This window comes from Nicotiana sylvestris, chromosome 2 (genome assembly GCF_000393655.2).
Source record: "Nicotiana sylvestris chromosome 2, ASM39365v2, whole genome shotgun sequence".
NCBI classification, from domain to species: domain Eukaryota; kingdom Viridiplantae; phylum Streptophyta; class Magnoliopsida; order Solanales; family Solanaceae; genus Nicotiana; species Nicotiana sylvestris.
In genome coordinates this window covers 22,698,844-22,770,932 of record NC_091058.1, presented here as the reverse complement: position 1 = coordinate 22,770,932, position 72,089 = coordinate 22,698,844, and the positions used below count along the sequence as shown (strand labels likewise).

General features: G+C 38.9%; 2 protein-coding genes and 1 long non-coding RNA gene across 3 annotated transcripts; 1 reads left to right on the top strand and 2 right to left on the bottom strand.

The window, feature by feature from the left end:
* Positions 1-30,269: 30,269 nt before the first annotated feature.
* LOC138883531 (uncharacterized) lies at positions 30,270-32,258 on the top strand. Its single transcript, XM_070164227.1, has 3 exons — positions 30,270-30,410; positions 30,507-31,192; positions 32,117-32,258. Exons 1-3 carry the CDS (start codon positions 30,270-30,272, stop codon positions 32,256-32,258), a joined length of 969 nt encoding a protein of 322 aa, XP_070020328.1.
* A 1,492-nt stretch (positions 32,259-33,750) lies between these two features.
* LOC104219664 (cysteine-rich receptor-like protein kinase 10) lies at positions 33,751-37,610 on the bottom strand. Its single transcript, XM_009770368.2, has 7 exons — positions 36,630-37,610; positions 36,016-36,213; positions 35,790-35,917; positions 35,455-35,665; positions 35,018-35,255; positions 34,565-34,715; positions 33,751-34,347 (listed from the first exon to the last, which is right to left on the bottom strand). The coding sequence occupies exons 1-7, from the start codon at positions 37,396-37,398 to the stop codon at positions 33,991-33,993; spliced, it is 2,052 nt and encodes a 683-aa protein (XP_009768670.1). The 5' UTR covers positions 37,399-37,610; the 3' UTR covers positions 33,751-33,990.
* A 12,503-nt stretch (positions 37,611-50,113) lies between these two features.
* Positions 50,114-50,860, bottom strand: LOC104225247 (uncharacterized). The gene is made up of 2 exons (XR_710551.2): positions 50,533-50,860; positions 50,114-50,435 (listed from the first exon to the last, which is right to left on the bottom strand). It is a non-coding gene; the product is annotated as an uncharacterized lncRNA (long non-coding RNA).
* Positions 50,861-72,089: the final 21,229 nt, after the last annotated feature.

Below are 72,089 nucleotides of genomic sequence, written 5' to 3'. Positions count from 1 at the left end.
CTCAGCCTGTGGAACAGACTAGTGTAAGACTCTCCCAATGGAGTGTAAGTTTTCTTTTTCTGTTCCCTTTCTCCCCTGAATGCTGGCCTAGGCCTGAAACCTGGTCCGGGATAGGCTCGTGGGTAAGCATTTGGTGTGACAGGAGCACGCCAATTGGTGTGAACAGGTGGCTGATTGTATGCTTGAGCATGGTTAATGGAAAAATGAGGCTCTGAAGGGTGATAGTAGGATGAATCATGGTGGTAAGCTGATTGGCGAGGTCGTTGTTGATTATAGTAAAGCGGTGAACCTCTGGGTCCCGACCAAATTCCTGAATCAACTACGGCTGCTTCCTCCCTCTTCTTTCTTCCGATTCCTCCTACCCCGCCTTGAATAGCTTGAGTAGTTGCCTTAATTGCTGAATAGCTCATGATTTTATTTGTCTTGAGGCCTTCTTCCACCATACCTCCCATCTTCACTACTTCGTTGAATGATTTCCCAACCGCTGAAACCAAATGGGCATAGTAAGTCGGTTCCAAGGCTTGGAGGAAGTAGTCTACCATTTCGCTCTCCTTCATAGGAGGATCCACTCTTGCTGCCTGTTCTCTCCACCGAAAACCATACTCTCTGAAACTTTCATTATGTTTCTTCTCAAATTTTGTCAAAGATAATCGATCTGGGATGATTTCCAGATTGTATTGGAAATGGTATGCGAATGCCTGTGCCAGGTCATCCCAGGTGTACCATCTCCCATGGTCCTGGCGTGTATACCACTCCAAAGCTGATCCGCTTAGACTTTGACTGAAGTAAGCCATTAATAATTCATCTTTTCCCCCAGCTCCTCGCATCTTGCTACAGAAACCCCTTAAGTGGGCTACTGGGTCACCGTGCCTGTTGTATAAGTCAAATTTGGGCATCTTGAAGCCAACTGGTAATTGTACGTTTGGGAACAAGCACAAATCTTTGTAGGCTACACTGACTTGCCCGCCTAATCCTCGCATGTCTCTGAACGATTGTTCTAGACTCTTGACCTTCCTGAACATCTCTTCTTGCTCAGCATTTTTGGCTGGCTTGTCAATTTCGGTTGGGAGATCAAAATGAGGAGTGGTTGAATGAATTTCGGAGGCTTTGAGGGTGGGCTCCGGGGGTAATATTGGTTGTCCTGGGCCTGGAATGTAGGCTCACTAGGAGATTTGTGGAATGTAGCAGGGGGAGGTGCTACGAAAACAAGAGTCATAGGTGGAGGAAAATAAGGAACGGGTTTCAGAGGTGGAGACTGCGGTGTCTGAGAGGTGGTGCCTCGGTAGTGCTGGTAAATAGGGAAGTTTGGGGATAATTCAGGGGTGATATTATCCTGAGTTTGAGTCATTGATGGAGCAGGGTTATTTGGATAAGATGGGGGTAGCTGTCCTGTAGACCAGGCTTGGTACATCTCAGCCATTTGCTGCTTGAGCTTAAACATCTCTTCTTTCATTTTCCCGACATCCATCTCCTCTAGTTCCATACATGTGTCAACATCTGGGATAGACATACTTTCGGGTATTGGTCCTTTTGATCTTGTGTGATAGTGATAATATGCCAGTATACTCTTTAGAGAAACTAACTGCTTGAATTCTGGAAATGAACAAACTTGTTAGTTTTGAGAGTTTAACACATATATAATCACACGTTGAGATGCAATGCTCCTAGACAAATAATCCCTTTCTATTATGCATTTGCTCGGCTGCTTGTGTCGTCCCAGCTTTCTTGAAATTTTTATTGTTATTCACTTTTATTTATTATATATATCTTTTATCGTGGTGGTCGAATCTTAGAGATTGCCTACGTATCATGCCTCACATGAATCAGACCTTGCGTAGTTCGGACTAAAGGCAATCACTTTTATTCATTACACAAAAATGGAATTACATTTGAAAACTTTTAAGAAAATGGCTTGAAAACACACACACTTAAATCAAAATAAAAGATACAATTCTTAACATCTCACAACGTGCCCCACTTTCCACTTTTGTTGTCAAATATTGGATTATCTGCTCAATGTGGGGCTTGACCTGGATGGCCTCCCAGCGTACGATACATCCTTTCCAACTCCATTGCTAGATGACGAGCAAAAGTGGGCGCATGCTCAGTAAATCTTTCATAATCCATTCCTTGGCAGTTTACATAACTTTGAGATGTGAAGACTGCCAGGTCGTGGATTTGTGCCCTGAAACCTTGGAGACGTTGGTCTTGGTCTTGCAATTGCTGCTGACGAGTGGTGGCTATATCTCTGACACGGTTTTCACGATCTAGAGCTGATTCTAACAGAGCTCGGAGTCTGGCCTGCTCTAATCTTGCTTGCGATCTTTCCCTGTCGAGGTCTGCTTGTTGATGTTCTCTGTTGCATCTTCTTGCCTCTTCTAGTTGTGCACGAAGCTGGTCTTCTGATCGCATCCAATAGTCTTTTTCCTTCTTGAATTGTGCCTTGTCTTTTTCGGATTGCCTATCTTGGCGTTCCTTGTTAGATCTGGCTTCTTCGTTTAATTGTTGGATCCTTTCTTTTGCTTTGCTCAATGCCCTTTCGTTTTCCGCAAGAATGGAATCATAATCTTGCATTCTTTCAAAGAGATTGGCGATGGTTTTTTGATCCTTCCAGCTCCTCTTTGGCGTTTCAGAAACTCTTTTCATTTTTTGGAATCGAGCATGAAGATTTTCATTCTCACAAGCTAGACTCTTTTTCTCGCCTTCGGCTTCTTGTTCTTGCAAATCTTTCTCCAAACTGAGGCTTCTTAGATTTTCTTTTAGGGCATGGATAGTTGCTTTGTACCCTTTTTCCTTTTCTCCCCAGATCAACCGTTCTTGGATTTTATCATTGAAGTTTTGAACATGGGGTCTTTTTGTTGGCCTTCTTAGCTCAGGCTCTGGTACATCATCCACGCGAGACCGTTTTTCAAACCACCTTGCATATCCAGGATTTATCTCACCCTTTGTAGCGTCTGGGACTTGAGTATCACTTTTCAAGTATCGGCACCCATTCCACATCTGCTGAAGTAGAGCCTCGGGAATAGTGGCTTCTGGGTGTAATTCGATTACTTGCACACTCAAATCTTCATCATCAGGAACTATTTGATATCTCCCTAATTGCCTTAGGACTCTCAGTGGTGCATACGGCTGAATGCTTCTCAATCCCAATAGTAGTAGATAACTATTTGAGGCTGACATGTGTATTACTTCCCTCATCGGGAGCCATCCCAGAGTCCATTCAATTTGATTTGCCGTTAAAGCCTTTAGATGAGATACCCATGCTTCTATCCCTTCTGGAGCTTGATAATTTTTTGTTCTTTCCTCATAGCTCTCGATGCAATTATCATTGTTTGACCCATACTGTATGACCTTGGGATGTTGTTGGAGATGCTCCATCACCCACATTTGCAACAAAATTTTGCATCCTTCAAAGACCTTTGTTCCTGATCTACATAAAGTCAAAGCCCGATAAATGTCTGATAGAATGATGGGGACAAAGGTGTGATTTTCTTTGGTGGTGAGGATTTGCACAATTTTTGCGGTTATCAATTGTTCACTCTTTGTTTGGAAAGACCATGACTCCTAGAAAAGCCACCATGAAAGCAAAGCGACGGTGAATCTGCCAAGTGTCTTTGTTTTGCTTATTGGTAAGGCCTTTCTCATGAATTTCGAACCCATCTGACTTTCCGAACCTTGAATACAAAAAGTTGAAGGAACAACATCCATTGATGACATTGTTTTTCCTGATTTGACTGCTGATGTTCAGAAGACCGAAGAATCGATGTACCGAAGGAGCCTTTGTGAATATCAAGCTTTGATTTCTTAGACTTCCGTCAAAACCAGCATATCCAGCTATCTCCTCTAATGTAGGAGTAAGCTCGAAGTCAGAGAAACGAAAAACATTGTGAGCAGGGTCCCAGAAAGTTACTAACGCCGCAATCAGATCATCACGGGGTTTAACTTTCATAATGTCCGTGAGATTTCCCAAATGCTTGACGACCCATTTTTGACCGTCTTCGCCTAAATCATACCACCACATTTGAAGCTGACATAGAAATTCTTCCGTACTTGTGGATGAGGGGCTTTGTGTGGTGCTCATTTTGTATCTGAAATTTAATTTTGATAAAGTCAAAATTCATTTTGAAAATTTATACTAAAAAAAAATCATTTTCGAATTTTTTTTTATTTATTAAATACCTTTATTTCAAAATTTAAAACTATTTTTTTTTCGAAATTTTTAAAACAACCCATTTTATTCCTTTCTTCTCACCATGATTTTATTTAAGCTGGTCAACAAGCATGTTCGAGGCAAATGAATGCACAAGTAACAAGTAGGATGCATCATGATGGTCTTTTTATTTTGGGTTCACCTGTCCTAGACAGACCCAACCCCTGTGTTGAGTCTCCAAGGCCAAATGCATATGATGCAAATATTCGTTCCTACTAGGGATCCGGTACATGGCTGAGTTATTCTAAGTGTAAAACCTTAGGTTGATTGTTCTAAACCTGGCTTACCCAAACGGACAGTTTGAGCCGAAGCGGGGGCAACGTACCGGGAGCACGAAAGTCTGCCCGGCCTAGTTACTTGTCCCAACTCCGTCTTATTTGGTATGACTTTAACAGAAAGGTGGGTCACGCGCACGTGTACACCATAAATTCAGAAGACTCAGAAAGAAGGGGGTTTCGTAGCAGTTGTATATATTCACAATTCAAATAATATTAAAGCGGTAAAAAAAACATTTAGCATATTAGCATATAAACAGTTGAAAATCATATAGTAAATAAAGCCAATTAACACAGATATTTTAAGCTCGAATTCTTTAAACCCTGAACCAATGGTTCTGGGTTACAATAACACTGGTTAAAAGTCCCCAGCAGGGTCGCCAGAGCTGTCGCACCTCCTTTTTACCGCGCCCGCGGGGGCGCGTGGGGAGTTTTCTCCAATTGAAGGACAGTCGAAACGGGATTTATTTAATTATTTCAGAGTCGCCACCTGGGAATTTTAAGGCGTCCCAAGTCACCAATTTTAATCCCTGAATCGAGGAGAATATGACTCTGTTTATTATTCTGCGAACCAGAAATCCTGAGTAAGGAATTCTGTTAATCCGGAAGAAGGTGTTAGGCATTTCCGAATTCCGTGGTTCTAGCACGGTCGCTTAACTGTTTTTATTATTGGCTTAATTATCTTGATTTTTATTAAATACTTTTTGTTACGTGATTTTTCTATCGCTTTTACTTATTGTGATTAAGGACCCTTCTTTGAATCGAATTACGCGTACGTATATTCGTGTTATAAATTTAAAAAAATGCGGAATTGTGTCACGCGTACGTGTACACAATAACTTTTGATAATATATTTATTAAGCAATCATTTTTCGAGATTGTGTTGAATCAAGAATATTTGTTTTTCTTAAATATTGAACCTCACATCGCGGGTTTTTATGAAATTAATTTAACGCCTTTGAAAAAATCCTTTTATTAAGTATCCCTAATTGCGCAAAATATTTGTAATGATATTAGGGATTTTTCCACAAATTGTTTGTTGTATCTACACATTTTATATGAAAATACTGAGAAATTCATATTCAAGGGATGTCTTTAAATTCTTTTAAAAGAAATTCACAATTTTTTAAATATTGCCCGTTGACTATAATTTCCGAGTATTAATTATGTTCATCCCAAGACTATTCAAATTCTCAGTGAAAGGATAAAAATTTGATTTTTAGCAAATACAACATATATATGTATGCCAAAGAATAAATTGTATATGAAACTAACAAATTCTATTTCTAATTACCATTGATATAAAGTGTTGCAATTGGTGCTTATACATCTCGTTTCATTCTCATATACTCGCTTTTAATCTAATAGGCCTAATTATTTGGTCAATTTGTTTTATGAAGGTAGATAGGCATCGAGTTTATAGGAAAGGAGTTATTATACAAGTTAATTCAATAAAATTACCTTACATGCAACCTAACTGTATGTCGTAAACATTCATAACGTTTTAACATCGTAACAAGCTATATCATATCACCTTTCACCAACGTTTATACACACATCTATTATCTTTATAAAAATATACCATCAATACCATCTTAACCTTATTTAACAACAAGAGTTAGTAATGTAGTTTTCTTGATATTTCTACATTACTCTTTACTTAGCTAACAACACCATAAAATTTAAATAATGGCCCACTTTATGCCATGTTTCCTACCTTGACAATCTTAATCACAACTATACTTTAATGAAAATTTAGAAAATTAACCTTGTTACAACACTTATACAGTCTTCAATAAAGGATATTTAACTTACAGTCATCCTATCAACATATACTACTTATTTGATCCAGAAACAAAACTGAATTTTTAATTAAAGAGCTCAAATGAATAAAGATATTATTACAATTCAAGCTTCATTTATCCGTCATACTGAATCTCTTTCCAACATAGAATTTAAAAGGATATGTACCTGGAAATGGAGGTAGAAGAAGTAAGTTTCAGCAGTTGCAGCAGTAACAAAAACAACAAAATACCAGTATTCCCATAGATTTGAGCAATAATAAGACCCAAGGAACCCAAATGCACAGTGACAGTACTTTTAAGAAATTTCAGATTTTTAACTGAACAATGATATCGAACAAATCCGGACAGATTTAATACAAAGAGTAATATTTCTGATTTTTGAGACTTAAAACAAAGTAGACTGAAAAAGCTTTCAATTTCAAAACACAGAATCAGCTTCAATACTAACTTCCGATGTAGAATTCTGTTTAATATTTCTGTTTTCCTTTCTTTCTATCTTCCTTTTTCAGATTTCTGTTTCTGCTTGATTTTCCTTTCTCAAATTTTATATTTCTTCTCTGTATGTCTCTCTCTCTCTCTGAAAACTCTTAAAGTCTCCTAAATTCTGTTTTCTGTCTCCTTCTCTCTGTCTGTCCAGCTCTTGTATTTATACAGGGCTGGTTCTATACTTTTTAATGCTGGATGGACCCTTTTCTCCTTTAAAAATCAGAAAGTTTTTCCATTAAAACTACTTTTGAATACTTTAAATCCTATTGAGTGCTTATTATCCTGTTTTTCAGCAGCCCCATTACTCTTTGTTTCCCATTATCACTTTAAATAATAGCCACTAACTTTTCACTTTCAGCACATTGCTATTAACATATTATCCTCATTGTTTTATCCCAGAAATGTCCAGATTTACTGTTTTCTACTGGTATTACTGCCTTAAATTCAGCATCTTAACAATACAGATTTTAAAATCTGTATAAGCCTGATTATTAATCTGATTTACAACAGCTACAAACCAATCCTAAAGTTTGGACTGAATCCTGACTAAGAATGTAACCCCCTAACACAATTATATCCAATCAACATTTGTAAACTTGAATTCAAACTTGACATTACAACAATATTACACTGAGTTCAGCATAATAATTCAAACTGATCTTCAAATTGAACTAAGATCAAACATACACAGGAGCATTGTCAATATACTGACAATGCCCTGTTCAGAAAACAACATATACAACATACATTTGAATTCACTGATTCACAAACAAACATGATTTAATTGACGAGTATTAATCAGTTGACTATTTACAACATTTGTCCATAATCAGTCTAAAACAATAGAAGCAGACTGTTTCAGTCAGCATTTTCAGAAATGAAAATTCGTAATATAACTAATCGACGAACTTAATCGAGTCGATTACACACATTGTAAACAATCACAACCAACAGAAATAATTTCATATTTTGATCATAAGACGGGCATGAGACAAAGATGACAGAATTAATCAAAACAAAATATGAGAAATTAACAAGTTATTAAAACAAAACGAAAATACATACAGAATACACAAACAGAAATAGAAAAGTACCTCTGAATTTTAATCAGACTCGAACTCAACTTGGCTTCGGATTTGTTTGAAATCAAACAGACCTTAGTCGAAGTATTTTCCACTGAAAATACTTCGACTAAGGTCGATTAAACCTCAATCTTTATTCAATCTGGACAGAATCCAAAAGTTTGGTATTTTTAGGGTTCTTGAAAGTTCGATTTGGGATTTAACCATTTCTGGTCAGATTCGAGGAGAACCAAATATGATACAAGGGTGAGGGTAGCCTAGGGGTCATTTGGTGTCAGCTTAAAACGGATCTGAGTTTGTTCTTGTTTGGTCCGAATCTTCAAAAGAAGATTCGAGAAGCTCGGAACTGATTCGAGCCAAACAAACAATAGATCCATACTCAGGGTGGCTAGGGGAAGCTATGGTGTCGATTTGGGGCTGTTAGGTTTAGATTTAAACTCGGCTCGAATCTTCAAATGAAGATTCGAGAACCTTCAAGCAGATTCGAGCCAAGTGGCTAGCATAACTGGATAGAGGATGTTCAGGGGGTTCTAGGTTGTTAAGGTGGTGACCGGCGGCGTTGATGCCGCCGGGTTTCAGGCGAAGGGATCCTAGGGCGGCTAGGGTTAGGAGTGGGGTTTGGGGACGATGATGAACAGTGAGAGGAGGGGGGGTTCAGTTAGGTGCCGGGGTAGGGGCTTGGGACTTATATAGGGGTGGGGTGGATTGATCTCATCCGTTGGATCAATTAAGATGCACGGTTGAGATCAATCCACTTATCAAAACGATATCGTTTTATTTAAGTTGGGGAAAGGGTCATCCCGGGGTTGAAATGGATCAGGGTTTGAGTGAGTTTTTTAAGACCGTGGGATCAAAATGTATGAACGGTTCAGATCTAGTTGCCCTAAACGTCATCGTTTTATTTATGCAAGGGCTGAACTGGACCGTTTGATTGCAATGAATCAACGGCTCAGATTTGAGGTACCTCATGCGACGTCGTTTAGGCTTGTTCGAATTGGACCGGACATGGGGATGTTGGATTGGGCTGTGGGATTCATTTCGTTTGGGCCTGGATTTTAATCCAGGTCCGATTTTCATATTCTAACTTATATTTTTATTTTATTATTAATTAATAAAATCCTAATCAAAAATTATAAAAACAAAATTATCATTACAATAATACTAATTATCTTTTAATAACCATTAACACGTAGATAAAACATTGACACATTTAAAAATAGAACGAATGCATATTTTTTGTGATTTTATTTAAATTATCTTTCAAATGCATAATTAAATCCTATATGCATGCAACATGTATTTTATTTTAATTTTCATTTCATTATGACGAAGTAAACATTTATGAACATAACACAAATATTTAACACCACGCAAATTCAAAAATTACACAGTAAAAGAAATTTATTTTATTTTTTGATTTATTTTGGAGTAGTTTTTCGTAAGGCAAAAATCACGTGCTCACAGCTGCCCCTCTTTGTGCGGAAACTCGAAGAGTTTTCGTGCAAATACATTTAAGTTCTAGGTCGCCCACCAGTAAAATGCGGGAATACATTTAAGTTCTAGGTCGCCCACCAGTAAAATGCGGGAATACATTTAAGTTTTAGGTCGCCCACCAGTAAAATGCGGGAATACATTTAAGTTCTAGGTCGCCCACCAGTAAAATGCGGGAATACTTTTCAGCTCTAGATTTTGGAATCAGTAACCCCCCCTGAAGGCGGAAGGTTACAACAGAGATCCCCAAGCAGGAAACAATAAAATCCCAGCACCAAGAAGCAGAAGGCTGCAAAGGCAAGCGCGCGATTCGAAAGGAAGAAGGAACGCGTCTCTCAAGAAGCAGTTTGGGAATGTTATAGCATGCCCAACATAACAATTTTGATGAAGAAAGCCATAACCACTGAAGAAACCATTGAAAGGCTTAAAGAAGAGGGCCATGTTCCCAGCAGATCAAGCGAAGTGATGAAAACTGGCATTCAGAAAAGGCGAAGGACCGGTATCATCCCCCAAGTTCACAAAATAAAGGCATCGGAGGAAAAGCGTTAGCCGACAAGAAATCAAGGCAACAAGAACAAGTCGAGGATAGATGAGATCTCATGATCCATAGTCTAGCTTAGCTTCTTGTTTTTCCTTTCAGAACAATGTAACAAGGAGATCGGTGAGCGGTAGCATCCTGCAGCAGCATGCAACAGCGCACAACAGCAGCGAGCACTACAGTCACACGGTAGTCCCAGCTACCAAAATTTCCCGAACTACATTGACCTGATTCCTGTTCAGTCCAGGATATGTAGGAAACCTCTGAAGCAAAGGTTCGGTCAAATCTTTTCCAAAAAATGCTTCACACGGAGTACTCGGACGAGCAAAAATCGCTCGTTTTATCTTTGTGCGAAAACCCTTCGTGTCTTCGTGCAAAGAGGGGCAGCTGTAAGCACATGATTTTTGCTTCACGGACAATCGCTCCAAAAGAAAACAAAAATAGTGACCAGTGACCTCGCTGTACAAATTTTCAATTTTTTTCATGACATGTGTTGTTAGTCATTTGTGGTTCGGCCCAAGTTGCATTTGATCTTATCAATCAAAATACAAAGTATGTCTGTCATGGTAATCAAACCATAATTCGGTCGTTGAAAGAAAATTCAAAAAATATATATGCATTGTTCGTTCTAGGTTGTGATTTAACTTACTTAAACATTTTAATTTGGTGTGATAATTGTGTTGAAGTGTTACATTGTTGTTTCTTTTAATTTCATTTGTTTTATTATTTATTTTGTTATTTTATTTTTGTTTTTAAATAAGAGAACAAAGAAAAGAGTGATTTGGGCCCAAGAAATGAAACAGAAAATAGGCCCAAAACCGGCACACAAGGACCCAGTCCAAGTCAGGCCTGCCCAAACACTGATTCAAACGACGCTGTATCAGCGTCCTTATCAGAACCGTTGATCTGACTCAAACAAACGGTCCTGATCAGGTTGATCACTTCACTTCAACAACGTCGTTTCAGGCAAATTAATCTAAGCCGTCCAACCCCTTGATCCAACGGACCCAGGCCTTTCCCCCTAAACCCGTCAAACTTTGACCCGATCCAGCCTTACCCGGTCTCACCCACTATCAAACCCAAAGCGACACCGTCTTCCCTAAGTGAATAGATCCTGGCCATAGATCTCATTTGATCCAATGGCCAGGATCTAAACCCCTAGATCGTATATAAGCTTTCTATCGTACCCCACGCCCCCTATTCGACCCCCCTCCACTCATCGTCTTCACCAAACACTGAAACCCCCCAAACCCTAGCAGCCGCCCTGATTTCCCTTTCACCAGAACCCGGCGGCATGAACGCCGATGACCACCTCCTGAACACCCTAGGACCACCTCACTCTCCTGAACATGGATTTGTTACCCCCTAGCCTCGAATCACCTTCCTTCATCTCGAATCTTCATTTGAAGATTCGAGTCGAACTCTGACCTATACCAAACCTCACCATCTTCATACCAGACACTCCCCTGACCCCCTCGTGACCAAACCAGGCTTGGTTTGGTCCGAATCTACCCACAACTCTTAGAATCTCAAATCTGAGAATCCAAACCCTATAACACAAGGACCTAAGGAATACGGCCAGTCTTAACAGGGGTTCGAGGTCTAATAGACCTTAATCAAGGTGTTCTCGTTTGAGAACACCCTGATTAAAGTTTGTTCGGCCTCAAATGGTCAAAGTTGAGTCAGACTTGGGTCAATTTTGTTTGGACATCTTTCGGTAAGTTTTCTTTGCTTTTCTGTTTTATTCGAGTGATAATTAAGTTGTTAGCATGCTTTGTTGTGATTGTTTGTTATTGTCTGTTATTTTTCTTAAATTTCTTCCATCTCTGTCAAAGACCTTTTTATTTGGTCGATTGTTTTCTGTGTATGTTCTGAATATATTCTGTGATATACATGTTCGATTAGGATAGTCGTCGCATAAATAATTCATATAGGTTCCCAGTAATTGAACAAAAGTTGTCTGATGCCCTTTGGGTCCCTGTACGTATTGTTTATGTGAACGATTGATTATTACCTGTTGTATTTAGTATAGTCGACTCGATAAACATCATCGATTAGTTTTCTATAACTAATTGATCAAATGAACTAATAATGTCACATGACTGATTGAACCATGTCACTAACTGAATGCCCGACACTGTTTGAAATGGGTTTGTTTGCATTGCAAAACAACTGAAAAGATTCAGTCCATGGGCAGTTCTGAATTTGAACTTTCAGAAGTTCAAAATGCCCTGATGCTGCAATGGGTTTAGGGCAGTAATAATCAGGGTTTAACAGGGGTAGTCTGGGGTTTGAAAAGAACAGAAAAAGCTTAGTTTAAATGAGCTGACAAGTAGGGTACTAAATTAGGATTAAACTAATGCTAATGAGGAACAAGACACAAGAGTATGGGAATTAAAATGAATACTTAACTAAACCTATAACTCTTGATTAAAGGAATAAGCCAGGCATGGGGAACAAAATGGTTGGCATCAAAAGATGCTTAGGCATGGGATTTAATAGGTATGGGCAGTCTGCAATTGGCAGAATCCAGGCAGCTTGACTGCACTGGTTTGTTGGCTTATAAATAAGCTATTTTCAGAATTTAAAAGGGGCTGGAAATTTTAGTCTTGAGAGAGGTCTTGTGAGTTGAAGAAAACTGGAAAAAAAACAGAAAGAAATTTCCAGAAATACTGTAACTGAACACTATCCAAAAACTGCACAAAGAAACCAAGTTGGTTATCCTAACTGGGGCTCTTATTGTTCCATTAAGAGAAGTCTGTGTATCTTCAGCTGTGATTGCTACTACATTGAGTTTCTGTGTGCTGTACATTGAGTTTTAGTCTCCCTGATTGTTTGAAACTGTGCTGGTTGTTTGCTGAGCTTTGGTGGTTATTGAATTTCTGTTGGCTATAGCACAAAATATTCTGGTTCTTTTCTCGATTGGTCTTGTTTCCCATCCTGTTTCCTGGGATTATTTGCTTGTTGCTCGACCAACGTGTGAACTCCATCTTTGTGGCTGTTTGGTTGTTGCTGTGTTGGGCTGTATTATCTGCTGTTGCTGTGCTTGCTGTGTACCACTCAGCTGATCATTTTCTTCCTCCTTTTGTTCTCTATATCAGGTACACAAATATACTACCAGTGTAACTTGAAAAGTTTGAGCACGAATGTAAAGGAGAAGATCTGCAGATGTTTATATATACATAGACTGTTACATTAAATATCATGTACTGTATAATAATTTTCATTCCTGTTTGGATAATAGAAGTAGCCTGCATGCTTAGTATATATCAATGTAGATTAGTTGAATGTTAGTTCATATATGTATGCTGTTAGGTGAAAATATTCCCAATACAATGGGTTGTATCTTAGACTTAGTTTGATTGTGTCGTATATTCTTTAATGTAGGCCAAGCATGAAAACTATCCACTATTAGTTAAGTTCTTTCCCTTCTGATAAATGGTCTCATATAACTGGTAAACCATACTTTAGAACAAAGAACACAAAGCCTGCAGTCTCAACCTCATGAAGGTCGAGCCCGGGTCAAAACAGACCAAGCAGGTCCGCATCAGATGAACAGCGGCCCAGGTCTGGCCCATCCCGCATGAGCTGGATTTGGGCCCATAATGTTCGATTAGCTGTCCATGTGCGTAATCACGTTTTCTCATTCTGTAAAAGCATTTTGAATCCCGCTATAAATAAGCATGCAAGCACGTAATTAACTAGGACTATCTCTGTTTTCAATTAGTAGAGACAAACGCGACAAGAAACGTAGTTGCTATAGGAAATCCTTTTAAAATAAGGACGGGATGAGCCTCGACAAGATAAAGAACAAGCTGCGGGGCCCTCGTTAAATGTATATATCGAAGCATTCAGTTTCCAAGGTGGGTCGTTTAGCAAATCTCACGAACCTCCCGGAATAATAACGCGATAGCCTCTTTAAGCGCGTATTTAATAATTTTACCTTCTTAAATTCGGGTGCACATTTATGTGACCCAAATCCAAATCTCGACGGATTCGAGATGTGTTTCTAATCACGGGTACATTGATTGTGACGTGGTTCGAGATGCATGTCCATGACGTCGCAAATTCCTTTTTAAAAATAAGAATGAGACGAGCCTCGACAAACAAAAAATGTACAAAGCTGCGGAGCCCTCTAAATGTATGTATATATTAAAGTGTTTAGAATTCGGGATGTGCCGTTTAACGGATTTTTACGAACTTCCCCAAAATAACAAGACGCTAGTTGCTTTAGGCGCTTTTAACAATTTATTTTCCTTAATTCGGGTGCACATTTATGTGACCCAAATCTAAATCTCAACCGAGTCGAGATATATCGATAACCACGGGTGCATTGATGTAACGTGGTTCGAGATATGTTTTCACGACGTTGCAATTCTTGTAAAATAATAATAATGACAAAAGCGGTTAAAAGATAAAATTGGCATATAAGTTCACATTTGTATAAAATCAGATAATCAAGCCGAGTATAACAGTTGAGCGACCATGCTAGAACCACGGAACTCGGGAATGCCTAACACCTTCTCCCGGGTTAACAGAATTCCTTATCCGGATTTTTGGTACGTAGACTGTAATATGGAGTCATTCTTTTCCTCGATTCGGGATTAAAATTGGTGACTTGGGACACCCTAAATCTCCCAAGTGGCGACTCTGAAATAAATAAACCAATCCTATTTCGATTGTCCTTTAATTGGAAAAAACTCCCTTGTACCCTCGCGGGTATGTAAAAAGGAGGTGTGACAATGTGCATAACTCAACATAGTGTAAATATAAAAATTCCCCAAGCAAGAAAACTGGGGCAGGAGTTATGTTTTTGAATCTCCAAAAAGGGTTTGATTCCAAGAGTTGTAACATTTCACCCATCAAAGTTACGTTAAATATTTGACAGCCTTTCCCTTTTGTAACCCACACAAAACCAACATCGATGTCTAAAAAAGACCTCCCGATCAATATCCGAGAGGTGCCAAGTCAGGCCAATGGAAGCCGAGAATAATACGCTGATCCCCAACAAAGAAGAGGGTCATAAATTGGAAATGAATTGATGGCCGAAAAGAATCTCCAAAAGAGAGAGTCATATCAGCAACACTCCAATTCCCCGTTGAAAGATAAAATGAGAGAGTCTTAATCGGTGAAAACCTTCACAGGCACCATAAGGAGACGGAAGATGAGAGAAAAGAGAGAGTCTTATTAGTGAAAACCCCTCGAACGGCACTATAAGGCGACAAGATAGATTGGCAAAAAGGATCCGCATTTGCGAAGAGGTGGGCACCTATTCATCCCCAGCAAATAAGGCCATCAGGAAGATTGATTGATACAAATAGACTGGGTCGAGTAATCCGTAATGGACGACATGATCGTAGGGACCAGTCATACCATCCAGATAAGTTCTTTCCTTTTCTTCTCCCCCAACATTTGTTCAGAAAGATTTTTCTCTTTTCTAGTTTCTTTTTCATTTCTTTGTCTAAAAAGACTTTTTCGGAAATTTGTTTTGAGAAGGACTTTTCAGAGTATACTACCAAGGGCCAAATCGGTACAAAGCAAAATGCGAAAGCCACAGGCCCAAGCCAAGGCAATAGGACAAAAGGCGTTTGTCGCAAAATCAAACGACAAACTGGCCTAGAAAATTAAGGAGAACATGGAGAAAGGCGGAAAACGATGGTTGAAGGACTTGTGGGTCAAGTTCCAAGAAGATCCCCAGCAAGAATTGCGATAGATCACGGACCAAGGTCCGATATGGTAATACACCACAGAAAGGGGGAAGGAGGAAGAGAGAATTAATCCGCCGGCTGGGATAAAATAAACTTTTAAGGGAGTAGTTTTGGAGTTGAAAGGGACTCCCACAGCTTGTTTTGAAACAAACGAGTGGGGAAGGGATAATGGAAAACCATCCCCGGCAGAAATACCATCCCCAGCAAGCAACTTCATCCCCAACCAGTTTTGGGAGCGCAGAGCAAGGGAAAGGGAAAGGGATAAATGGAAAATCATCCCCCAGCAGGAGTGACAACATCACTCACCATGTTAAAACTAACAAAATTTTCTTTGATTCTACAGGAAAATAAAGGATGATGATGACAGAAAGACGCGCCACAAGGAAGGTCACCAAGACCGGGGCAGAAAATTTTTGCCATTGTCAAAAACATTCTCGGAGGAACGAGGAAACAAATTCAAAATTTTATGTCTTAGTTAAACAGGCGCCCACCTGTATAATGCGGGAATACATTTCTATTTTTCATTTCATGTTCTAGGTCGCCCACCAGTATAATGCGGGCATACATTTCATACATTTCATTTCATGTTCTAGGTCACCCACCAGTATAATGCGGGAATATATTTTCTATTTTTCATTTAATGTTCTAGGTCGCCCACCAGTATAATGTGGGAATACATTTTCTATTTTTCATTTCATGTTCTAGGTCGCCCACCAGTATAATGCGGGCATACGTTTCTGTTTTTCATTTCACGTTCTAGGTTACCCACCAGTATAATACGGGAATACATTTTCTGTTTTTCATTTCATGTTTTAGGTCGCCCACCAGTATAATGCGGGAATACATTTTCTGTTTTTCATTTCATGTTCTAGGTCGCCCACCAGTATAATGCGGGCATACGTCTCTGTTTTTTCATTTCATGTTCTAGGTCACCCACTAGTATAACGCGGGAATACATTTTCTATTTTTCATTTCATGTTCTAGGTCGCCCACCAGTATAATGCGGGAATACATTTTATGTTTTTCATTTCATGTTCTAGGTCGCCCACCAGTATAATGCGGGCATACGTTTCTGTTTTTCATTTCACGTTCTAGGCCACCCACCAGTATAATGCGGGAATACATTTTCTGTTTTTCATTTCATGTTCTAGGTCGCCCACCAGTATAATGCGGGAATACATTTTCTGTTTTTCATTTCATGTTCTAGGTCGCCCACCAGTATAATGCGGGCATACGTCTCTGTTTTTTCATTTCATGTTCTAGGGTCACCCACCAGTATAACGCGGGAATACTTTTTCTGTTTTTCGTTTCATGTTCTAGGTCGTCCACCAGTATAATGCAGGAATACATTTTCTGTTTTTCATTTCATGTTCTAGGTCGCCCACCAGGATAATGCGAGCATACGTTTCATATATTTCATTTCATGTTCTAGGTCGCCCACCAGTATAATGCGGGAATACATTTTCTGTTTTTCATTTCATGTTCTAGGTCGCCCACCAGTATAATGCGGGCCTACGTTTTTGTTTTTCATTTCATGTTCTAGGTCACCCACCAGTATAATGCGGGAATACATTTTCTGATTTTCGTTTCATGTTCTAGGTCGCCCACCAGTATAATGCGGGCATACGTTTCTGTTTTTCATTTCATGTTCTAGGTCACCCACCAGTATAATGCGGGCATACATTTCTGTTTTCATTTCACGTTCTAGGTCACCCACCAGTATAATGTGGGAATACATTTTCTGTTTTTCATCTTATGTTCTAGGTCACCCACCAGTATAATGCGGGAATACATTTTCTGTTTTTCATTTCATGTTCTAGGTCGCCCACCAGTATAATGCGGGCATACGTTTCTGTTTTTCATTTCACGTTCTAGGTCACCCACCAGTATAATGCAGGAATACATTTTCTGTTTTTATTTCATGTTCTAGGTCGCCCACCAGGATAATGCGAGCATACGTTTCATACATTTCATTTCATGTTCTAGGTCGCCCGCCAGTATAATGAGGGTACACATTTCTGTCTTTACATTTCATGTCCTAGGTCGCCCACCAGTATAATGAGGGTATGCATTTCTGTTTTCATTTCCTGTAATAGGTCGCACACCAGTATAATGAGGGTTCACATTTCTGTCTTACATTTCATGTTCTAGGTCGCCCACCAGTATGATGAGGGTACACATTTCTGTCTTTGCATTTCATGTTCTAGGTCGCCCACCTGTATAACGAGAGGAATACTTTTCAGTCTCATACTGCAGATCTTGAAATCAGTAACCCACCGGAAGGCAGAAGGTTACGACAAGAATACCCAGCAGGAAACAATAAAAAACAGCACCAGAAAGCAGAAGGTTGCAGCAAAGGGGCCCAACACAAATTCAAGCGCATGAGTCAAAAGGAAGAAAGGACGCGTCTTGAAAGAAGCGGCCTATGAACATTAAATTATGCTCAGCACAACAAGTATGTTAAAGAAAGCCATATCCCCAACGGACCAAGCAAAATGATGGAATCGGTATTCAGAAAAGTAAAAGGCCAGTGTCATCCCCAAGTTCTCGGAATAAAAGCACCGGAGGAAGCACGAGCCGGCAAGAAAGCAAGGCAACAAGAACAAGTTTGAAGGCAGATGAGATCTCATGATCCGTAGTCTAGCCTAGCTTCTTGATTTTTCTTTTAAGCACGATGTAACAAGGAGATCGGTAAGCAGTAGTAATAGCATGTAACAGCAGTAACCTTGCAGTCCCATGGTAGTCCCAGCTACCAAAATTTCTCGAACTATATTAACCTGATTCCCCTTTAGCCAGGGATATGTAGGAAACCTTTGAAGCAAAGGTTCGGTTAAATCTTTTCCAGAAAATGCTTCACACGGAGTATTCCAGCGGGCAAAAAACGCTTGTATCTGCTCACTTTATCTTTGCACGAAAACTCTTTGTGTTTTCGGGCAAAGAGGGGCAGCTGTGAGCATGTGATTTTTGCTTCACGAAAAAACTACTCCAAAAGAAATCAAAAATGAAACAAATTTCATCTGTGCACAATTTTGAGAATTTGCGTGATATTTTGATAAAGGTTTTGTCCGTAATGCTCGCCTCGCTATAGTTAAAAATACAAAGATACGTGTTGCGGGTATTTAGGAATAAATGATACATTTAGGAATTAATTAACCGTAATCAGGTTATAAAAGCGAAAATCACAAAAATATGCATTTTTATTCTATTTGTTGTCATGGTGATTTTATTAAAGGTCTTAAATCGTATGATAATTGTTGTTAAGTGTTAATTAATAGTTGTATAATTTCATTTTGGGTTTTAGGAATTTTTGTTTAATTATAGGGAAAGGAAATACCGGATTTGGGCCAAAAATTCAAATGAAAATCAGGCCCAATCCGCTACACTGACCCAGTCCGATCACCTGACCCTTCAGATGCACCAAACGGTGTCGTTTTGGCTCCTCAAATCAGAGCCGTTGATCTGTTGCAATCAAACGGTCCAATGCAGCCCCTGCTAAGTCGAAACGACACCGTTTTAGGCAAGTTGATCTGAGCCGTTCACCTACATGGATCCAACGGTCCCTGGCTTCCCTCATGACCCGACCCACTCCCTTCTTAAACCGACCCCCACTTAACCAAACGACACCGTATGGATAAGCTCTCTTAATCCTGGCCATCGATCTTGATTGATCCAGCGGCCAGGATTACACCATCCACCCCATATATAAGCCCAACCTGCCACCCTACGCCCCAAACCAGACCCCCCCCCCTTTCACATACTATTCACCTTCGTCCCCAGAGCCCCCCCCCTCTCAAACCCTAGCCGCCTTAGGTTTTCCCCACCATAAACCCGGCCACCCGTACTTCGATGGCCACCAAAACAACACCCCTGATGCACCCAACCACCCTGAACACGAATCCACCAACCGTTTACCTCGAATCACCCTGCAACTTCTCGAATCTTCAATAGGAAGATTCGAGCAACAAACAGATCTACACCCACCGACCCCAAACTCACACCACAACACCTTCTGACCTTCCTCACCCCCTGAATGACCTTGGTTCCATTCGAGTCTGACCAGGACTGAACAAATCCCAAATCAGACCCCCAAGAACCCTAGAACTCAGATTTATGGGGTCTGTCCAAATCAACAAGAGATAGGGGTCTAATAGACTTTAACTGAGGTGTTCTCAATTGAGAACACATCGATTAAAGTCCATTCGACCCCAAAAATGGTCGAATCTGAGTTCGAGCCTGAGGCAGTTTTAATTTCAAATCCCTGAGGTAATTTTCCCTTTTCTTTTGTTCTCTTGTGGATTCTATCTATCTTTCATGTTTGGTGGTTTGTTTTTTATTTTTCTGTCAAATCAGTGAACCCTGAGATAGTGTTTAGTTTGTTTTAATGTTTTATTTGATTGCCTGTTGTATATTATAGCTTGTATAGTCGTTCAAATAAGTGTCGTCAATTAATTTGTTTAAAATCAGAGGATACATGATAATAGTTCATTGATGTTCTCCATGTATACACCAGTTCAACATCTGCTATGCTAACTTGTAATGAACCCGTTAAATATGTTCAGTTTTTGTCTTTGAACTAGATTGCTCGTTCATTCAGTAATCCCATGTTCTTCATAGTTGACCATGGAAACCTGATTGCCACTGTTTCATCATTTTTGCTCCCTGTTGTTTGTTTGATTTAAGTTGATCAGGATTGGTTCCCCAATTTGATCAACTTATTTCACCTGATTGACACCCCTTTGTAATCTGATTTTAAGTTGAACTTAGGCTGAGTATTGGATATAGTTGTAGAAATCTAGGAGATCAATCAGAAATCAGTGTTAAGCTTATATAGTTGGTAAGTTCAGACAAGTAAGGCTTAGGGTAGTACAGTAATATGCAAGGGTAAGGGGTAATTCTGGGAATTTAGTAACATACTAATAGGTTGTTAAGGATGGGGTCTGCTTAGGGGTCACTCATTAAGCTTATTTTAATGACAATGGGGAACAAAACAACAACACATGGGAATTAAGTGAGTATTATAATACACCAATGACTCTTGATTAAAACAAATAGGACAAGCTTGGGGGACAACATAGTATGGATAAATAAAGGACACTTAGGCATGGGAATCAAAGGGGTATGGGCAGGAAAAGCTGAAGGGATCAAGGCAGCCTGGGGGCTTGCCATTTCTGGCCTATTAATAGGCTGATTTTTAGAGAAAAAGGGCTGGTTTTTCTTTTGGCTAAAATCTTAAGAGACCAGAGAGAAAAGAAGAGGATAAAAACTGGAAATTTAACTTTAATAGGGGGAGTAGGATAGAGGTTCCTACACTAAAGTTCAGTGGTTTTGATATTTAAGAAGGAAAAATCTGCTTCATTTTGCTGTTATAAATCAGTATTTACCTCGGTTACTGTGGCATTGAGAGCTGTGGGAATTTTTCTGGAAATCTGTGGGTCTATCTTCTGTTGCAAAATAAAGTTTTTTTGGGTCATTTGGTGTTGCTGCATGGTATTTTCTGAAGCTGCTGTTGGGTCTTGATCTATTTGCTGGGCTGTTTTTGGTTACTGCTATTTGCTGAATCTGCTATTGTGCTATTGCAACTGCAGCTGACTTCTTTTTCTACTCTGTTTCTGTTCCTCTATCAGGTACACGACTTTATCCTGTTTGTTGTAAGCCGAAAAAATGTGAAGCATAAATTCATGTGAAAGTTGAAGTTGAAATGGAAACCAGAAAAAGCAAATCTGTTTTGTTTAAAACCTGTTGTTACTGTTTTATTTAGTTCCTTAAGGCATTGTTGAATCTGTAATTTGTAAAAATATAGTTTCATCATTCTAGTTGTTTGTAAGGGACTGCATAAAACTGCTAGGCGTTAGATCGTGTATTGGAGTAATGTAGTTTAGCTCGTATTCAATCAGAACTTGGCCATGTAATGAATGTTGGATATAACTTCCGATAATTTGCAAAATAGCACTTGCGGTTTGATCCCGGAAATGGCTAGTAGGTTGTTAACTAATCTCGGATTGTAGTATGATTGTTTGAGTTCTCGGTCAACTAGATCTTAGCATTAATCTTACCCTCGATTGTTACTCAAAAGGTATTGCAACACTTTAAGGAAAAAGAAGCATAGTTGTAAGTCTAAGATTGTTAGCTAAGGTAACGAGCAAGAGTAGGCTCGCGTGATATGGTGAGTTAGCAATTTTCGGTGGCTCGAATCATGCCAGGATTCCGGTACGTTTTACTCTGTAATGACATTTCGGAACTAATCGAATTTGCAGAAGTTATTACAGGGCCCGGACTTTTCAAGCATGTTGAACTAATTAGGACTTTATTTTTTTCATATTTAGAGACAAATTTAATAGAAAACCTTAGCCACTTCTAGGATTTCCCTTTTAATAATAAGAATGAGATGAGCCTCGCCGAATAAAAATGCAAAAATTGCGGGGCCCTCAGTAAATATTTACTTAAAATTGCTTAGATTTCGGGACGGGCCGTTTAGCAAATTTCATGGCCCTACCCAAAATAATGACACGTTAGTCGCTTTAGGCGCGTATTTAATAATGTTATCTTCTTAAACTCGGGTGCACATTTATGTTACCCAAATCCCAATCTCAACAGAGTTGAAATATGCCAACAACCACGGGTGCATTGAATGTGACGTGGTTAGAGATGTGTTTCCACGATGTTGCAATTCTTGGTAAAAAAAAATAACAGTAAATGATAAAAGCGGTTAAAAGTTAAAATTCGCACATAGGTTCAACATGTATAAAATCAGATAATTAAGCCGAATATGACAGTTGAGTGACCGTGCTAGAACCACGGAACTCGGGAATGCCTAACACCTTCTCCCGGGTTAACATAATTCCTTATCCGGATTTCTGGTTCGCAGACTGTAATACAGAGTCATTCTTTTTCTCGATTCGCGATTAAATTGGTGACTTGGGACACCCTAAATCTCCCAAGTGGCGACTCTGAAATAAATAAACAAATCCGGTTTCGATTGTCCTTAATTGGAAAAAAACTCCTTCGCCCCCTCGCGAGGCGGAAAAAGGAGGTGTGACAATAGTTATTGGTTCGTTTGCTTGTACTTGGTGCTTATTGGATAATGAAATGACGGAGGCAATTCTTTATTCTATCCAAACACTTTTAACCTTTGCTCCCCCTTTTGAGCCTTAGTTATTCTTTCATACCCCTCTTTTGGAATCACTACGGAAAAAATATATATGAAAAAAAAAAGAGAAAATAAAAGAGAAACAAAGACAAGATAAAGGTCATAAGAAAATAGAGGAAGTAGGAACTACGTTTGACCTGATTCCTCAAAGAGGATACGTAGGCGCCTCATGGCTCGGTCATAGTGCACCGTAGTGTGCATAGCTCCACAATAGTGTAAATATAAAAATCCCCAAGCAGGAAAAAACTAGGGCAGGAATTATGTTTTGAAGTTTCAAAAAGGGTTGATTCCAAGAGTTGTAGTGTTTCCACCGTCGAAGTTATTTTTGATAGCCTTTCTTTAAACCCACACAAAACCAGCATCAATGTCCAAAAAGACATCCAGATCAATACCCGAGAGGTGACAAGTCGGGCAAATGAAAATCGAGAATAATACACTGAACCCCAGCAAAGAAGGGGATCATAAACTGGAAATGAATTGATAGCCGAAAAATATCTCCGAAAGAGAGGGTCATATCGGCAGCACTCCAGTTCCCCGCTGGAAAACAAAATGAGAGATTCTTATCGGTGAAAACCTTCACGGGCACCACAAGGAGACGAGAGCTGAGAGAAAAGAGAGAGTCTTATTAGTGAAAACCCCTCGAAGGGCACTATAAGGCGACAAGATAGATCGGCAAAAAGGAGTCGCATTCGCACGAGATGGGCACCTGTTTATCCCCAGCAAGTAAGGCCATCAGGAAGATGGATTGATACAAATAGACTGGGTCGAATATTCCGTAATGCACAACATGATCGTTGGGACCAGTCATACCGTCCAGATAAGTTGTGTCCTTTTCTTCTTCCCCATCATCTATTCAGAAAGATTTTTTTTTCTTTTCTATCTTTTTCATTTCTTTGTCTAAAAAGACTTTTCCAAAAAATTGTTTTGAGAAGGACTTTTCAGAGTTTACTACCAGGGGCTAAAATGGTGCAAAGCAAATGCGAAAGCCACAGGCCAAAGCCAAGGCAATAGGACAAAAGGTGTTTGTCGCAAAATCAAACGACAAACTAGCCTAGAAAGTTAAGGAGAACATGGAGAAAGGCGGAAAACGATGGTTGAAGGACTTGTGGGTCAAGTTCCAAGAAGATCCCCAGCTAGAACTGCGATAGATCACGGACCAAGATCTGAGATGGTAATACACCACAGAAAGGGGGAAGGAGGAAGAGAGAATTAATCCGCCGGCTGGGATAAAATAAACTTTTAAGGGAGTAGTTTTGGAGTTGAAAGGGACTCCCACAGCTTGTTTTGAAACAAAAGAGCGGGGAAGGGATAAATGGAAAACCATCTCCAACAGAAATACCATCCCCAGCAGACATATCATCCCCAGCAAGCAACTTCATCCCCAACCAGTTTTGGGAGCGCATAGCAAGGGAAAGGGATACATGGAAAATCATCCCCCAGCAGGAGTGACACGATCACTCACCATGTTAAAACTAACAAAATTTTCTTTGATTCTACTTTAAAATAAAGGGTGATGATGACAGAAAGACACGCCACAAGGCAGGTCACCAAAACCGGGGCAGAAAATTTTCTGCCGTTGTCCCAAAGATTTTTCTCGAAGGAACGAGGAAACAAATTCATACATTTTCTGTCTTTTCATTTCATGTTCTAGGTCGCCCACCAGTATAATGCGGGAATACATTGCTGTCTTTTCATTTCTTGTTCTAGGTCGCCCACCAGTATAATGCGGGCATACATTTCTGTTTTAATTTCATGTTCTAGGTCGCCCACCAGTATAATGTGGGAATACATTTCTGTCTTTTAATTTCATGTTCTAGGTCGCCCGCCAGTATAATGCGGGAATACATTTTTGTCTTTTAATTTCATGTTCTAGGTCACCCACCAGTATAATGCGGGAATACATTTCTGTCTTTTCATTTCATGTTCTAGGTCAACCACCAGTATAATGCGGGAATACGTTTCTGTCTTTTCATGTCATGTTCTAGGTCGCCCACCAGTATAATGCGGGAATACATTTCTGTTTTAATTTCATGTTCTAGGTCGCCCACCAGTATAATGCGGGAATACATTTCAGTCTTTTCATTTTATGTTCTAGGTCGCCCACCAGTATAATGCGGGAATACATTTCTGTCTTTTCATTTCGTGTTCTAAGTCGCCCACCAGTATAATGCGGGCATACATTTCTGTTTTAATTTCATGTTCTAGGTCGCCCACCAGTATAATGCGGGAATACATTTCTGTCTTTTCATTTCGTGTTCAAGGTCGCCCACCAGTATAATACGGGCATACATTTTTGTTTTAGTTTCATGTTCTAGGTCGCCCACCAGTACAATGCGGGCATACATTTCTGTTTCATTTTCATGTTCTAGGTCGCCCACCAGTATAATGCGGGAATACATTTCTGTCTTTTCATTTCATGTTCTAGGTCGCCCACCAGTATAATGTGGGAATACACTTCTGTCTTTTCATTTCATGTTCTAGGTCGCCCACCAGTATAATGCGGGAATACATTTCTGTTTTTTCATTTCATGTTCTAGGTCGCCCACCAGTATAATGCGGGAATACATTTTTGTCTTTTCATTTCATGTTCTAGGTCGCCCACCAGTATAATGCGGGCATACATTTCATATTTTTGCATTCAGGCGCCCACCTGTATAACGAGAGGAATACTTTTTAGTCTTATACTTCAGATTTTGAAATCAGTAACCCACCGGAAGGCAGAAGGTTACAACAGGAATCCCCATCAGGAAATAATAAAAATCCCCAGCACCGGAAAGTAGGAGGTGGCAACAAGAGGTCCCAGCACAAATTCAAGCGCATGAGTCAAAAGGAAGAAAAGACGCGTCTTGAAAAAAGCGGCCTGTGAAGATTAAATTATGCCCAACATAACAAATCTGATGAAGAAAGCCGTATCCCCAGAGGAACCACCGAAAAGCTTAATGAAGGAAGCCATATCCCCAGCGGACCGAACAAAATGATGAAAACCGGTATTCAGAAAAAGCAAAAGGCCAGTGTCATCCCCAAATTCTCGGAAGAAAAGCACCGGAAGAAGCACAAGCCGACAAGAAAGCAAGGCAACAAGAACAAGTTAAAGATAGATGAGATCTTATGATCCGTAGTCTAGCCTAGCTTCTTTTTTTTCTTTTAAGCACGGTGTAACAAGGAGATCGGTAAGCAGTGGTAATAGCATGCAACAGCAGTAACATTGCAGTCCCATGGTAGTTCCAGCTACCAAAACTTCCTGAACTACATTAACCTGATTCCCCTTTAGCCAGGGATATGTAGGAAACCTTTGAAGCAAAGGTTCGGTTAAATCTTTTTCAAAAAATGCTTCACGCGGAGTACTCGGATGGGCAAAAAATCACTCACTTTATCTTTGCACGAAAACCCTTCGTGTCTTCGGGCAAAGAGGGGCAGCTGTAAGTACGTGATTTTAGCCCTATGAAAGAATTACTCCCAAAAAATTCAAAATAAAATGATTTTCCTTGGTGTGCAATTTTGAGAATTTTTGTGACATTTTTGGATAATTATTTGTATTTGTCTGTGCATGTTTATTTGTTAAATTAATAAAAAATACAAAAATATGTCGCATTTTGCATGTAGGATTTAATTCTACAATTGTTAGTAATTAAGTTTGTTTTACAAAAATTGAAAATTACAAAAATAGGCCTTTTTTGCATTTTTAGCATTTAATGTCGAAATGTACAATTTTATGCTTAATTATTACTTAATTGTGTGTTAATTGTTATTGGGAGTTAATTTGCGCTTTTATAACTTAATAATAATTTAAGGATTTTTAGAATTTAGTTTTAGAAAAATAAAAGAAGAAAAGAGAGCAAAAATATAAAGAAAATCGGAATTGGGCTCCTCTTCAATTTCAAGCCACAAGCCCAAAAAATACCCAACCTTCCCCGTGACCCGGTCCATTTCAAACTGGATCGACCCGGTCCATAACTCAAATACCCAACACTCCCTATCTTACATTTGACAAAAATGAAAAAAAAACAAAAAAACCCTAAAACCTAAAAGCTAATCCCATCCGCCACCCTCTCTTCTTCTTTTCCAAGACTTCACCATCTCCAAACCTCAGCCAACCATGGCTGCCACCCCTCACACCTCCAAACCTCACAACACACACTAGTCGTCGAACCTCCATAGCCACACCAAACGACCCCGCTGCCATTGCTTCATCTTCTTCGTCAAGCTCGAAGCTTACTCGACACCCATGGTTGCTGCTGCGTTTTCTCCTCCATTGAGCTCGCTTCAGTTGAGCTGCCTCGACTGCTTCTGCTTTACCTCACTGCCATCGTCGTCATCTTCAACCAAATACTCTACTGTCTCGTTGATGCTGCTTCTGCCTCGACTGCTTCTACTTCCCGCTGCCTCCAGCCCCGCCAAGCAGTTGGTTCGCCACTGCTTCATCTTCTTCTGTCGACCCCAACAAACGCAGCTACTGGTCACCGCGTCTTCAGCTTCATCTTCTGCTACGTCTAAACGGAACCCATTCTGCTACTTCTTCAAAGAACAACGAACAGCCCAAACGTCTCATGTTGCATCCAGCCTCGTCGAGCATTTGGCTCAACAACGAAACTCAACCATCCGCTTTCAGTCCAGTCCAACAACGAGACTCAAACATCTCGTTTGTTCGAGCTTTGGTCGGTGTTTGTCGAAACAGTCCATACACAGTTCGAGTTCGTCGTTGGTCAGTCGTTATTCGTGGTTCCGATCCGGTTAGTGGGTTTGAATTTCACTTTTGTCCGTATTTTGTTTTTGATTTTCTCGGATCTAAAATCGGTAAATGTTTGATTTTTGTTTTGTTCGTGTTCATTGTTTTGTTAATTTTTCAGTTTGTTCATGTGAAATTGTTAGTTTAATGTCGTTAGATTCAAATTGAAATTTAATTTAATTATTTCTTCAGTTTGTTTCATGTGTTGTTATGTATTTTTTTCAGAAATTGTTAATGTTGGTTAAATCATTTGAATCCATCATGTTTGTTGTTTAAAATAGATTTAATTCATGTCCATCTTTGTTTGAAGTTCGTTTGTAACCCTAGTGATTTAATGTGAGTTTAGGTTTTGGTTTTTGACTTGTTGATTTAGTTTGAATCATGTATTTTGTTGTTGATATTGTTGTCTCTTTGCTCATTCATTTTTGGTCTAAGTTAACCAGGATTAGTTCCCAATATGGTTAATTTATTCCCATTAATTTGAAGTTGTATGATTCAATCTGTGTTCATGAGATTTGTTGTTGAAATTGTTTAGAAATTGGTCATATTTGCTGTATTTTGGTTGAAATTGATTAGGTGAATTGGTTATAGCTGATGGGGTAGTTTGATAAATTGCAGTACGTTCAGGGGTAAATTGGTAATTTCAGTAAGGTCGGAGGGGTATTTTCAGAATTGAACATTTGATATAATTGTTTAATATAATGGGGGACAAGATATAAATTAGTGGGGGAATAATGTAATTTTTTATGTTAAGCATGGGGGACAAGATGTAATGGAGTGGAATTGATATAATTGTTTAATATAATGGGGGACAAGACATAATGTAGTGTGGTGGGAATAATGTAATTATTTATATTAAGCATAGGGGACAAGGGTTTAAAATAAGGAAAGCATTAAGTAGTGGGGACAAAGCATGCAATTGGGGGAATATTTCGGGTTGGGGATTCAAGACAAGAGTCTTGTTATATATAGAGTCATTTGACACATTTTAAGGACAACTTTAAGACTTGAGAGAGAAACTTGGGACTTAGACAGGAAGACTTGAACTTGAAAGACTTATTTAGAGAGAGAGGAAGACATTCTGAAAATCCTAAGAGAGTGTTGGAGAGTTTAAAAAGAGAAAACAAAAACAAAGCGAGAAACGAGTTTAGTTTCGGGTTTAATACACGTGCGGGTTGTTGCTGTTTAGTTTGTTTACATACTTTTGGGTTTGTTCTATTGAGTGTTCGGTTTTCTTCAAAGTTTTCTGGGCCTTGAATCTGGTTTGAATTGCTGCTGTGGGGTTGCTGTTGTTGCTGTGTATTTACACTATTGCTGCTTCTACTGATCTTCATCTTCTTTCCTTGCTTTCCAAATACCAGGTACACAAACTAATACACTGGTTCATCTTGTAAGCCACTCGAAGCATGAATGCAAAAATGAGAAAGATTTGAAGTTGTAGTTTAATGTAGTCTTTTCTTTCTTTTACTATCTGTATATAGAACATTATATCCGTTGTCCATGTAAACTCTTTAAACGACTCACTTTCGAAACTTGACAATAATAACTCGAAAGTATGTAAATAAAGTAGGACCTTTTCTTCATTTATTTTAGAAAACGAAAAAATAGAAAATCTAGTCATGCTAAGATTATCCTTCTAAAAATAATGAGATGAGCCTCGCCAAATAAAAATGCAAATTGCGGGGCCCTCAATAATTGGTCATAATAAATACTTAGAATTTGGGATGGACTGTTTAGTGAATTTCACTGCCTTCCCCAAAGATAATAACGCGTTAGACTCTTTAGACGCGATTTAATTAAATTACATTCTTAAACTCGGGTGCACATTTATGTGACCCAAATCCAAATCTCAACGGAGTCGAAATGTGTCTCTAATCACGGGTACATTGATTGTGACGTGGTCCGAGATGCATGTCCATGACGTTGCCAATTCATTTTAAAAATAAAAATGAGATGAGCCTCGCCGAATAAAAATACAAAATTGCGGGGCCCTCGGTAAATATTTGCTTTAAAATTGCTTAGACTTCGGGATGGACCGTTTAGCAAAATTTTACGGCCCTACCCAAAGTAAACGATACGCTAGTCGCTTTAGGCGCGCCTTTAATAATTTAATTTTCTTAAACTCGGGTGCACATTTATGTGACCCAAATCCAAATCTCAACAGATTTGAAATATGCCAACAACCACGGGTGCATTGATGTGACATGGTTCGATGTGTTTCCACGATGTTGCAATTCTTGATAAAAATAATAATAATGACAAAAACAGTTAAAAGTTAAAATTCGCACATAGGTTCAATATGTATTAAATCAGATAATCAAGCCGAATATGACAGTTGAGCGACCGTGCTAAAACCACGAAACTCGGGAATGCCTAACACCTTCTCCCGGTTTAGCAAAATTCCTTATTCGGATTTCTGGTTTGCAGACTGTAATACAGAGTCATTCTTTTCCTAGATTCGGGATTAAATTGGTGACTTGGGACACCCTAAATCTCCCAAGTGGCGACTCTGAAATAAATAAACAAATTCCGTTTCGATTGTCCTTTAATTGGAAAAACTCCTTCACCCTTCGCGGGGGCGGAAAAGGGAGGTGTGACAGGGGTAAGTGGCTGCAGTCTAGGATGGTAGATTAAGGGCATGTCCTCGTGTGGGGCTAGGGTAAAGGTGTGGGATGGGAGGCAGGGGAGGTAGAAGGGGCAAGAGAGCCTATAGGTTGAGAATCGGGTCATGGAACATAGGTTCGCTGACGATTAAGTCCATAGAGTTGGCAAAGATCCTCCAGAAAAGGAAGATTAATATAATGTGTGTCCAGGAGACTAGGTGGGTTGGATCGAGGGAGAGAAACGCGGATGGGTATAAGTTGTGGTACTCTGGAGTCCATAGGGGTAAGAATGGAGTGGGTATCCTGGTTGATAGCCATCTTAGAGAGTCGGTGGTTGAGGTTAGGAGGGTGAATGATAGACTAATGACTATTAAATTGGTGGTGGGTGAGTGTACTTTAAATGTCATTAGCGCGTACGCGCCGCAAGTTGGCTAGGATGAGGAGATTAAAAGGCGCTTTTGGGAGGGGTTGGATGACATCGTTTGTAGCATTCCACCTTCTGAGAGGTTATTCATAGGAAGAGATTTCAATGGTCATATTGGGTCGTCCGCAGGTGGTTATACTAAGGTGCATGGCGGCTTTGGTTTTGGGGAACAGAACGGAGGGGGCACTTCGCTGCTGGACTTTGCCAAGGCATTCGATCTAGTGATTGCAAACTCAAGTTTTCCGAAGCGGGAGAAGCATTTGGTTACTTACCAAAGTTCGGCGGCGAAGACTCAGATAGACTATCTCCTCCTCCAGAGATGCGACAGAAGGTGGTGCGAGGATTGCAAAGTTATCCCAGGTGAAACCCTTGCAACACAATATCAGCTTTTGGTGATGGACATTGGTATTACGATAAAGAGGAAGAAGAGGTCAGTACGAGGCCGCCCGAGGATTAGGTGGGGCTCCTTGACTGAGGATAAAGCTCAGGAGTTGGCAGGAAGGTTATCGGCAATGGGAGCTTGGAGAAGTAGTGGGGACGCAAACACTATGTGGTCGACGATGGCAGACAGCATAAAGAAGGAGGCGACAGAGGTGTTAGGTATATCTTCTGGACGCACCGATAGCCACAAAGGAGACTGGTGGTGGAATGTCGGTGTCCAAGGTAAAGTGGAAGCAAAGAAGGCGGCTTACCTAAGGTTAGTAGGGAGCACTGACGAGGAGGAGAAGAGAGAGAACAGTCAAAGGTATAAGGTAGCTAGGAAGGAGGCGAAGATGGCAGTGACGGAGGCTAAGACGACAGCTTTTGCTCGTCTGTATGAGGAACTAAGGAACAAAGGTGGGGAGAAGAAGTTATTCCGACTCGCTAAGGCGAGAGAGAGGACAACTCGGGATCTGGACCAAGTGAGGTGCATAAAAGATGATGACGGCAAAGTTTTGATGGGAGATGACCAGATTAAGAGGAGGTGGCAGACCTACTTTCATAAACTTCTAAGTGAAGAAGGGGATCAGGATATTATACTTGGGGAATCGAGGAATGCCGACAGTCACCATGAAGTAAGTAATTGTAGGGACATTGAGATCGATGAAGTCATGGAGGCAATGCGTAAGATGAGAAGGGGCAGAGCTACCGGGCCAGACGAAATTCCGGTTGAACTGTGGAGGTGTGTGGGTAGAGCAGGCTTGGAATGGCTTACTGCATTGTTTAGTGTTATATTCAAGACTAATAGGATGCCTGAAGAGTGGAGGTGGAGTACAATGGTCCCGTTGTATAAGAACAAAGGTGATGTCCAGAGCTGTAACAACTATAGGGGCATCAAATTACTAAGTCATACCATGAAAGTTTGGGAGAGAGTGGTAGAAATGAGAGTGCGAAGGACGGTGTCTATTTCAGACAACCAGTTCGGGTTCATGCCGGGGCGATCTACCACAGAAGCTATCCACCTTATTAGGAGGATGGTGGAACAATACAGGGATAAGAAGAAGGATCTTCACGTGGTGTTTATCGATCTAGAGAAAGCGTACGACAGGGTACCTAGGAAGGTCTTATGGAGCTGCTTAGAGGCTAAAGGGGTCCCGGTTGCATACATTAGGGTGATTAAAGACATGTATTATGGAGCTAGGACTCAGGTTAGGACAGTAGGAGGTGACTCCGAGTATTTTCCGGTTGTTACAGGGTTGCACCAAGGGTCAGCGTTCAGCCCTTTCCTATTTGCCCTGGTGATGGATGCCATTACACATAATATTCAAGGGGAGGTGCCATAGTGCATGCTATTTGCTGATGACATAATCCTAATTGACGAGACCCGACGCAGCGTCAATGAGAGGCTAGAGGTTTGGAGACAGGCCCTTGAGTCTAAAGGGTTCAGATTGAGCAGGACGAAGACGGAATACCTCGAGTGCAAATTTGGGGACGAGGCGACGGACGAGGGAGTAGAAGTGAGGCTTGAATCTCAAGTCATACCTAAGAGGGGTAGTTTCAAGTACCTTGGGTCAGTTATTCAGGGGACCGAGGAGATCGACGAGGATGTCACACACCATATAGAGGTGGGGTGGATGAAGTGGAAGTTAGCGACGGGAGTCCTGTGTGATAAGAAAGTGTCACCGTTACTACAAGGTAAGTTTTATAGAGCAGTAGTTAGACATGCCATGTTGTATGGTACCGAGTGTTGGCCGGTTAAGAACCTACACATCCAGAAGATGCAAGTAGCAGAGATGAGGATGTTGAGGTGGATGTGCGGGCCCCAATAGAGGACAAGATTAGCAGAGATGAATAAGATTAGGAATGAAGATATTCGAGAGAGGGTGGGCGTGGCCCCAATAGAGGACAAGATGCGGGAAGCACGACTCAGATGGTTCGGGAACATTCAGAGGAGGTGCACTGATGCACCTATGAGGAGGTGTGAGCGATTGGTGGTGGTGTGTACGAGGAGAAGTAGAGGGAGACCTAAGAAGTATTGGGGAGAGGTGATCAAGCAGGACATGGCGCGACTTAGGATTACTGAGGACATGACCCTAAACAGGGAATTGTGGAGGTCGAACATTAAGGTTGAAGGTTAGGGGGAAGTTGTGAATATCTATACAGCGCACTAGAGTGAGACTAGCCCGTTAGGAGTTAGGCTTAGGATACTACTGGTTAGCTACTGATGCAGGGCTTTATACGCTGGATATTAGTTTACCTTCCATCTCTCTCGTATTTTCTATATTCTCTTATATGGCTGTTATTTTGCTATTTTAATTTCTTTTATGTATGTTATGTATTTTATGTTATTATATATCAATAGTACTAATATATCGTCATTTGGTGCTTTCTTGAGCTGAGGGTCTCCTGGAAACAGCCTCTCTGCCCCTCGGGGTAGGGTAAGGTCTGCGTACATACTACCCTCCTCAGACCTCACTTGTGGGATTATACTGGGATGTTGTTGTTGTTGTTACTGACAGATTTAATAATACTACCTATATATCTTGAAAATTAACGTTAAGGAAGAATTAAATATACGAATATATTATAAAAATATTAAATGAAATAATATAAAATTTATTTTAATTTTAAGTAAATAACCTAGGTAAATTTATATATATTATATAATATAGAAGGTATCACATAAATGGGATGGTTTATAATGTCAAGGGAATAATAGACTTTTTAGGTGAAATTTTTATAAAATCTGGTCAAAGTGACTACTGTGATAACTAGAGAATAGTAAAATGATTTTTGTGTAACAAAAGAAAGAAAAGCGACTTTTGGATAAGATAATAAACACAAAGTTGAAGGACTTTTACCTACCAAAAAAAAGACGTTTGGGTAATGAATACAAAGTTGAATGACTAACTATAAATTTTACTCGAGTAGTACCTACGAAACAAATTTAAACTTTGTGACAAAACACAAAATCCTTAATTAATCAATCTCAATCCCAAACTAATTGGAGTTTGAACAAAATAACAAAGAAAATGAGAAAATTAACAAAAAGGCAATTAATTATGTCTAAGAATGTTAACGAGGATATAACTCAGTCATCGACGCCTCATTTCGTGATGAAGAAATAGATTTACTTTTGGCTAGTTCTTTAGATCCTGACGTTCTTGAATTGTATTCTTGAATAAGGGAAGTCTCTGCGCTAATATCAGTGTGCATATAATATGCAGGCCCTGAAGGAACTGGAAGACTCAAAGAGAGGCTACTGAGCATGAGAACTACTGCAGCCATAGTTGGTCTATCTGCCACATTTTCTTGAACGCACAATAAAGCAATGTGGATGGATCTCATTATGTCACGAGCCAGTCCCGTGCTTCCCCTCAACATGGGGTCTATCAAATTTGTAGCTGTTCCTTCGCGCCAGTTCGACCAAGCCTGTCATAGTTCAATTCTTGAATCATACGAAATCATATCTCATCCTACCTCCACTAATTGAACTGGTAAGGGTGAATTTGAAAAAGAAGTAGGAGTAATTGATTCTTGTTTTTCAAAAATATAAAATATTAGTAACTTATTTCATATAATAATGCATGTAGCAGGTCCCAACTAGTTAGGATTTTGGATTACTTGATTGATTAATCTAGTTACTTACATAGCTCAAAAGGTCTTCCACAGATTCTCCATTTTTGAAACAAGTGTTTCTTTGGCCGCTTAAAATTTCTAGGACTAGTACTCCAAAGCTAAAAACATCTGATTTGACTGAAAATTGTCCGTGCATTGCATATTCTGGTGCCATATATCCACTGCAAAACAGAACCAAGAATTACATAACATTCTGCAACTTAGATATGATTCAGTTGTTAAAGATTTTTTTTTGTACAAATATATGTTGCACTTCACATGAACAGACCGAGGTAAAAAGGCCAAAAATTCAATTCTGGAGTTTAGTAGTCCAAACAATGGGATAAGCGAATCTCAAATAAGATGTCAAGGACAGATTTGCTTTTGTCTCGAGTCAGCTATTATTCTTGCTAAATGCATAATGAATCCTTAAGAATGATATGAAAAAGGAGTAAGTCTATCTAATGAGAGATGTGAAACTTACTAGGTCCCAGCAATTCTACTTGTGTTGCCTTGAGTTTCATCCAGTGTAAATAGCCTTGCCATGCCAAAATCTGAGATTTTAGGATTCATTTCTGCATCTAGTAGAACATTACTAGCTTTGAGATCCCGATGAATGATCCGAAGCCTAGAATCCTCATGAAGATAAAGAATTCCCCTAGCAACGCCTCCTATGATTCTGGATCGCCTTTCCCAATCCAATTGCCTACGTTTAACTGGATCTGGCAACAAGATCAAAAAAATAATATACAAGTTAGAGCTTTTATATACTGACAATATAGAAGGATTTTAAAAATCAAGTAACTTAAAAGATTACCAAATGTAATTGCCCATAACAATTGGAATTAGTTTTCCGGAAAATAAGGCAGACAACCAGACAACATGTAAAGTTAGACCGGCAAAACATTAAGCAATACGTACCAAATAAAAACTGGTCAAGACTTGCATTAGGAACAAATTCATAGACAAGAAGTCTCTCTGTTCCATCTAGGCAAAATCCCAGCAACCTAACCAAATTCCTATGTTGAAGCCTGGAAACCAACACCACCTCATTTTTGAATTCTAGATCACCCTGACCTGAGTCTGCTGACAATCTTTTCACTGCTACTTCTTGCCCATTTGAAAGCTTACCCTGAAGCAAACGAGCAAAAATTGAAAAATTATGAAGTAAACAACAACACCTCAATCCCAAGCAAGTTTGAGTCAGTTATATGAACCCTCAGTGTCCATCTTATGCATCAATTAAGCCTAATCACCTTGTACACAGGACCAAATCCACCTTGACCCAACTTATTAGCATTTGAGAAGTTATCTGTTGCTGTTCTAATTGTAGAAAAATCATATTGCAAGGATTCTGCAGTGCTAATATCATCCCCGCGTATACCTTCACAAACATAGGCATACAACAAATTAATGAGACATGGTCCTAAGAATTCAGCTTTCCTTAATCATAGTTTGTTACTCCTAGTAGTTTACGCTTACTCTGAATTTCGTCCACCAGCTTCCTCTTTCGCATCTTCATACAGATGACATAAATACAAACAATAAGAATAACAACTGTAACAATTGGCACGACGATAATGATGACGGTTCGTGCTGTTTTATCATCTTTCCCTGTTGGAGCTGTTCCATCATCCTTCCCTATTGGATTCCCTATTGGAACTGTTTTATCATCATTCCCTACAAAAACGCTTCAAATTAGCATAATATCAGTTTTTAACACTCCTCGTGTGAAAATAAGTTACTATCTTCTCTTCCATTTCACTTGTTCTGCTTCCCTTTTCAGGTTTTTAAAAAAAAGCAATACATAGGGAGTACTAAATATGACAAACATAATTTTTTCCGACAATATAATATGCTCTTCTTCAACATAAGTCAAAATTTGTTTTGTGATAATGTTGAATTGTATGACCCTTTCATTTACTTAATTATGTCTTTTAACAGGCCTGTAAAATTTGAACCTGCAACCTCGTCCAATTCGCTACACTATTAGACAAGGTATACTTTTATTTACCTAATTATGTTTCAGTAGTCATTTAAAAGTGGACAATCAAGAAATTGGGATGAGGAGAACGAACAAACAAAATGTAATTCACCTGTAGGTGGCAGAGCTTCGAACGGCACCTCATTAAAGAAACGGGAACTTTCATAACGGAAATTGCACCTAACCCCTATGATTCTGCCACCCCTCTTGCCATTGCAGGGACAATTAGGCATATCTCCATAAGCGTTAGTTAAACAATCGACGCAATTCTGAGGAGATAAATCAGGAGTACACTGCGCAAGTGCATATATAGTCTGAAAATTTGGACCTGTCGCATTACCACTAGCATATTTTCGAAGAGGACCACCACCTGCAGCTTGGCCTCGCAAATCATCCAATAATTTTCTCAGCTCCTGGTTAAACTCCTCGGGTTTTGAAGCATCCCCAGAATTCCACAAGTAATATTTAGTAGAAAACGAGGTAGTGCCTAGAATGGATTGATTCGAGTACTGTAACATGCATTCATCATAGCCACCAAAAGCCTCTTTCTGGTTAGGACATAACTGTACAAGCTTTTGAGAAACGTTATTGACACAACCGCGACATTCTTCCACCTCCACATCTCCTCTACATAGCACAATAGCACTAGCTGTATCAATGTTTTGGCCAATGGAAGCATTATAGAAACCATATTTATCCATATTTGAGGAAAGGGAAGAGAGGAGTTTGTTAAGATTGTTCTGGTATGTACTATTTTCAGTATAGTTACCATTGTTACCACATACAGAGTATCGTAAATCAGGCAGCTGCGCTAGGATGAGACCATGAAGATGTATATGCAGAAAAAGGAAGAGAAGCCATTTCTGAATGGCTATGGTCATGGCTGTTTAATCTGCTCGATATATTAAAGCTTATATATTTTGAAGAAAATAAAACAGATAGAATGGTTGGCTACAAGTGATAAGCAGATTGTGATAGTAAATTGGGTGCTGAATATGTGAGATATTCGCTCACAAGCCCTGATTGCAAGAGCTTGAAAGAGTAAATAGAGCAAGAAAAAACGTGTCGTGGAAGGGGGCAGCGGACTACAATTGCGTGAGCAGAAAAAATTACTCCATTTCATTTTTAAGTGTTTATTATCATAAATTTCAAATATTTTTTCTTTCTTAAATTTCATATATTCAAACAAACTATTAGTCATATAACACTGGAATAGCTATTTCTAAGAACCACATTAATCAAAGGAAAAAAGGAGATTAATGTCAAGGTTTGACTTGGTCTTTGGAATTTTCTTCTTTTCTTTTCAAAAGAGAGCTCGGATGCACTATATATTTTTCATTCTTGGAGTTGACAAATTGACTCTTACTAAATTTATTGAATTCAACAACTATAATTTATTGGGGTGATGGGACAGGAGTGGGTAGGAACACGCCACCATGACCAAGGGGGAAATTTTGGCGTGCTACTTGCTTATCTTTTAACGTTTCAACTTAATCTGATTCTAGAAAAGGAACTCACGGGGTCATTTGGTTGGTGGGATAAGAGACCGCAATCCTGAGATAAAATGCGGGATTATTTTATAGGTATTTGCCTATTTTGCATATAATGTGTAACAACTTTTCAAAACTCATTCTTCTTCCTTTGCTCATCCATTCTATCCACCCCTCCTCTCTTCTTCACTGATAACAAACAGAGCACAACACAAAGTTTTAAGATTTATTTTTCTAGATTCTTCTTCTAGAATAAAAAACATACATCGATTAGAACACCAATTATAGGTAACCGAGGAGGTATATTGAGTCGTGCATATAATTCAAACCATGTGACATTGTTGATGGTTATGATGTTGCCATCATAAAAACACCAACACGACTTTTATAGCTAAGAATATTTATTCAGTAAATGGAAACGTTGAAGTTATTTAATGGCAGATTTGCACAATAGGATCATTTCGTGTAACTATTTAAGTTTTGACCCCGTTTTAAAAAAGTTAGCAAAAATAACTTGTACGCGAAAAGCTGATCTTGCGGGTTGGTACTTAACAGCTTGTTGGGATGGTTGTTATATATCGTTTCATAATATATCGTATCGTATTGTATTGTACTCGTATTGTATTGTAATGTATTGTTTGATGTATAAAATGTTTGGATAGATTGCATTTTTTGCCGTATGTTATGGACTAACAATATAAAGAATAAACTTGTAATATTATAATAAAAAAATAGGCATGAGGTATAATTATTGTATAAAAGGTATGATAAAAAATAAAATAGAATTATTTAATAATATAGAAAGGCAAGATGAGAAAAAAAAAGGTAACGATGCGACCACACCAAATCAGTAGTTTAATAAATTGGCACTTTTCGTCGTTACATAACGACGAATTTAATGATAGGATACAATAAAATTTAAGTAACAATCAAAACAAACAATATATTTAAAGTAACAATATGATACAATACAATAGGTAACAACCATCCTGTGGACATTGGAAGTTCTTATGGATAAGCGAAGACTTGTCTCTCACGAGTCATAACTGTTGCGGAAGCCAAATGTATATAGTGTGAATAAGTCACAACTGTTATACCAAAAATTATGACAGCCACCAAATAATAAATAAGACAATAAAGCAATAATAAGAGAAACACCAGAATTTACGAGGTTCAGCCAATTTTGCCTACTCCTCGGACACAACCAATATTTTATTCCACTCCAAAAATACAAGTGAAATAATACTAAAGAGAGAAAATACAAATGCCTTAAGAAAATAAAAAGGCAAATGAGAGGTGTGTTTAAATCCTAAACATTAGGCCTCCTTTTATAGGAAAAAATTCTCAACCCCAAATTGTCACCCACCGATGTGGGACTTTTGACAATCAACAAATCTCCACTTTGGCAAAATTCCACGTCTTCAATTTTCTCTCAATAACGAATTTTGGTTGTGTCTTCATCTTCAATATTCAGTGTTCAACAATGTTGATCAAATCCAAACAATGTTGAAACTTGACCGCAGTCACCACCTTTGTCAGCATATCAGCAGGATTCTCTGTAATATTGAATTTTCTTCACCGTGACTCCACCTTCTTCTATGATTTCTGGTACAAAATGATACCGAACATCAATGTGCTTCGTCCTTGCATGATAAACTTGGTTCTTCGCTAATTGAATAGCACTTTGACTATCACAAAAAATTGTGATACTTTTTTGCTCAACACCAAGATCCTTTAGCAATCCTTGAAGCCAAATTGCCTCATTTACAGCCTCTGTAATAGCCATGTACTCTGGCTCTATTGTAGACAAAGCAACTGTTGACTGCAAAGTAGACTTCCAACTAACTGGTGCCTTTGCAAAAGTAAACACATAACCAGTAGTTGATCTTCGTTTGTCCAGATCACCCGCAAAATCTGAGTCACAGTATCCAACTACAGACTGATTGCATTCCTGCTCAAAAACTAACCCAACATCTACAATATTATGAATATACCGTAGAATCCACTTCACAGCTTGTCAATGCTCCTTTCCTGGATTATGCATATATCTGCTAATAACTTTAACAACTTGTGAAATGTCAAGTCTCGTACAGACCATTGCATACATCAAGCTACCAACAACATTTGCGTATGGTACCTTTGACATATACTCTCGTTCAGCTTCATCTTTCGGCGACATAGTAGTATTAAGCTTAAAATGGGGAGCAAGTGGAGTACTAACTGGCTTAGTCTTTTCATCTATGCCAAAACGTTGTAGTATTCTTTTCAAATATTCTTTCTGAGATAAATAGAGTTTCTTTGAACGTCTATCTCTTATTATCTCCATGCCAAGAATTTTCTTTGCCTTACCCAGATCCTTCATCTCGAACTCCTTCTTCAGTTGAATCTTCAACTTATCAATTTCTTCTGAATTCTTGGAAGCTATCAACATATCAGCAACATATATGAGAAGATATATAAAGGAACCATCTTTAAACTTGCACAAATACACACAATGATCGTATTTGCTTCTGTCACGACCCGGATTTCCCACCATCGGGTGTCGTGATGGCGCCTACTATCGGAGCTAGGCAAGCTAAAAGTTTAAAACACCTTTTCTGCTTTCTTTTAACAATATAATAAGCGAGACAAAATCTAAGCGGAAGACTTTAAATTTAAAACAACTGCAAACCAAAAGTGCAGAAGTTTGAACCAAAATGCTACCCAGAGTTTGGTGTCACTAGCTCACGGACTACTACAAAATGCTACAAATAATGTCTGAAAGGAAAAATTACATCATGTTTGTCTGATACAAGATAAACAAACGAGAAACATGGAAAGGGACTTCGGCCTGCGAATGCCAGCTAGGCTACCTCGAGAGTCCCTGGACTGAAGATAGCTCCCAAAAGTCCTACTGCTGCGGTCCGAAAGCTGGTCCCTGATTTGTGCACAAAAATGCACAGAGTGTAGCATCAGCACAACCGACCCCATGTGCTGGTAAGTGCCTGGCCTAACCCCGGCGAAGTAGTGACAAGGCTAGACAGGACCTACCACAATTAACCTGTACAGATATATATAACGAGTGCAAGAAAACAATAACAAGATAATACAAGTAAAGCTGGGAGGGGACATGCTATCGGGGAGTAACAAATAAAAATAGAATATCGGAAATAAACAGAAGAAACTCCGGTTTCCATGATATATATATATATATAGTGGACGGTGTGCCACACGATCCCATAATATCATATATAAGTGGACGGCGTGCCACACGATCCCATAATATCATATATAAGTGGACGGCGTGCCACACGATCCCATAATATCATATATAAGTGGACGACGTGCCACACGATCCCATAATATCATATATAATATCTGACTTCATATAGTAGACCCCTTCAGGAGAGGATAACAACTCAATACCTTTAACCCGGCAAGGGTACAGCTAACAGCCCAAAATATCCCGACAAGGGAGAGTATATATCAGTCTACACATCCCGGCAAGGGAGTACTCACAACACATTCTCTTTTTAAATCACTTCTTCCTCAACTAACACATTCATGTTCGAGCTAACGCTCCAAAAGTACACCAATCACAATTCTACCTCAATCGTTCACATTATATGAAACTCATCAAGTAAACAAGGAGATTGTGTCACATTATTCGAATTAAAAGCAGTTAAGACTCACGGTCATGCTAGACTCCGGTGCATAGATAACTGTCACCATGCCTATACACCGTACTCCACATTAGCAAGTAGCAAATAACATCCTAATCCTATTCCCTCAAGCCAAAGTTAGAACAAACACTTACCTCGATGCCTTGAACACCACTCAAGTCTCAATTATAGCTTTACTTCTTGATTCCACCACCAATCCGCTCGAATCTAGTCATAAGTTACTTAATTACATTAATAATTACTAAATGGATCAATCTCAATGCATGAAAATAATTTTTACAAGGTTTTTTCCAAAAAGGTCAAAAATACCCCCAGACCCACGTGGTCGAAACTCGAGGTTCGGACCAAAACCCGGTTACTCATTCCCCCATGAATCCAAATATATGATTTGTTTTGAAATCGGACCCCAAATTGAGGTCCAACTTCTCCATTTGTAGAAAACCTAGGTTCTACCCAAAACACTTAATTCCACCCATGAAAATCTTTGATTTGAAGTTGAAATTATGTTAAAAGACGTTAAGGAATAAAGAAATTGAGTTAGAAATCACTTACCAATCGTTTTGGAGAAGAAAAGTTGTTTGGAAAATCGCCTCTTAGGTTTTGGGTTTTTGAAAAAGTGGAAAAATGACTGAAAATCCCGTATATATATATTTTTGCTGGGGGCTGGCGTGGACCGCGCAGAAATGCACCGCGGCCGCGTGACTGCCAGCACGGACCGTGTGGAAATGTACCGCGGCCACGCCGAGGGAGGGAAGAAGTGGGCTCTCTCTGAACCCACCCAGCGCGGACAATACTGATTTGGTGCGCGGCCGCGCTGGTCGACCTAGCTACCCCCTCTGAACCCCACCACGCGGACCGCACAGAAACGTGCCGCGGCCGCGTGGCTGCCAGCGCGGACCGCGCGGAAATAGCCGCGGCCGCGGCAAAAGTAAACACATAACCAGTAGTTGATCTTCGTTTGTCCAGATCACCCGCAAAATCTGAGTCACAATATCCAACTACAGACTGATTGTCTTCCTGCTCAAAAACTAACCCGACATCTACAGTATTATGAATATACCGTAGAATCCACTTCACAGCTTGCCAATGCTCCTTCCCTGGATTGTGCATATATCTGCTAATAACTCCAACAGCTTGTGAAATGTCAGGCCTTGTGCAAACCATTGCATACATCAAGCTACCAACAGCATTTGCGTATGGTACCTTTGACATATACTTTCGTTCAGCTTCATCCATTGGCGACATAGTAGTACTTAGCTTAAAATGGGAAGCAAGTGGAGTACTAACTGGCTTAGTCTTGTCATCTATGCCAAAACGTTGAAGTACTCTCTTCAAATATTCCTTTTGAGATAAACAGAGTTTCTTTGAACGTCTATCTCTAATTATCTCCATGCCAAGAATTTTCTTTGCCTCACCCAAATCCTTCATCTCGAACTCCTTCTTCAGTTGAATCTTCAACTTATCAATTTCTTCCAAATTCTTGGAAGCTATCAACATATCATCAACATATAGGAGAAGATATACAAAGGAACCATCTTTAAGCTTGTGCAAATACACACAATGATCGTATTTGCTTCTCTTGTACCCTTGCCGCAACATAAACTCGTCAAATCGCTTGTACCATTGTCTAGAAGATTGTTTCAATCCGTACAACGATTTTTCAAGTTTGCACACCATATTTTCTTTTCCAGCAACTTTGAATCCTTCTGGCTGAGTCATGTAGATTTCCTCCTCCAAGTTTCCATGTAAAAACGCAGTTTTTACATCCATCTGAACTAGTTCCAAATCCAATTGTGCTACCAAAGCCAACATAATTCTAATGGAGGAATGTTTTACAACTGGAGAAAATACTTCATTGTAATCAATTCCCTCCTTTTGAGCATATCCTTTGGCCACCAATCTTGCTTTGTAGCGAACATCTTCTTGGTTAGGAAATCCTTCTTTCCTTGCAAATACCCATTTGCACCCAATTGCTTTCTTTCCCTTCGGGAGATTGGCCAATCTCCATGTATGATTCTGATGAAGGGACTGTATTTCATCATTCATGGCAATCCTCTACTTATCTTCTTCTGAACTTTGGACTGCATCTTTATAAGTGGTAGGAACATCATCAACTACAATTGAGGTGACACAAGCAACTGTCTCTATGAGACGAACAAGTTTTGTTATTGCCCTTTTTGGCCTTCTGGTTGCTATTGATTCAAGTTGTTGTTGAGGTTCTTGAGTTGAAATCTCCCTCTTTAGTGGCTCTTCTTCCAGAGGATAATCTTCATTTGTTTCCTCCTCTGCTTCTTATGTAGGAAAAATAAATTTTCCCTCAAACTCCACCTGCTTAGAAGCACCCTCATTTTGTTTGGTATCTTCTATTACCTTATTTACCATAGCAGATTTATCAAAGGTAACATCCCTGCTGAATATTACTTTCTTTGTCATAGGACACCATAAGCGATATCCTTTGACTCCAGAAGTAATTCCCATAAAAATAGCCTTCTTTGCTCTTGGATCTAATTTTGACTCTGTCACATGATAATATGCGGTTAAGCCAAACACGTGCAAAGAGTTATAATCTACAGCAGGCTTTCTATACCATTTTTCAAATGGTGTCTTGCCATCAATAGCAGCAGATGGTAGACGATTAATGAGGTGGCATTCATATGTAATTGCCTCAGCCCAAAATTATTTGCCCAAGCCAGCATTGGACAACATACACTGTACCTTCTCCAGCAAGGTCTGGTTCATACGTTCTGCCACTCCATTTTGTTATGGTGTATGCCGGACAGTGAAGTGTCTGACGATGCCATCATCTTTACAAACCTTATTGAAATGATCTTTTTTGTATTCACCTCCATTATCTGTGCGAATACACTTGATCCTCCTGCCCGTTTGATTCTCCACCATCGTCTTTCATTTGAGAAAAATTCTCAGCACTTCATCTTTGCTCTTCATTATATACACTCATACTCTTCGGGAAAAATCATCAACAAAGGTTACAAAATAGTGCTACCCACCAAATGAAGGTGTTTTGGAAGGACCCCAAACATCAGAGTGTACATAATCCAAAATATCTTTAGTATTATGGATCGCTGTACCAAATTTAACCCTTGTCTGTTTTCCTTTGATACAATGCTCACAAAACTTCAAGTTGCAAGTCTTTACTCCTTTTAACAATCCTTGATTTGATAGAGTTTTCAAAGATTTTCCTCCAGCATGTCCCAAGCGCATGTGCCATAGCCTGGTTGCTTCTACCTCTTTGTCGTCACTGGACGTCACTGTCGCTGTCCCAATAACTGTACTACCACGATAGCGGTACATGTTATTGTTCTTCCGATTAGCCTTCATTACCACTAGTGCACCAGAGCATACTCCCATCACTCCATTTTCTACAATTATTTTGAACCCTTTTGATTCTAGGGCTCCCACAGAGATGAGATTCTTCTTCAAATCTGGTACATATCGAACATCTGTTAATGTTCTGATCATTCTATCATGGTTCCTTAATCGTATTGAACCAATGCCATATGAGGTAAGAGGGTTGTTATTCGCTGTGTGGATGACTCCATATTCTCCTTCTTGAAATTCCACAAACCAGTCCATGTTAGGACACATACACTACAAAAAAACTGGATTTAGCTACGAACGTCGTCGCTAATCTGTCGCTAAAATGCTCGTTGCTAGAAGAATCTTTTGATAATCCGTCGCTAATCCGTCGCTAAATGAGATTAGCGACGGATTTTTCTGTTTAGCTACAGATTTTGTCCGTCGCTAAACCCTGGTTTTTTTAGTAGTGATATGATAGCTACAAGCCGAGTCCATCAACCATATGTCTGATGATGTTGATGACTCTGTTGTAACTAATGAGAAGTTTGAATCATCACAATCAGCTACATTTGAATCCATAATGGCCTTTCCATTGTTATGTTTGGCCTTATTCTTCAACTTCGGACAATCTTTCTTCCAGTGCCCCTTTTCTCGACAAAAGACACATTCATTTTTGTTGGGTTTAGATCTTGACTTGGATCTTCCCTTCTTTGTCCTCATTTGATTTTGAGGACGACCCCTCACAACCAGTGTTTCTCCTTCTCCGCCCTTTTGTTTTCTCCCTTTCTTTGTTCATAGCTGTACAAAGCCGAACAAACTTCTCTGAGAGAAATTTCGTCATTCCCATGGAGTAGAGTAGTTTCAAGGTGCTCGTACTCATCAGGAAGTGACCCCAATAACATCAAGGCCAAGTCACCATCATCAAAAGTTGCATCCATATTTTGCAAATCTGTGACCAACTTATTGAAACTGGTGATATGTTCGTTCATTGTGGTACCAGGAACATAGGTGAAGCGAAACAGTCTCTTCTTCATGTACAATTTATTTTGACTGTTTTTCTTCAAAAATTTATCCTCCAGTGCTTCTCATCATCATTGTCGCTAATGAGAACAACAATTGATCAAAGATACACCCTGTCGGGTACTGTATCCAAGTTACTCTCTGTATCTAAGTTCATCCCGAGTAATAGTACCACGAGGATAATCACCAAATCCACCAGACAACTTTATGATGCCAATGAAGTAAGATGAGTTATTCAATGAGACTCGTATTGTAAATAAGAAGAAAAAGACTGATCCAGAAAGGTGGGCCGAGGGTCGAGCCTCGACTATACATGTAAGTTTTTTACTTTTTATTAAGTATTTTGATTTACTTTTATATAAATTTTGAAATACTAATTCAATATAGTTTTTCTTATAGGTTCGCTTCACAACTGATGTGGGGGAATTCATACGCAGTCAGCCACCTAATGAGTCGGGCGAGGCAATCCAACTTTCGGATGAGGATGCTGAAAGAACACTCCTTGAGTACTTTATATACTTTGAACTAGACAATAGAACCAGTTTTCGAATGGGCTTGTAATAAGCGTTAACTTAGTTTTGTTAGCTTAATGTGTTAGTTCTATAGAACTTTATACTTTGTTGCTTTTTATTGTTGTTGTTGTTGTTGTTGTTGTTGTTGTTGTTGTTGTTGTTGTTGTTGTTGTTGTTGTTGTTTATTGTTGGCATAAAATGCATGTTTAGGATTTTTGGTAAGCTGACAGGTGGTGTAGCTGCCAAAACAGGCATTTTCTGGCAAAAATATACCAAGAAAAGCGACCAACTTTGGTTGCTAATTGGTCGTTTTTCCCTTAAAAAAAATAATTTTCTGGGCAATAGAGACCAACCTTGGTCGCTATTTAACCCAGATTTCTCAAAAGCGACCAACTTTGGTCGCTATTCTATTTAAAAATAATAATTTCTGGAAATATAGCGACCAAAGTTGGTCGCTTATAATTAAAAAAAAATTATTTCTTGAAGTTAGCGACCAACTATGGTCACTTATTTTAAAAAAAAATAAAAATAAAATAAAAAAGCGACCAATCTTGGTCTCTATTTTCCAGATTTTAAAATATAATATTTGGATTAGAGACCAAAGTTGGTCGCCAAAATTATAATATTAAAATAATAAAGCGACCAAAGTTGGTCGCTATAGTCTTTACCCGGAATATTCGGTCCTTTTACCTTAGAGACCAGCAATATTGCGACCAGGCATGTTTGGTCGCTTTTTGGTCGCTTTTAGGCCTATAAGAGACCAACTTTGGTCGCTTTTTGTGGTCGCTTTTTACCGGATTTCTAGTAGTGTTCATTATTGCTTGCATCGAAAAAGGAAGGTTGAAATACATCAAATACAAGTTTTGCAACGTTGAGAGTTAAGATATATAGCAAATTTAAAATTTTGAGAAGCTGTCAAAGTAGAGATAACTTTTTTTGTATACATGTTTGGAGATTGGTTATTACATTTTAAGTTGGAAAAATAGTGTACTTTGAACTAAACATGAGTAAGTAGTGTGATTTTTTTTTTTGGTCAAAGGGAAAATTATATATATTAAAAAGTACATTACAGAGTGCAAGCAGTATGAATTTGTTAAACGACAATGATATCTTAACCACTATTATTGGTTTTCCATATTAACGGAATTACAAAGATTTGCGACCATAGTCAAGTAACCTCATTAATAATCAAACTCAATCTTATGCCCTCATTAAATCATAAACTTCGAACTCTATAAACCGTGGCTGCCCTACAAATATAGTCACACTGCCAGTACGAAGCACAAGCAGAAGAAGAAGAACTCTACCACAACCAATCGTTGTTTATAGGGGACAAATTATAGTATCAAAGAATAGTGACGTTATAAGTTCTTATTTGGAGGGAAAACATAAGTGATAAGAAGTTTCGGACTGTACCTCAATCTTTTGTCTGTGTTTTCACATCCTTGTTTGCCCAGGCCTATTAAATTAGAGTAGGTTCCATATAAGTTAGTAAGAGCAAAATATGTAAGAATAATGCATAAATAATAAATAACTATAAAAGGATTACAGACCGAGAATTATGGAGCGATTATGACTTTTCTCTGAAATTGTTTGTGAGGGACGGTGTTCTTCAGATGTCTTCATTGGCGGGGAGGGACATAATTTTTTTGGCGGAATAGATATAACGTTTGCAAATCAGAAATAAGGCAAAGAAGGGAGATGTAGTTGAGTAAAGCATAAGTTTTTGAATGTCAATAATTAAGAGGCCTGGGGGTATTTGAATAGGGGAAAGGTGTAAAGGATACTAACAATAGTGCTGATACTAACAGTAGTAGTGTTGATACTAACAGTAGTAGTGTTGATACTAATAGTTAACCATTGTATAGTTAACTTAAGTTAGTTAGACCATTGTATAGTTAACTTAAGTTAGTTAGACCATAGTTAATAGTGAGTGTAGTTAGTTGAATATTAGTTGTATAAAGATAGTGGGACCACTACTTGTAATAGTTAGTCGTCATTTTAACAAAATATGATTTGTCCTGTTCCATTGCTTTTCTCCCTCTCTCTTCTACAATGGCAACCGCTATTTCTTCTCAATCTGATTGAATTGAGCAAAGTTTACATGGTATCAGAGCTTCGAGTGACTGAATTGAGGGATCTATCATGAGATTTGCAGTGAAGATCGAGAAATTTCAGTCCATGCATGTTCAAATTTTGTCGATTGAAGAAGATCATTTGTAAACCCTAAGTTTTTTTGTTAAAATGGTGATTGATGAGTCAACTAGCAGTACTCCAGACGGAGCAGCTAATAGAGCGATTTCTATGGCTCAAACTCTCGATTACACACATCCACTCTATTTACATCCTTCAAATGCACCGAGTTCTCTCTCTGTAGGAATCCAGCTGATTGGGATGGAAAATTACACACTGTGGAGTCGTGCGATGAAAGTTGCACTTTTAGGAAGAAATAAACTAGGTTTTGTGGATGGATCTGTTGTGAAAAAGGATTTCGAAGGAGAATTGCAAAAACAGTGGGAACGGTGTAATGCAATTGTGGTTGAATTGTAAATTCAAAGAATGTTGGGTAAATTGGAGCAGGGGCAACGTAATTGGGAATTTAAAGAAGCGGCGCTGGAAGAAGGGAAAGTGGAAGCCCAGTTGAAAGTTTAGATGTGGTTTGCTTGATGCGAAGAAGCGGTGACGAAAGAATATGCGAAGCGTTTTTCTAAAAAGCGGTGACGAAAGAATTTGTGAAGCACTTTTTTTTTTCTTGTAATTTCAATGTGAAACTACCGGTAAAAAACCTGGAGCCTAGGAAATTCAATTGGTGGTTATTGGAGTGCCACCTCATCGGGGTTAGGGCCCTCTATTATATATATATATAGAGAGAGAGAACCACATGCGAAAATGATTGAGTCAACAATGTTAAAGTATTATTTTACTCATGGTACCTAAAACAATTACAAAGCAAAACTTGATTTGCCACAAATTATATGGAATCACCAGAACTTTGTACAAATTGGGTTGTAATTTTGCAATAAATTGTTCATAAGTCCTGGCAGATCACTGCGGTTTTTTAATGGATGGATAAATCATGACTGATCACTGGGAGTCTCGGCAGATTATAAGTCTAAAGAAATTGTCTATGCAATTTCGTTATTCATTTACATATACCAAAGAAGCGTGCTTCCCCTCTCCAAATCATGCTTGTAAATGAAGAAACAAATTCTCTTAATAAAAAAAACAAAATTAGAGTAATCGACCAAATACGAGGGTCAGACCATTCAATTTTTGGTGTAAATTAGGATATTAATTTCTTAAAATTTATTAAACACGATTACATATTTATAGGTTATATTGAAATTACTATAAATATAAATCTTTGTAAGGAAATTATTTAAATCTTTTTGAATTAACATGATTAAAGAAAGAATGGTGTGACTGAGACATAAAAATACTTTTTAATTTAAATATGGAAGAGAGTAAATTTACTTATTCTGCTGCTACTAAAAAAAATCTCCCCATGGGAGTTTGGTCAATTTCATAGAATGACCTTAAGAGATTTTAATAAGCTAATTTTACCACTTGACCTAGTAAGAAGTAGTTTTGACATGTTGTAACAGAACACAAACTTAAGTTTCAGTTTATGTCAAAAGTGCAAACTTTTGGGGGTACAATTCAACAAGCTTTTCACCAGATATAGTTCCATTAGAACTCATCGTCATATTACTAATATATGCTACATAATTTATCTCTCGTAGCTTCGTCCTCCTTTTGAATATCTTAAACTTAACTTTTGTTTCCAAACGAACTACGAAATCTATACTTCCACTGCCAATTCCTTGCCAAAATAGCTCATCAACATTATACATTTGCACTTCCTTTTTTGCAATGTTTTTGTGGCCTTGGTAAATCCCTTGTGTAGAATTTCTTCCTACAACCAAACCATTGTAATTCAAAGTGAAGTTGATATCATTATAGTAAATGCTCATACCTTTATTGGGATTGAAAATTTCAAGGTTTAAAATTACAGAATTGTTGTCGCCGTGGAGAGAAGAATTCTTAACGTTCAACTCAAGAAAGGAGAAATCAACAAGAGTGAAAATTGGATTTCTTGGAATCAAACAAAGCCACATGACTAATGAGGTCAAACTTAAGACAGTTGCAACTTGGAAGAACCAACAGTAGATATCAATATTATAAGGTTTGGATTTCCTTCGATTATTCATTTTTGGTCGAATATTTGGGATTCATTAACGTGGAGAGATTACAAGAATATAAGAAGTTCAGGAAAATGAAGAAGCAAAACGTACGTCTATCTTTTATATATTCCCAGAAAAGTCTGCCTTTAGTTGAACTTTAGTGGTGTGGTGTTAGCTTGGTTGTGATCTACTCAGCTATTCATAGGAACTTTTTTAAAGAAACACATTTATTGGATGGATATTCATATCCTACACCACAATGGCGCTGGAAAGTAAATCTACGTAGGAACAGAATCTGGAAAATTAGAAGACACCGTCTAATTTGAAGTCTATCATCTGTTGAAACTTAAATAAGAAGCAAAATAAATTAAATGCTAAATCATTAATTTTACGAATTAGTTCATGTAAATGACTAGAGAAAGTGCTGGAAGTCTTCTTTTGCTATTTCAATTTTCTATTTTCTTCTCATAAAAAATATGCCTTTTGTTTTCTATTATTCCTATTACCTTTTTCCCCCCTTTAAAGCTAAAAATATTCATTAGCCTATCTCATATTTCCATGATTTTTCATTATGTTAGTAATGATATCATATATTATTACCCAAATAAAAATGAAATCATATTATCTTTGTTATGCATCAGGATTCTGTACAACTTTTGTATTAGGTGATGCAATATACACAGTGAAAAATGTTACACAATCTAATTAAGGTCCTCTGTTAAGTGATTGCATAAAATCTAGGTAAAATTATCAGAGACCCCTTGTCCTTACCGTAATTGTGGCAGTGAAAGAATTAATGTACTCTTTTTTACAATCAAATACAAACCAAAAATGAAAATTCAATAAGGAAAACATGAATTGAGATGTCTAGTTGAAATATTCTGGACATCTTTTATCTATGTAACCAGTCAAGACCATACCATCCTGGCCTACTCCCACAGGACAATTAGCATGCATCCTATGATGTTTACTATTCCACGACCATATCCTAAATCGAATTTTCGCCGTTAATTCTATCCGAAAAACCACCGTTCCACGAGACCGATCGTCGAGCATTTGCTGCCATTGTGTTCCGGTCACTGTAATCATGGGGCCAGAAAATGTACCAGCAAGAATAGTAGTGTTTTTGGGCAGTTGATAAAATGGAGTCAACAATTGGGAATTCCCAATACTCTGTTCTTGATAAGTCGCTGTCACCTGCATTGCATCATAAAAAATCCCTATAGCTTGATTTGAATTTCTTGCTGTTACATTGAAGTTTATTTGTGCACTTTCAGGTCCAATTCCCTGACTTATAGCTGGAATTGAGAAATCATGGAGGAAAATTCTTGGGCGATGAGGACGCAAACCTAGCCATAAAATGAATCCAATGATACCAACAATAGCAAGAAGGGTTAAGAAAATTGTACAAACTAACTTAGAGACTCTAGTAGTTAGACTTTCTTTAATATGGTGAGCATAGTATCGAGCCGAGTGGTGACTCCGTACAGGGCGGTCTTGATCTGCATAAACAGGTAACTCGTGCGCGTTATCCATTCTACTGGGTTGAGATTAAGGTTGTTCTTGCGGTTGAAGAACAGGACCAACTTTAAGGTACATGATTATATATGTTAAGGTTTGTTAGCTGGAGTACAAAGTAATGTCAAAGAATGTTTCAAGTCTTTCAAGAAAGGAAAGAATAAGATGATCTAACTGGTTACATTCTTGATAGACAAATATTTGTTGTATAATGTCATGCAATTCTTGAAGTCATGTGAAAGTATACTTTGTTCAATAGTACTCGCAAAAATTTGTTCTTTCTCGCAAAGTATACTCGTGGAATATACAATGGTATTTCTTTCTGATCTTTTTATTGCTTTTGAAGGGTTCATACAAAAAAGATGAGTTTCTATTTGTTTGTATCTTGGTTTTTTAAGACATTGAAGAAAGCTAAGTTTTAAACTGTGGCCTTCAAGCAACTGATATGCTTGTTCGAGGATATTGAACTTTTTTGTCATTCTTAGAATTACCGTATTAGAATTATTGAGAACGGTTACATGTTGTTGTATGTCACCAACATTATAACTACAAATTATTGTCCAATGGATTGCTTGCTACAATTAGTAAAATACATCGATAGTGTAGAAATTCTTTATCCGCTTATATAAGTTAAATCTGTGAATGTTAGCATAGAAGGAATTTGCAAATAATGATCACTAAGATCTTCTGGAAAGAAAACAAATTGAAAGAGAGAAACAAGTTTTCTATTTTTCTCTTTTTTCTTTCTTGTTTGGAGGGTTATGTTACATCTTGATTGACCCAAATTTTGGCCCATAGCCATAACTTTTTGGTAGAAAAGAGAAAATTCTATGTGGGCCTGAGAAAAGAAAAGAGATTTTTACATTCTTATATACTATATGAAACTATATTATCTTCTCTACTCAAGTTTTACTATAATTACAATTTATATACTCAATTATTATTTATGTACATTTTAAGGGAATTAATGATAATAATTAGTGTCCTAAAATTACTCTAACATATCTTCCACTCCCCCACGTTTCTCTCTCCACATCCCCTCCCCCTCCCCCATGTATCTTGCACACACCCACGATTCCACAATTGATAACCATTAAAAAGTTTTGAAGCTTTGAATTAGAATTTGGGTTTTCAAAAAATATTATTTGTTTGAATTGGATGTTGTTGCAGAGAATTGGGAATTCTCTTAGGTCTCTCTCTATCTCTCAATCCCTAATTTCAGTAATGTAAAGCAAAGGAAAAGATAGCAGCAATTCCACCATTGACAACCATTAAAAAGCTTTGAAGCTTTGAATTCGAATTTGGATTTTAAAAAATCATTATTTGTTTGGATTGGGTGTTGTTGCAAACAATTGGGAATATGGTTTGTAGTTTATATCTCAATTTTGAGGGGTTTTGGTGAAGATTAGACTTGTTTTTGGCTGAATTTCAGATTGAAACTCGAAGAAGAAGAAGAAGAAGAAGAAGAAGAAGAAGAAGAAGAAGAAGAAGAAGAAGAAGAAGAAGAAGAAGAAGAAGAAGAAGACATGATATACATTATATTTACGAAATTGTAGTAAAATTGTAGAAAAATTGTATTCTGTTGTTTATTTATTTAACTATTGTATGAAAGTTGAACAACATTCTGTTTAAATTTTATTTAAGTTGTATGATATTGTAGTTATATATAACTGAGTAGAAATAATGTATGAAAGTTGTAGCTAAGTTGTAGATAAGTTGTATAATATATAATTAGTTGTATGAAATTTATTTTTACTATGTATAAATCAAATACAAAATATACAAAAGACATAATGTATAAAATTTGTACAAATATTGTATTTAAGTGGTATGATATTGTAGTTCTATATAACTGGGTAGAAATAATGTATGAAAGTTGTAGATAAGTTGTAAACACAAGCAGTATAACTTGTATTTAAGTGCGCTCTTGTTTTCCTCCCAAAACCTCAAAAATGAAATATATCACTTGACTGAACTGAACTTCCTGAACCCGGTAACATACATATGAGAGGACTGAGGACACACAGGAGAAGATGAAAAATTCTAGCCAAGAGGTTTTGGGTTTTGTTTAGTTATTTGCCCTCCAAGTAATATTGATTCCGGACATAAAAGGAAGTAATATATTTTGTTCATAGGCACACAAAAGGAAGTACTATTATGAGTTGGTTACGTTAGTTATCTATAAAGAGAGACAAAAAAAATTCCCTTTTCCTCCTTAGAACGAATCTGGAGGATTAAACCGGTGGGAATTAATCCAAGCGCTCAAAAATTTCTATTATAATGCCTAACTTTATGCTTTTCTTTCCATTTACCCCATGTGATATAAAAAGCCAATTAAATCATCTTAATTCACTTTTGTCTCAAAAACAAAAAAATGAAAGATGACAAGCGAGGAATTCTGCCAAATGTGACTATTAAAAGAAGTCCAGAAACCGCTTGAAATATCACCATAAAAATAACTCCTACAACAACAACAACAACAACAACCTCTTCGTTGCACTTAAACATAAGTTGTGCAAAGATAGATGAATTGGATGGAGGGAAAATTATGAAGCTTGTGAGGGATGTTTTTATTTTACTAAAATTGGAAACTAAAATCAAGGGATACAGTAGTTGGCTTAAATTGCTGCAACGGTGGAAGATTTGGAGAGGAAAAAGGAAAAAAGTATAACTAAATCCCTTGATTGAAGGTACTAATAATGGACTGGGAGCCTTTTAAGGTGGAATGTATATATTTTCTAAGCAAAACTTGTGTAGGTAGGGTAATTTACTAAACATGAACATTTAGAGTAATAAAGTTTCCAATAGTGTATAAGAATAAAAAAATCCCAAAAGAAAATGATGATAGATAATGGTTTTTGGGCTACTTCAAATTTTTCTGGAACAAACACTACTAACAGTTGTAAGCACGTGATTTTTGCCCTATATGAGAATTACTCCCAAAAAATTCAAAAATAAAATGATTTTTCTTTGGTGTGCAATTTTGTGATAATTTGAATAATTATTTGTAGTTGTTTGTGCGTGTTTATTTGCTAAATTAATAAACAAAATACAAAAATATGTCGCATTTTGCATGTAGGATTTAATTCTACAATTGATAATAATTAAATTTGTTTTACAAAAATATAAAAATTACAAAAATAGGCATCGTTTGCATTTTTAGCATTTAATGTCCAAATATACAATTTTATGCTTAATTAATACTTAATTATGCGTTAATTGTTATTGGGAGTTAATTTGCGCTTTTATAACTTAATTTAGTTCTTAATAATAGTTTAAGTATTTTTATAATTTAGTTTTAGAAAAATAAAAGAAGAAAAGAGAGCGAAAATATAAATAAAGTCGGAATTTGGCCTTTTCTTCAATTTCAAGCCACAGGCCCAAAAAATGGCTCAATCTTCCCTACGACCCAGTCCATTTCGAACTGGGTCAACCCGGTCCATAACCCAACACCCTATTATCTTGCATTTCAAAAAATAAAACAAAGAAAAAAAAAAGAATAGTAAACCCTAAAAATGCCTAAGCATCCGCCCCCCCCCCCCCATTTCTGCTTCTTCTTCCTCAAAACTCCAAAGCACAACCATGGCTGCCCTCACCAACGTCGACCACCCTCCACCACGAACACCCCCTCACGTCGTCACACTCACACACACATACACAAACAAACGACACAACAGTCCATCGCCCCAGCGTTGTTTCTCCATTGAAGCTCAAGCTCGACCATGGACTACCCGTTGCTTCTGCTTCAGCGCCCTCCTAGTTGCTTCCTCACTTCGTCTTCTTCAGCTCGAACAGCCATAGCCACTGCTTCGTCGTCCTCCACACCGTAGCCGCTGCTCCTCCACACCGTCGCCGCTGCTCCTCCACACCGTCGCCGCTGCTCCTCCTCGCGTCCGAGCTGCTGCTGCGTCCATTTCAAGCTCTGATGTCCAGCAGTAGCGGATGCTACTGCTTCAGTCCATGTCGAGCTCGCGAACCTCGATGGCCATGGCTTCTTCATCATCAGCTGCTTCCGTTTCGTCTTCATCATTCAGTCCAGTCGAGTTCGCGTACATGGAGTAGTTTTGGTCGATGTCGTCGATCACTGTCCGAGTTCGTCGTTGGTTGGTCGTTGTTCGTCGTTTCATTTCCGGTTAGTGGTTTTTTGGATCTCATTTATCGTCCATATTTTTGTTTGGTATTTTTCGGATCCAAAATCGATAAATGATTCAATTCTTGTTTGGTTTGTTCTTCGTTGAAATAATTTTCTAGTTTGTTCATTATTTGGTGAATTTTTCATGTTTATTTCATGTTTGTTTTATTGTTTAGGTAAATGTTGTTAGTTTAATGTTAGTTAAATACAAATTGAGGTTTAATTGTTTCCTCAATTTGTTTTATGTATTTGATGTATTTTACGGAAATTGTTAATATTGTTAAAGTTCAAATTTAAATTCATAATTGTTCTTTTTAGTTTTGTTTTGTCATTTGCCTAAAAGAATTTAGTTGCAATAAGGGAAGTATGTTGGGTTTTAGTCATTTGAATCCGTCGTTTTTATTTTTAGATTTAATTCATGTTTATATTATGTTTGTTTGATTTTGAATCCGTTTGATTTTGAATCCGAAATGTGTATAGTTTGATTCCTTGATTACCATTTATGATTATTTCTTGAATTGTTCTCATAATCTTGTTTAAAGTTTAATATAAGAATTGTTTGTTGTAATGTTGTTAGAGTTGATTTTAAGTTCAATATGATTGAATTTAGAAATCTTCATACTTTGTTTGTTGTTGGTGTTGAATCCGAAAATAGGATTGTTTGTTGCTAAAATATTGTTCAATCAAATTTTAGTTGTTCTTGGTTGTTCAATTTGTGTTCATGTGATTTGTTGTTGAAATGTTGTTAAAATCATGTTCATATGATATTGTTGTTATGATGTTCATCCGTGTTCATATTGTTGTTTGAACATTGTTAAAAATTGATCATATTGTCTATATTTTGGTTAAGTTTGATTAATTGATGTGTTATAGCTGATGGGTAGTTTGGTAAATTTGTAATACGTTCAGGGGTAGTTTGGTAATTTCAGTAAGGTCGGAAGGGGTAGTTTAGGAATTGTACATTTTGTAATTGTTTATTTGAAGCATGGGGGACAAAATGAAATGGGGTGGGTTGTGATATGATTATTTAATATAAAGGGGGGACAAGATTTAATTTAAAGGGGAATCTTGCATTATTTTATTTGAAGCATGGGGGACAAAATATAATGGGGTGGTGTGATATATTTATTTAATGTAATGGGGATGAGTGGGAAGATAATGGGTTTGGTAGAGAAAGGGATTGATTTTAATTGATTAAAGGGTGGAGATTATATATAGAGAGGTCTGAAAAATCAGAAGAGGACGGAGAGAAAAAAGAGAGATTAGAAAAAAAGGAACTGAACATTTATTCCGAAAAAAACATTGAAACTCTCAAGAAAAGAAAAACATATAAAGAAAAAAAAAGTTGAAAATTAGAAGAGAAAGTAGTACACACCTGATAAATATTCTGGTATACAGGTGTAGAAATTAAGGGTTGAAGATTAACTAGCCTTTCAAAAATCTGAAAATTTCCCTTGGTTTCTGTCCGTTATTTTCGGCATTCCTGGATTTTATTTTGAATTTTTCAAAGCTGTCACTGGGATTTTCGTTGACTGGTTATTGCTGGTTATTGTTGCTGTTGCTGTGTTACGTATTACGTTGCTGACTTTCTTCTTCTTATATTGACAATATCAGGTACACAACTGTAATTTTGGCATTTTGTAAGCTGAAATGAAGAATGGAGTGTTAAATTTTTAATTTAGTTTAATTTAATTTTTGTATTGTATTTAGGTTATTCATGTATTATTATTCTGTAAATCACTGTCATTTGGCATAACTAGGCATATTATAGCGACATATTAAATAACGCCTTAACCAGATTATTAGGAAATATATTTAAGCCTGATTATTAATTAAAACTGTTTAATAACAAAAAATAGAAGAAATAACGTAAAAATGGCGTTATTGAATCAGTTTGGCAAAAAAAAAATTAACTAAGTTCTTTATTCATAAGGTTTTTCGTCAACGATAAGTTAATCAGAATCATGTAGTCAATTTCATTTATAACATGAATTAATTTGCGAACAAGTATTAGGACATGATGTGAATTAAAACAAAGTTAGAAATATGGTTTAGTAATCAAGTTTTTATTTTTCTTTCTTTCAATTTTCAGTATTTGTAAATAATTAGTTTCAATAAGCTTAAGTCTTACTAACAATTTGAATTTTAATCCAACTATGGGATAATTAGTTTTTATTTTTTTATTTTTATTTTTTTTATTTTTATTTTCGACAATTCCATGTTGTATTTATGATTATAATTTTTATTACTTTCTGTTAATATTTGTTTTTCTCTTCTATTTAATATGTCATTTTCAAGAATGTAGATATTGATTTTATATTTATAAACAAACTTAGTAATAATAAAAAGGTAGTCATTAAAGGATATTCTTAAAATAAGGAAGGATTTCGCTAAAAATAAATAGATGTAAATAATACAAAAATTTACAGGATTCTCCAATCTCATTTATTTATTTAATTATTTTTAAAAAAATTTACTTAGAATTTGGGATGGATTGTTTAGTGAATTTCACTTCCTTCCCCAAAGATAATGACGCGCTAGACTCTTTAGGCGCGATTTAATCAATTTTACCTTCTTAAACTCGGATGCGCATTTCATGCGACCCAAATCTAAATCCTAAAACATTGAATAAAAATGTGTTCCGGATTGCGGGTGCATTTCATGTGACGTAATCCAAAGACATATTTTAAACGATGTTCACAATTTTTTTTAAAAAAATAATAATAATAATAATAAAGTGGTAAAAAGTTAAATTTGCACATTGGTTCATAATTGTATTTAAAATCAGATAAATAAGCCGAATATAACAGTTGAGCGACCGTGCTAGAACCACGGAACTCGTGAATGCCTAACACCTTCTCCCGGGTTAACAGAATTCCTTATCCGGATTTCTGGTACGCAGATTGTAATATGGAGTCATTCTTTTCCTCGATCCGGGATTAAAATTGGTGACTTGGGACACCCTAAATCTCCCAAGTGGCGACTCTGAAATAAATAAATAAATCCCGTTTTGATTGTCCTTTAATTGGAAAAACTCTCTACGCACCTCGCGGTGCGGAAAAAGGAGGTGTGACAGCTCTGGCGACTTTGTTGGGGAACTAACCCAGAACCAGTGGTTCAGGGTTAGAAATTCGAGCTCATATAAATTGTCATATTTGGTTTTATCTGATTTTTACATGTTTGAGCCTAATGTGCTAAATGCTGCTTTTACCGCTTTGATATTACGTGAACTGTGTATAAACTGTGCCGAAACCCATCTCCTCTCTGAGTCTTCTAAATCATGAAGAAGGGTGTACTTCGTACGACTTCTTTTCTGTATAGTGTAAAATCCCAATTTAGAACGAGGTTCGGACAAGTTGCTAAGCCGGTGAAGCTTCTGTATTCCCGGTACGCTACCCCCCCTCGGCTCGAGCTGTCCGCTCGGGTAAGCCAGGTCTAGAACAAACACCCAGGTTCTGAACCTAGTATAACAAAACCACATGTCGGATCCCTAGTAGGAACGTTTGTTTGCATCACGTGCATCTGACTTTGGAGGCTCAACACAGGGGTTGGGTCTGTCTAGGACAGGTGCACCAAAAATGAAAATGACCATCCTGATGCATCTTATTTGTTTTATGTGCATTTATTTGCTCGGTCTTGCATGTTGACCGGCTTCTGAGTCTCGGGAGTGTAAAAAATAAAATAAAATAAAAATAGCAAGTGGAAAATTATTTGATTAATTTAGAAAAATCAGTGTCCAAGTACTGTCGAAATGCTGCCGAATTTTTTTTAAAAAAAAACATATATATTTTTACTTTTAGAATTGTTGGTTTGCCTAGAAAGCAGAAAGTGTGTAGGAATAAGTCTTTTATTTTAATTTGCTTTATTTTAAAAAAAAAATGAAAAAGGAAAATAGTTTTTTTTATATAAAAGAAAAAGGAAAAAATTTGTTTGTTTTCAAAAATTAGTTAGTTTATAGCCTGAACTACGCGGGTATGATTCTCACCGGATGTGAGATCAGAGGCAAACCTCTTTGGTTTCGGCTCACCATATTCAAAAAAAAAATCCAAAAATATTTAACATTACTCACTTCTTTAGAAAGTTTTTCTTTTAGACCTCAAATTTTTTTTAAAAAAATTTCCTTTTAATCTCAAAATCCCAATTATTTGTTTAAAAGATATTCAAAATAAAATTCAAAAATATTTTTTCTGTAGTATTTCTTTCATAAATTCAGAATATTAGTTAAAAAATATTTCCTTTCTCCTTAAAAGTTTTTTTCAAGAAAAAAAAAATTAAAATTAAAATCCAAAAAATATTTCTTTAGAATATAGATAGTTTTTAAGTCAAATAAAAGTTTTTCCTTCTTTAATCACTATAATAAATGTGCAGGATGAGCACAAGTCAAAATGAATCATTCTCAGTGTGTAGCGAGGTCCCTTCGCAACTCCACATGTGGTGGAATGATATGGGAAAGGATAGTATAAAGATAGTGGAAAGAGTTTTGGGAGGTTTTGTCGATCTGTTGAATATCAAGCCAAGGACAGATATCATCGAGGCTCTAATACCGTTCTGGGACCCAACACGCAACGTGTTTCGTTTTGCTGACTTTGAACTTTCACCTACACTAGAGGAAGTCGCCGGATATGCGGGGTTGAATGGGAAACTAAGAGGGCAGTATTTACTTTCACCAAGACCAGTATCTCCGCACGCGTTCTTGGATTTGCTAAGCATTAGTCGGAAGGTACAGAATGATGATTTGTCGAAGGGATGTTGTACTCTCCAATTCTTGTATCAACGGTACGGAATTCCTCAGGGTTTGGAAGAACCAAACCTCGGATTAATTCACACTGGGAACAGAATCAAGTGGGAAGCAAGACGTACTTTGGCATTTATCACAGCATTTCTGGGAGTTGTGGTCTGTCCCCGCAAAGATAAAAAAAATAGAGATAGGCCTTGTAGGGATGGCCGATGTTGCAATCAAAAGAACCGACAGTACTGTGGTTCCTTTGATTTTGTCCGAAATCTACCGAGCTTTAACTATATGCCGAGAAGGAGGCAAGTTCTTTCAGGGATGCAATCTGTTACTCCAGCTGTGGATGCAAGAACACCTCCATCACCGAGTGGGATACATGAACCACGGGTTGACTGAGAGAAACTGCATTAGCGGCTTTGAGAAACGAATGACAGGCGTCATATTTCCCGAAGGCGTCGAAGCATGGCTTGCACAATTGAGGTCAACAACAGCCGACCAAGTTGAATGGGCATTTGGGTGGTTGAATGATACTGAGGTAATATACATGGCGGCCGAGGAATGTCATGTTCTTTTGATGGGACTTCGTAGCATCCAACCATATGCTCCTCATCGGGTACTGCGCCAACTAGGAAGATTTCAGGTAATTCCCACTGATGAGGATCTAAGCAAGCACGCCATTGAGTTGAGTCCAGGAGTCGTGTTCCCCGAAGGAAAAATTAGAAAGTTGTGGCACGAATGTAGATTCCTTGAACCCAAGACTATGGTTCGAGAGCTGGCTAAGGGTGAGGTAGACCCAAAATACGATGTTTGGTTCGGGAAAAGGTTCCAGATTCGTCAGAGGCCTGCCAAAAGAGCTCACGTCCAACAATTTACGGATGATTCGCAGGAACAGTGGGGCTGGTTAGTGAGAGAGGAAGGCTACCGGGTTGAAATCGGGAAGCTGAAGCGACAAATTGAAAGGCTTATGTTTGAAAACAACGTTCAAGTAGCCTCAGAGCAGGGTGAGAAGAACAAATTAGCCAAAGAAAACCAGGCACTGAAAGCCCGAATTCGCCAAGTCAGTAAGAGTGATAGCGACCGACAGAAACGTCGCTCTGATGAAAGGTTGATAGCGGAATTGAGAAATCAAGTCAGCCAAAGCCGAGAAGACTTGGAGAGATCCCAGGCTTGTATAACAAGAATGCGGGTCAGGTGGGCCACAGTTACAACATCACGGAGAGAGCACCTATGGCAAGTAAAAAGGGACTACGAAATGAGTGTTGCGACATTGAGAGAGATAAACTCCATTCTCAATAATCGGGTCCTCAAACAAGCCCAGGATGCTAGAACAGATAGAGAACGCTGCTATGAGTCGATAGCCCGGATGGAAGAACAAATGGAGAGGTTCCAAGAGCAGCTCATTGACAATACTCGAATATTGGGACTAAAGAATCAACGGATAGAACAGCTGTGCATAGAGAGGGATAGAATCAGGGGTAGGATCAATGATATAGGGCGCTATATCACCACGAAGTGCCTAACATGTGAAGAGATGCCTCGTGATATCCTTTTTGCCTCAATCATGGGTTATGTCCATCAGATCATGGAGGAACTAAAAAGCTTGCAAAGAAGCCTGGCCCCCAAGCCCGCGGAAAGGCCGAATGATGCCTCGCGGGCACCAAAATTCAAAGCTTTAATGTATCCCTAGTTCAATCTTGCACTTGTTTGTTTTTTTTCGAGTCTGTTGTCTACCCATATGTTTTTTTTTCTTCAAACATTCTCAAATATATATATATATATATATAAAGTCTGTATTTTTGTTTTTTTTGTGATGGCTTGTAATAGCATTATCTTGAGTAATAAAAAAAAAAATTCTTATGGCACGAACTACGCTTGGTCTGATTCGTGCGGGGTCACGATACGTAGGCAATCTCTATAGGATTCGACCGTAATTAAAAAAAAAAAAGAAGAAGAATATATATTTGTCAGAGCAAAAATAAGCCGGGATGATGCATGCGGTCAGAGCAAAAGCATGTTAGAAATGATTAACTGCCTAGGAGCATTGCATCCCCCTAACGTGCAATTACAATATCTGTTAAGACTCTAACACTGACAAGTTTGTTGTTTTTCCAATCAATATCAGTTAGTTGTTAGAGCGTACTGGCACCGTACCATTATCAGACAAGATCAAAAGGTCCTATACCAGAAAGCATGACTGGGTCAGACAACAGCGTTGAGTCAGAAAAAACGGCCAATCAGATGCTGAAGGAAGCCCTGGAGAAAATGGAAAAAATGAGGCTAGAAATGAATGAAATGCAGATAGCCTTAGCTAGAGCCCAGAAGGGGCAAGAACTACCCGTTACTCCTACCCTCCAACCAACACACACGCCGGAATACCCCTCTCCCGGTCCTTCAACAAGTTTCCCAAGCCATCACTATTATCAGGGAAGAGAGGCTTATGATTCCCAAGCTCCACCACCCACTCAAAACCCTCCTCCACCAAATGTTCCCGTCTTTGTGGCACCTCCCCCAGCCCCATTGCACAGATCATCTAGTGAGCCACTGTTTCAGGCTCACGATACACAATATTACCCCCCTGAACTCACATTCAAAGCACCCGAGCCACATACCTATAATCCCCACTTTGAGGTCCCGGCGGAGATTGAAAAGCCGGCTAAGAGCCCAGAGCAGGACGAGGTGATGCGGAAATTTAAAAGCCTGGAGCAATCCTTCAGGAACATACACGGGTTAGGTAACCAGGTCAGCGTGGCTTACAAGGATCTATGCCCTTTCCCTGACGTTCAATTACCAGCAGGGTTCAAGATGCCCAAGTTCGATTTATACGAAGGGCATGGTGATCCTATGGCACATCTACGGGGTTTTTGTAGCAAAATGAGGGGAGCAGGGGGCAAAGATGAGCTATTAATAGCTTACTTTGGCCAGAGTTTGAGCGGGTCGGCATTAGAGTGGTATACAAGACAAGATCCGAGCAGGTGGTACACCTGGGATGACTTGGCACAGGCTTTCGCAGGACATTTCCAATACAACCTTGAGATAGTCCCAGACCGTCTCACATTGCTAAAGCTCGAGAAGAAACCCGGAGAGAGCTTCCGGGAATTTGGGTTCCGATGGAGAGAACAGGCAGCCAGAGTTGATCCCCCAATGAGAGAAGGAGAAATGGTGGATTACTTCTTACAAACTCTCGAGCCAACTTACTTTGGTCACTTGGTGACGTCAGTTGGCAAATCATTTAATGAAGTGGTGAAAATGGGAGGTATGATAGAAGAGGGACTTAAGTCCAATAAGATCCTGAGTTATTCAGCAATTAAGGCAACAACTCAGGCCATTCAGAGCGGCACGGGAGGTGCGCTAGGGAAGAAAAGGAGAGAGGAGGTCACGACATTAGAGGCCGACAATTGGTCCAGATCTAGAGGTCCTTCCCCTCATTACCAACCCAGACCCCATCGTCTAAACTACCCACACATTCCAAATTACCCTCCACAACCCTACTACCAACCACAAGAACAACATTTCACCGTCCATCAAGCCCAGACATACACCCAACCTCCGGTTCGCCCACAATGGCGCGCGCCGGTTCCCCACAATACATACCCACCTCCACATAACACATACCCACCACCACAAAACACCTATCCACCACCAAGAGCCTACAGGAACCCTCCAGGGATGGGTTTCAGGGGAAATCCGGCCGCCAGAAATGAAAGATTGCAGAGGCAAAGAACTTTTACTGAGTTGGGGGAAACTTATATTGCCTTGTTCCACAAATTGAGGCAGTTGGGTTTATTAAATCCTGTTGAGCCTAGATTACCAAATCCCTTACCCCAAAATATGGATCACTCGGTAAGATGTGAATATTGTTCGGGAGCTCCCGGACATGATACCGAGAAATGTTGGAGGCTGAAACATGCAATACAAGATCTTATTGATACCAACAAGATCGAGGTACAGGCACCGGAGGCACCCAACATTAACCAGAACCCATTGCCAAAGCACCCTGAAGCCCACATGATCGAGCTTGTGCACGAAGGAGGGGAGCCGAAGAAACCCTCACAGACAGTGATGATGATCCGTGCCACTCCGAAAGAAAAATCGATCAATGAGGAAGCAGGGGTACAGTTGAAGGGGGAAGATGTCAAGCCAGTGGTGATATTGGGGAAGAATCCATCTGCCGCTACAAGGAAACCAGAACCAGCCAAGTTGGTAATAACGGGAGCATCATCTGCACCCGTGGTTGTTGTGAAGGGGGTCTGCAGGGAACCGGTCATCATAAAACCAGTAGTCCAAACACCAGTGATTGATAGCAAGGTTGTGCCTTGGAAGTATGAGAAGGCAGTGGTGATGTACAAGGGACAACAAGTGGAGGAGAATAGTTGTGAGGCGCAGGGACTGACTCGATCAGGACGGTGTTTTGCTCCGACGGAGTTGAGAAGACCCAATCCAGCTGCAACAAAGAAACCTGTGTCAGAAGAAGAAGCTGAGGATTTCTTAAAGAAGATGAAAGTGCAGGATTACTCCGTGGTCGAACAGTTGAAGAAAACACCGGCCCAGATCTCACTGCTATCATTATTAATCCATTCGGATGAACATCGTCGGGCCCTAATGAAGATACTGAATGAAGCTCATGTGCCCAATGAGATTTCTGTAAATCACCTGGAAACAATTGCCAACAAAATTTTCGAGGTGAACAGGGTAACATTTTCAGATGATGATCTGCCAGTGGAGGGCACGGAGCATAATAAAGCTCTCTACCTAACTGTCAAATGTGAAGATTCGGCAGTTACTCGGGCATTGGTGGATAACGGCTCAAGTGCCAATATTTGTCCATTATCCACCCTGAACCAATTGAAGATCGACCACGGAAGAATCCACAAGAATAGCATTTGCGTCCGAGGATTTGACGGAAATGGAACAGCCACCGTGGGGGATATTGTACTTGAGTTGACCATCGGTCCAGTCCAGTTTACCATGGAATTCCAGGTATTAGATGCTACGGTATCTTATAACCTTCTGTTGGGACGACCGTGGATCCATGCAGCCAAAGCAGTGCCATCCACCTTGCATCAGATGGTCAAGTTCGAGTGGGATAGACAAGAGGTCGTGTTGCACGGCGAGGACACTGCGTGCACCGTAGGAGGCGCCATTGTACCCTTCATAGAGACCAATGATGACAAAGGTCCCTGGGTCTACCAGATTTTTGATGCAGTGTCGGCAAACAAGATCCCCGAGGGTGAAATCATTCAGCATCCTAGGATAGCTTCCGCAACGGTTATGATGGTTTCAGAAATGCTGGGTAATGGGTTTATGCCAGGAAAAGGCTTGGGAGCTGAACTTCAGGGAATTGTTCAACCTGTTTCCTTGCCCAAGAATTTGGAGACCTTTGGGTTGGGGTTCAAACCGACTGCGGCAGATGTAAAACGAGCGCGGAAAATGAAGAAGAAAGTTTGGTTTCTTCCCAAACCTGTGCCACGTCTCTCAAGATCTTTTGTTAGAGCAAGCGCCAAGGGGTCACCAGTCCCGAAAGTTCTCGGGCCATTGATTGGGATTGACGGGGATCTGAATCAGAGCTTCGAAAGATTGTTCACTGATGTCAATATGGTAGAAGTCGGAGAGGGTTCCAGCGGAACAGACATACAGTTTATGGGGCCTGAGGCCAAAACCAACAATTGGACGGTTACTCCTCTTCCTACTCGGGGAGAGTCCTGGTAGTAGGCTTTGATTTTTGCTTTCTTATTTTTCGGATTATTCAGGGTGTAATCCAAATCTTATTTTATCTTGTAAAAGTGTGAACCCTGTTATCCCGCATTTTAATAAAATTCTTTTCTTGTCTCATTTTAATTTTGTTTTATTCTTTTCTCTTTCTGAACAGTTCTCTTTTTACTGGTTCTAATGACATGGCATGCACGACGGATCTTCGACCTAGTCTAATAAATCAATCTGACTCTGATTTAATGATACAAGAGATCGATTATGACGATGAGTCTGAATATGATGAGGATAAAGCCTTCGAAGAAATAAACCGAGAACTATGCCAATTTGAAGAGAAACCCAAGCCTAATCTGAATGACACCGAGGCTGTAAATCTAGGGGATGCGGATAATGTCCGAGAAACCAAAATCAGCATCCACATTGAGCCTGGCATCAGGGAAGAATTAATCAAAGCACTCATTGAGTTTAAAGATATTTTTGCATGGTCGTATGACGACATGCCGGGTTTAAGCACCAAGCTAGTGGTTCACAAATTGCCCATTGACCCGGCATGCCTTCCCGTCAAGCAGAAACTGAGGAAGTTCAAGACAGATATGAGTGTGAAGATTAAAGAAGAAGTAACCAAGCAGCTGCAAGCAAAGGTTATTCGGGTCTCTCGATATCCTGATTGGTTGGCTAATGTAGTGCCAGTACCAAAGAAAGATGGGAAGATCAGGGTATGCGTCGACTACCGTAATCTGAACAGGGCAAGCCCAAAGGATAACTTTCCATTGCCCAATATCCATATCTTGATCGACAATTGCGCCGGGCGAGAAATCGGCTCCTTTGTGGATTGCTACGCTGGGTATCATCAGATTTTGATGGATGAAGAAGATGCAGAGAAAACAGCTTTCATTACGCCATGGGGGACTTATTGTTATCGGGTAATGCCATTCGGTTTGAAGAACGCTGGGGCAACGTACATGAGAGCAATGACTACTGTGTTCCATGATATGATACACAAAGAGATCGAAGTGTACGTAGATGATGTGATCATCAAATCCAAGCGTCAGGAAGACCACGTAGCAGACCTTAGGAAGTTTTTCCAAAGACTTCGAAGGTACGACATTAAGCTCAACCCAGCCAAATGTGCATTTGGTGTTCCATCTGGAAAGCTGTTAGGATTTATCGTCAGTCGGCGAGGCATTGAGTTGGATCCGTCAAAGATCAAATCCATCCAGGAATTGCCGCCACCAAGGAACAAAACAGAAGTAATGAGTCTGTTGGGAAGATTGAACTATATCAGCAGATTCATCGCTCAGCTCACAACAACTTGTGAACCCATCTTTCGATTGCTGAGGAAAGATGCCGCGATAGAATGGACGGCAGAATGTCAGGAGGCATTTGACCAGATCAAAGGTTATTTATCCAATCCACCTGTATTGGTTCCACCTGAGTCGGGGAGGCCATTAATCCTTTATCTAACGGTCCTGGATCATTCGTTTGGTTGCGTGTTGGGTCAACACGACATCACAGGAAGAAAAGAGCAAGCCATCTATTATCTCAGCAAGAAGTTTACAGTCTATGAGAATAAGTACACTCAACTTGAGAAGACATGTTGTGCTCTAACTTGGGTAGCACAGAAGTTTAAGCATTATCTGTCGTCACATACTACATACCTTATTTCACGTCTGGATCCATTAAAGTATATTTTCCAGAAGCCTATGCCCACAGGAAGATTGGCAAAATGGCAGATATTACTCACAGAGTTCGACATTGTCTATGTGACGAGGACGGCCATGAAAGCCCAAGCATTGGCCGATCACTTGGCTGAGAATCCTATTGATGAAGAATACGAGCCTTTGAGGACGTATTTTCCAGATGAAGAAGTGATACATATAGAGGAGTTAGAACTGAATGAGGAACCAGGGTGGAAGCTTTTCTTTGACGGGGCTGCTAATGCAAAAGGAGTTGGAGTAGGAGCAGTACTTATTTCAGAAACAGGACATCACTATCCTGTTACAGCTCAGCTACGTTTCTATTGTACCAACAACATGGCTGAATATGAGGCATGTATTTTGGGCCTACGATTGGCTGCAGACATGGATGTTCAGGACGTCTTGGTCTTGGGAGACTCGGACCTCCTAGTACATCAGATCCAGGGTGAATGGGAAACACGGGATTTGAAGCTTATACCATATCGACAATGTTTGCACGATTTGAGCAAGCGATTTCGATCAGTGGAGTTCAGACACATCCCGAGAGTTCACAATGAGGTTGCCGATGCTTTGGCCACTTTAGCATCGATGTTGCACCATCCAGACAAAATCCATGTTGACCCATTGTATATTCAGGTTCGTAATCAGCATGCCTACTGCAACATAATAGAAGAAGAAATGGATGGCGAGCCATGGTTTTATGATATCAAGGAATACCTCAGGATGGGAATATACCCGGAGCAGGCAACCGGAGATCAAAAGAGAGCCATTCGACGACTGGCAAATGGATTTTTCCTCAGTGGAGGAATGTTGTACAAAAGAACCCCAGATCTGGGATTGCTGAGATGTATTGATGCAGGTCAAGCCACGATAGTGATGACAGAGGTACATGCTGGAGTCTGTGGGCCCCATATGAGCGGATATGTGTTGGCAAAGAAGATTCTGCGAGCGGGATATTATTGGCTCACTATGGAGCATGATTGTATCAGTTTCGTACGAAAATGCCATCAGTGTCAGATACACGGAGATCTGATTCATTCTCCACCAACGGAATTGCACACAATGTCCGCACCATGGCCATTTGTAGCATGGGGCATGGATGTCATTGGGCCTATCGAGCCGGCAGCTTCGAACGGTCACAGGTTCATTCTGGTAGCCATCGATTATTTCACTAAGTGGGTTGAAGCCAAAACTTTCAAGTCTGTAACCAAGAAGGCAGTGGTGGATTTCGTCCATTCCCATATCATTTGTAGATTTGGGATCCCAAAAATAATAATCACGGACAATGGTGCTAATCTTAACAGCAACTTGATGAGAGAAGTATGTGAACAGTTTAAGATTACACACCGTAATTCCACCCCGTATCGGCCCAAGGCGAATGGAGCAGTTGAGGCAGCCAACAAAAATATAAAGAAGATATTGAGGAAAATGATTGAAGGATCCAGACAATGGCATGAAAAGCTACCATTTGCGTTGTTAGGATACCGCACTACTGTTCGTACTTCAATAGGTGCGACTCCTTATTTGTTGGTATACGGAACCGAAGCAGTAATACCAGCGGAAGTTGAAATTCCTTCCCTTCGAATTATCGCTGAGGCCGGGATTGACGATGATGAATGGGTCAAAACCCGACTAGAGCAGCTGAGTTTAATGGATGAAAAAAGATTGGCAGCAGTATGTCATGGCCAGTTATATCAAAAGAGAATGGCAAGAGCATACAATAAGAAGGTGCGCCCCAGGAAATTTGAAGTAGGGCAACAAGTATTGAAACGGATCCTCCCACATCAGATTGAGGCAAAAGGCAAGTTCACCCCGAATTGGCAAGGGCCGTATATTGTGACCAGAGTATTATCCAACGGCGCTTTACGTCTGACAGATGTTGAAGGAAGATGCGTCGACATGGCTATCAATTCTGATGCAGTCAAAAGATATTATGTGTAATTTCTTTTGTTGTTTATTTGTTTGTTTGTACTTAGTGCTTATCGGATAATGAAATGACGGAGGCAATTCTTTCTTCTATCCAAACACTTTTAACCTTTGCTTTACCCCTTTGAGCCATACTTATCTTTTTATACCCCTCTCTTGGAATCATTAATGAAAAAATGTATGAAAAAAAAAACTTTTTGAAGGTCGCAAGAAAATAAAGGAGTCAGTGAACTACGTTCGACCTGATTCCTCAAAGAGGATACGTAGGCGCCTCACGGCTCGGTCATAAGGTATTAAAAAAAAAAAAATCAAAAGAAAAATCCCCAAGTAAGAAAACTGGGGCAGAAATTATGTTTCTAAATTTTGAAAAAAAAAGAGTTTGATTCCAAGAGTTGTAATACTTTACCCATCAAAGTTATTTTGAATTTTATATCCTTTTCTTCTAAAACCTATATTGATATCCAAAAAAAGACCTCCCGATCAGTATCCGAGAGGTGTTAAGATAGGCAAATGAAAACCAAGAATAAAACGTCGGTTCCTGACTGAATGAGGATCATGAATTGAAAGAATTGATAGCCAAAAGAATTCCCGGCAGAGAAAAATCTTATCGGCAACACTCCAATCCCAAGCTGAGAAAATAAGATGAGAGAGTCTTATCGGCGAAAACCTTCACAGGCGCCATAAGGCGACGTAAGCTGAGAAATACAAAATGAGAGAGTCTTATCGGTGAAAACCTTCACAGGCACCATAAGGCGACGGGAGTTGTGAGAAATGAGAGAGCCTTGTTAGTGAAAACCCCGCGAAGGGCACTATAAGGCGACAAGATAGATTGACGGAAAAGATCCGTATTTTGCGAAGAATTGGGCACCTATTTATCCCCAGCAAGTGAAGACATCAGAAAGTTTGATCGACACAAATAGACTGGGTTGATTAATCCGGAATGCACAACATGATCATTGGAATCGGTTGTATCACCCAGATAAGTTCATTTTTTTTTGTTCAGAAAGATTTTCTCATTTTTCTATCTTTTCATTTCTTTGTTTAAAAGAATTTTTCTAGAAATTTATGTTTTAAGAAAGGTCTTTCAGAGCTTACTACCAGTTGCCAAAATGGTACAACATAAAAGGTGAAAAGGGCAATCCAGAGACAAGGCAATAAGAAAAAAGACGTTGATTGCCAGGCCGAATAATACTGTCCTAAAATGGCAAGGAAAGTACGGGGAAGAGCCGGGAAAAAAAAACGAACAAGCAGAAAATCGATCCCCAAGATGATCCCCAACATGGCTTACATGTTGAGGAAATTGTAAGCCAAGTTCCAAGACGATCCCCAGAGTACTCCGACCGAATATCGACCAAGCTCCGAGGTGGTCGGACAACACAGAAGTGGAAGGGAAGAAAGGAAAATCCATCTTCGGCAAAATAACCTCCAGAAATTTTTGAGATACAAAATGGTGAAGGGATAAATAGAAAAACCATCCCCAGCAGAATGTTATCCCCAACAAATAACATCATCCCCAACAAGTTTTGAGAACGCCGAACAGGTATAAGGGAAAGGGAACAATCATCCCCATCAGGAGTGACATGACCACTCGCCATATTTCAAAAAAAAAAAAAAACTAACTAAATTTTCTTTGTTTTGAATAGGAAAATAAAGTGTTGATGATGGCCTAAAGATA

Coding starts and splice junctions, on each gene's coding strand:
- LOC138883531 (XM_070164227.1), top strand. CDS start 30,270: ATGTGTGTCCAGGAGACTAGGTGGGTTGGATCGAGGGAGAGAAACGCG. Junction 30,411..30,506: donor TTAGAGAGTCGGTGGTTGAG/GTTAGGAGGGTG, acceptor CAAGTTGGCTAG/GATGAGGAGATTAAAAGGCG. Junction 31,193..32,116: donor AAGAAGGCGGCTTACCTAAG/GTTAGTAGGGAG, acceptor TTATGGAGCTAG/GACTCAGGTTAGGACAGTAG.
- LOC104219664 (XM_009770368.2), bottom strand. CDS start 37,398: ATGACCATAGCCATTCAGAAATGGCTTCTCTTCCTTTTTCTGCATATA. Junction 35,918..36,015: donor GCTGGTGGACGAAATTCAGA/GTAAGCGTAAAC, acceptor ATGTTTGTGAAG/GTATACGCGGGGATGATATT. Junction 34,348..34,564: donor TGGAAGACCTTTTGAGCTAT/GTAAGTAACTAG, acceptor GAACTATGACAG/GCTTGGTCGAACTGGCGCGA.